Source organism: Coptis chinensis, chromosome 1, assembly GCF_015680905.1.
Source record: "Coptis chinensis isolate HL-2020 chromosome 1, ASM1568090v1, whole genome shotgun sequence".
Lineage (NCBI taxonomy): Eukaryota > Viridiplantae > Streptophyta > Magnoliopsida > Ranunculales > Ranunculaceae > Coptis > Coptis chinensis.
The window spans coordinates 49,242,660-49,314,748 of NC_141456.1; the positions used below are offsets into that span (position 1 = coordinate 49,242,660).

Consider the following 72,089-nt stretch of genomic DNA (forward strand, 5'->3'; position numbering starts at 1 on the left):
ATTTCTATTCAACATAAGCCTACTCTTGTCAAGAACATCAACTCTCTTCCATATAATTTTTGTTTCAGTCTTAAGCATACCGACTCCTATTGTCTTCTTGTCTATGAACAACTGTCATAACCACCCGCACAGCCAGATAATGTTTGCTCCGTTAATAGCCTTCCTAACGTACCTTGGAGACAAAACCCCAACTTTAGTTGGCGTAATAATCAACCAGTTACACCTCTGGGGTTTAATAATCAAAATGTTAGGCCAGCAAACAGCTACAACCCAGCTCCACCAAAACAAGTACAAGGACAAGGTAATTATAATAATTATAATTATTATCATAATAATAATAGAGGTATCGTCCTGATTAATAACAACTATCACAACCCACCCGTTAATAATCATCGTGAGATAGTTCCTGTCACACCACCCGTGGCCACTACACCCACAACCAGATCGTTTCGATGCTTACATGCAAGCTCAACAACAGATTCTACAATCCATACAACAATTAACCCAAGATAAAGCCCAACCAAAAGGTGTGTTTCCAGGTCAAGCTATACCTAATCCTAAAATGCCAAACACAGCCTTTGAAGTAACCGGTAATACTAGTAACGAAAATTTAAACGTAGGTGAGTTAAAGGCCATCACCACTCTCCGTTCTGGCAGAGTGGTTGATAACCCCGTAACTATGCCCATTGATACGCCACCAGTGATCATTGAAAATGATAATTTACTAGATACCGAAATAGAAACTAAAGATCCTACTCCTGTAGAGGTACCAATTAAACCACAACCCAAGAGGAAAGCGGCCAAGGATAAAACTCCTATTAACCCATATGCTAAATATAGAGAGAAACCACCATTTTTCCAGAGACTAGCCATGTTAAAAAAGGATACAAATTTTGATGAGATTAGAGAAGTTTTTAAAAATCTAACCATAAACCTACCTTTTCTTGAAGTTATTAAAAAATTACCACAACATGCTAAGTTTCTAAAAGAGTTGTGCACTACTAGATGGAAAACAAACATTCCAAAAGATGCCTTTTTAACTTAACAGTTTCCCACTCTATCTGAACATAATGGAATCGTTAAGTATAAGGACCCTGGTCGTCCTACTGTACAATGTACCTTAGGGGATACCCACACGACAACTGCTCTATTAGACCTGGGGGCGAGTGTTAACTTACTCCCTTATTATTTATATAAACAAATAGGTCTACAAGAGATGCAACCAACTAAAATGATGTTGTAATTAGCTGACCGTTCTATTAAGTATCCTAAAGGTGTTGTTGAAAATGTGCTGGTTAAAGTTCAAGATTTTTACTACCCAACCAACTTCGTTATCCTCGACACAGAAGTCGCTAACAACTCTGTTCTTATCATCTTAGGGCGTCCCTTCTTGGCAACTACCAATGCGCTCATAAAATGCCACGATGGTTCGATGTCCATGTCCTTTGGACATCTTTCTATTGAGGTAAATGCTTTTAAAATGATGAAACAGTTATTCGATACGACTATCGATGGAGAAGTTAGCATGATCGAGAGCTTAGCTCAAGATTATTTCAACAACACGTTTCCAGAGAATCAGATGCATCAATTCCTTTCCTTCGGATGTTCCGACTTTGACAATGACTCCTCTGTAAAGGAAGTCAATGCCCTTTTCGAGTCTAATCCTATCTTAGATCCTTATGTAGCTCCATCTTCCGAGTTTAAAGACCTCTTACCTAAACAAGTTTTTACTACTCAAGACGAAGACCCTCCGGAAGCCTTTCTACCCATTCCTCCTACCCCTGTGCTTAAATCTCTTCCTGCTGAGTTAAAATATATTCAGCTTGATCCGGATGGTAGTCATCCGGTGATCATATCTTCTTAGTTGTCTGCTGATGAAGAGGAACGTTTGATTAGGGTGATTAGGGAACATCGTTCTGTGATCGGTTGGTCCCTAGGCGACATTAAGGGGATTGACCCTAGTGTATGCAAACATCGTATACATTTGGAGGATAATGCGAAGACTTCATACGAACCTCAGTGTCGCTTGAACCCTGCCATGAAAGAAGTGGTCAGGGAAGAAGTCTTACGGTTACTCGATGCTGGTATCATATATCCCATCTCCGATAGCGAATGGGTAAGCCCCATTCACGTAGTTCCTAAGAAATTGGGAGTTACCATTGTACATAATGCTACTTGTGAATATGTTTCCACACGAGTTCCTATGAAATGGAGGATCTGTATTGACTACAGACGCTTAAACGCCATGACACGAAGGATCAATTTCTTTTATAGATCAGATGCTTGAACGTCTAGTTGGTCATGCTTATTACTATTTTTTAGATAGCTACTTTGGCTATTTTCAGATCATTATTGATCCTGACGACCAAGACAAGACTACCTTCACATTTTCTTTTGGAACATATGCCTATAAACGAATGCCTTTCGGTCTTTGTAATGCTCCTAGTACCTTCCAGCGGTGTATGCTTCATATCTTTAGTGACATGGTGGAGCACTTTATGGAAGTTTTCATGGATGATTTTTCTATTTATGGAGACTCTTTCAGTGACTGCATGTCTAACCTTTCTAAGGTGTTGACACGGTGTGAGGAAAAGAATGTGGTTTTAAATTAGGAAAAATGTCTTTTTATGGTTAAAAGAGGAATAGTGTTGGTCATATTGTATCTAGTGACGGCATAGACGTAGATAAGGCCAAATTAGATAAAGTAGCGTCTCTACCTATACCACAGACTATCCGTGACATTAAAGCCTTTTTAAGCCATGCAGGTTTCTATAGGTGTTTTATCAAGGATTTTTCAAAATTAGCTAGGCCTTTAACTAATCTGCTTTTAAAATATGCCATCTTTGATTTCAATTATGACTACAAACAAGCTTTTGAAACATTAAAAGCCACTTTAACATCTGCACTGATTATACATCCTCCCAATTGGTCTAAACCTTTCGAACTTATATGTGATGCTAGCGATTATGCTATTGGTGTTGTGTTAGGCCAGAAACTAGATGATAAGTCCACCGTTATTTATTATGCTAGTAAGATTTTAAATGATGCTTAAAGAAATTATACTACAACGGAAAAGAAATTTTTAGCTGTGGTTTATGCTTTAGATAAGTTCCATCCTTATTTGGTTGGTTCGAAGACCTTAGTATATACGGACCATGCAACTCTTAGGTACCTTCTCACGAAGAAGGATGCTAAATAGAGATTGATATGATGGATCCTTCTCTTGCAAGACTTTACCTTAGAAATTAAGGATAAACGAGGGGTCAAAAATGTAGTTGCCGATCACTTATCTAGACTAACAAATGACAGTGATAGTGATTCTGAGTCCATACCCGATTCTTTTTCTGATGGGCATCTTTATTCTATTTTTTTTGCACCTTGGTATACCGACATTGTGAATTTTTTAGCTTATGATATTATTCCTGATGTTTGGTCAAAAAGTGAACGTAAGAAATTTTTTGCCATGGTTAAGCTATACTAGTGGGATGAGCCCTACTTTTTTAAGTATTGTGCGGATCAGATTATTCGTCGTTGTATTCCCTAGTGCTAATATAATGAGGTTTTATCCTTTTTCCATGACAAAGAGTGTGGTGGCCATTCTAGTGGTATGAAAACGGTAGCTAAAGTTCTTTAATGTGGTTTTTATTGGCCTACCCTTTTTAAAGATGCCCAAATTCACTGCGAGACGTGTGTTCGTTGCCAACAACTTGGGCATATCACTAAATGTAATATGATGCCTTTAAATCCCATTATGGTAGTGGAATTTTTTTATGTATGGGGCATTGATTTCATGGTCCTTTTCCTTTTTCCCACGGTTTTATTTATATTCTTGTTGCCGTGGACTACGTTTCTAAATGGATAGAGGTCATGGCTTGCCGTAGCAATAACCATACGACAGTTGTGTTTTTCGTTAAGGAATACATTTTCTCTCGTTTTGGCATCCCTAAAGCCATCATCAGTGATGGCGGAACACATTTTTGCAATAGACTTCTTTAGTTAAGAAATACGGAGTTACCCATAAGGTGGCAACTCCTTATTATCCGCAAACTATTGGCCAAGTAGAAGTCTCTAATAGGGAAATTAAAAAAATATTAGAAACGACAGTCAATCCTTATCGGAAAGATTGGTGTAAGCGTCTAACAGATGCCTTATGGGCATATTAGACAGCTTTTAAAACTCTTATAAGAATGTCTCCCTTTAGACTTGTGTTTGGAAAACCTTGTCACTTGCCCGTTGAATTGGAGCACTGTGCATATGTGGGCTATAAAAGGCCTAAACTTCAATATTGATGAGGCGGGTGTCAAACGCAAATTGCAATTAAATGAGCTTGAAGAAATCCGTAGCGATTCTTATGATCTCGCGAAGGATTATAAAGCTAACATGAAACGTGTTCATGATAAACAAATTTTGCATAAAGAGTTTGTAGTTGGTCAAAAGATTTTGCTTTACAACTCACGTTTGCATATTTTTCCAGGAAAATTAAAAACCCATTGGTTTGGTCCCTTTCTGGTTACTGAAGTCACCGCTTACGGGGCAATCACCTTGGTAAATCCCAAGGAAAATAGCACCTTTCAAATTAATGGCCAACGTTTAAAATATTTTCTCAAGTTAATGTCCCTAGATGTGGAGAATGTCCTTTTACAGGACTGACCTTTGATGTTTGGTGTACTTCCTTTCATTTCCATATATATATTAGTAGTGCACCATTAAGGTAACCGGGCCCTCCCTTTGGAGTGTGTGGTTGTAAGTCCTGGATCCTAAGTCCACATATAACGTAATTCACGATTTCCACTCTTGCATGTTTTCTCATTTTTTGAGTCGTGTTTCTCTATGGAGTGATTTACGTCTTTATTGCTTTATTATTTTCTTTTATATTAAAATTTATTCATAAAAAGTGAAAAAAAAAAATATGAAAACCCTATAAATAGTAATCTAGTAAGTCTCGGAAATCTGACTTTAAAAGACCCACGTTTAAAACAAATTTTCTAAACCCTGTTTTCAAAAAGTTGTTTGGGGGTGGGGTGCTTGGTCTTTCCATTCTTGATCGCTCAACTTCCTATTTTTATTGTTTATGCCGTTTAGTCGTACTTTGATTCAAGTTGACACTATCTATGAATTTAGATTTCTTTTGATCACATAACTTATGCCACTCACGCTTTTCGAGGTATTTTCCATCTCCTTATGTGTCAACCACAGTTAGATTTGAGTTTTTTTTTTATAGATCATTGGATAGTATTTTCTATGCTGATCATTTTCATAGCTCATTCACCAAAATTGGACCGTTAACAAATCGGGAATTTTAGTTTTAAGTTATACGAGGTATAGGACAGGATGGGTATTATAACACCCCGTGTTTTATTAATTATATTTTCCTAGTACAATAAATAAGAATAATAAAAATAAAAATGAAAATAAATAAAAATAAAAATAAAAATGGATAAAGATTAGAAAGAGATAGGGTAAAGAGGATAAACCCCATTCCCTATTTTCGGGGGGTTTTCAAATAAAAAAAAGGTGAAACACGTAAGAGTTTACAGGGAGAGTTTGAACACAGAGGAAAAAGAGAGTTTTACTGAGGGAGTAAAAGGGATTTAGTTTTACCTTTTGTTAAAGTTGTAGGGTTTTTCACCATGATCAAAATTAATGTGATGAGGAAGGGAGGAGAGGTGGCCGGAAACCGAGCTGGTGTGGTGGAGGGGATGACGGCGATTTGTATCCAGTGCTCCCATCTCACCATTTCAGTTTCTATTTCGGTTGGGCTTGGGCTTTTCTTTTGTTTGGTTGGGCCAAAATTGATTAGTTTTCTTTGGGCGGTTTAGTTTAAGTTCTTTAGGCCGAACTAATTAAAGTTTTGGGCCAGTTTAATTTCTTTTTTTTTAGTTGCTGTTGGGCCAAAATCTATTAATTCTTTGGCCAGTTTCAAACTTTGTTTTGGGCCGGTCCATATGACTTAAAATGGGTCCATTTGGGTCTTTAAGTGTTTAGAATTTTGGACTTTGGTTTTGGGGCTTTGTCTTGTTTAATTGGATTAGGACCATGGGTTGAACTATTTTAAACATGGGTTTGGGTTTGACCTGTTGACCAGTCAACCCTTTGACTGTTGACCGTGACTGTTGACTTTGTTTACTTTTTATACATCTTAAACTTTGTGGACAAATCCAATAATAGGATGTGTCAGAACTAGTATAAAAATGTTTGTCATTATCTAATAAAGATTTGGCGTGGTATTATGCAATAATATATATATTTGGCTTTGATGGACTTTGATTTTGACTATGTGGTTGATAAGAACTACGAAGGCTTGATTCCAATCTTGAAAGATTTGGATACGTAAGCAGCTTTGAGCAAAAGTGCAGCCACTATACTATATTATATATATTAGTTATTGTGATAACTATATATGTACAATGTTAGTACTTAATTGTGTACATGATTGTGGTTGTTTAAAATGTATTCACGAGACATTTAACTAATGCGTTATTTCTAATTGAACCTTTTGATATCTATGATTTATATAATTGATAATGAGGTGAGTTGATTAGTTATTGTGTTTGAAATATTTAGTAATGATTCTATTGGTTGAGACGATGTTTATTTTGTAATGAAAATATTATAATAAATGAGAACTCTTGAGTGTTAAAATCCGGTGTAAAAGTGTCTGGTGAAAATGTAATGTGTCGCCTACATCTTTAGATCTCTCCACGCCTCTTTGATGAAAAGAAATGTTTATAACTAATGATGTCATGTGAAAAGCCGCCTTAGAGAGGAACTAAGGCATTCGCCTTGCGGGTGGGCTGTATTCCTTGAATGTACGGGAATGTAGGTCTGTATTCCTTGAATGTGGCAGGAATGACATAAGATATTCATTGAATGTGCCATGAATGACATGTTAGTATTATGATGGGTATTCCTTGAATGTGGCGGGAATGACCTAAGGTATTCATTGAATGTGCCATAAGGTATTCATTGAATATGCCATGAATGACATGTTAGTATTATGATGGGTATTCCTTGAATGTGGTGGGAATGACCTAAGGTATTCATTGAATGTGCCATGAATGACCTGTTAGTATTATGATGGGTATTCCTTGAATGTGGCAGGAATGACCCAAGGTATTCATTGAATGTGTCATGAATCACCTGATATTTTGTTATGCCCAAAAGATGCTTTGTAATTAAGTGTATGGAAAGCCCAGAGATGGTCGTGACTCACAAGTTATTAGTTTACAAGATGAAAATATGTTTCCTGGAGGCAATATCCCCGCTTGGACATATGTCTTGTAGTAGTACTCGTTGTGAGTGAGGCACACGGATATGTGTGATTTGGCAAATATGTGAAGTGTAAATCGGGGAGTATGAACTAAAGGTTGGGCTGTGTCTTTTAATAAATGAGTCAACGAGATAATTAATAAGCAAAGAAAAATATTGATTTTACGTGTGATGGAGTTATTGCATATGAATATTTATATATTATGATGTATATGATTTTTTATGAGAAATGTTTATGTGGTTTGTGTGAGTTGATACTCACGAGGGATGAATGTACTCCCTGGTTGTGATTCTTCTCATTCTCATAAGTAGTCGAGTGGGTCTAAAGAAGATTATTGGCTTTATGTATGAGCGAGTTATTGGATATGATTGGATGGGTATTATGATATGATACATATGATTTCTTAGGAAGGAATGTAAATGTTGTTAACATGATATAATTGATATGGTGGTGTGACCTGAATGTTAATATTGGTGATATATTATGTCAGATTGTATATTCTCATGGTTATTTTGAGAAAAGTAGATGTATGAATTAAATATTTAGGTTTGGGAAACCTAACTTGGTTTTGCATGAGGGTAGGACTTAATAATATTTTGTGCAGGGACGATGTCCTACCCTTATCCAGAAGTGGATATCGGTAAGATTTAATTCAAGTACTAAGTTATTAAAATGAGTTATTATAATAAGTTAATATAATGGATGTCTTGCTTGGGAAGAAACTATGCCGGTTGAAATGACGGAACTACCTGTCTTCCAATCTGAGAATGGTGAAGTTATGGGTACATATAAAGTGTTTGCTTGGATAATTAAAGTATGGAATTGTTTTTATGTTATTAGTCTACTCATACCAAAAAATTCAATTTGCTGACCCATGTTTGCTTTCTTCTGCAACGTGGGTGTGTTCTTGGAAACATAGATGATATAATGCAATGGATGAAGATGCTTGAATTTGATTCGCTCTTGGAGTCTTACTGGTATAAGTTTTATGAAGTATAAAGTCTTGATTTGAAATAGATGTAATAGAGTTATTTAGAAATTCTTGAATTCGTACATTAAGAGTTGTTCTTTTGGTTTTATTTGATCTCATTTTTTTTATATTGTGTTTAGTAATGGGTTATTAGGGTTTCGTTTCATCTTGGGTTTTCAAAAGATGGAATAGGGTGTGGAAATTTCCCTATTTTAAATTTTCTAGAAATTTGGGGTGTGACAGGTATTATAGATTTGTTTTGGGCTTGGGCCCAAAAATTTAAAACCCTACGAAGTCACGTGCACCGCACGTGACTTCCCTATTTTTAAAAACCCATGCGTTTTTTCTTTTTCTTCTTCCTCGCCTCCATTACATTCGAACACCGCCTGAACCCAAAAACATCAAGCGCACACGCCCTCGTTTTCAAACCATCTTGAGCACGCCTGTGCCCTAACCACCAGACACCTCCAGTTCTAGTTTCAACTGAGTGATTTGTTCACTATCACATACCTTACATTAACCACAAATTCCAAATCCAAAACTCAATGGCTCCTAAAACCCCAACAATTCTTCCTGAACAAGTTTTTTCTAGTGAAAATTTTTCACCGTTCTTCGATACCGAAATGTGTATTAGGAAATGGGAAGGGTTGTGGTATTCTACTGATGATTTTTATTACCCTGATTTGGTGTTTTCTTTTTACAAGAAGAGGGAGATTAGTGGTCGTAGGATTTTTCTGGATGTGAATGGTAGTCGTAAGGAGTTGACTACAACAATGTTGGCTGAGATTACTGGCATTGAGGAAAGAGACATCGTAGTCACAATGCAGGAATCTCAGCTTGGGGGAATCGGTCCGTTGATGTCGAAGACAGTATTGGAAGGATGTTATAATCCTGGGTCGCATTGTGTTCGTCAGACGTCTCTGAGAATAAGCCAGCTGGCAGTGGCTCAATGGGTTGGTAGGAATGTTATTGCCACCATGAAAGCTAGTGACATAAATTTGAGTTGTTTGCACATTCTCTGGACCCTTTAGAACATAAGGTATGGGTTTTGCATCCTTGATTTTATATTACTTGATATTGTAGCAGTTGGTTAATTTACCGCAGCTTTCCCTACATTGATCACGAAGATTATGTTGTATTGGGGATGTGTTTCGGAATCGAGTAAGGTGAAGTAAGTTGCATGAGAATGCACGGATTTATAGGGAGTGTATTCAGAAGGAGTGGAATCCGCCTGAGGTTTTGGCTACTGAGATGGAATCGGAGGAGGAAGAGGAGGAAGATGTAGCCTATTTTGATACAGAAGCTTTGGAAAGGGCTACTACGGATATAACCCGTTTCTCATTACTTCAACGTGGCCTGCGAACTCTCCAAAACTAGTATGAGACGATTCGTACAGGCCAATGTTCTCTTAATGACCTCTGTGAGGCTATCAAGACTAGTCAAGGTACCATTATCCGTAGCAAGCAAAGCTTCAGTCTAATTTTCAGTTGATCAGTGATAGTCACCAGGCTAACATGAAGACTCTCGCTTAAACTCATACTGAGTGTTGGGAAGCCATGGATATTTTAATGGAACAACAGTGCACGTTTCAAGAAGAAGTTCTACGACACCTGCCACCTCATGATGGTTCTTCTTCTGCTGACTTCGGAAGGCGTGAGCGTCGTCGATGTAGGACGGATGGCTTTGGCCTATCCTCATCTCGTGGCTAGTTTCATTGTATTATTTTTAAGAAAATTTTCCTATTTTAGTAGAATTTTTATTCCCAGTTGTTTCGTTAAGTAGTTAATCTTGAATTATGTAAGTTGGTTGTTATTTGAATTTCAAGTTGGTTTAATTTTTTGTCCAAACATGCTCTCTATTTTTCATGAATCCCACCTTTCCGACTTGTTTGTGGGTGGCATTATTTGTTTAGCATTGTATTTTACCATATCCACATGTTTTTGAATTAATATTACAATGTTTAAGGAATATATTTTATATATGAGCATGCTGCTAATGTGGTGTAGCTAAAATTAGCTACTGTTGTTTGGTGCAACCTCAAAGGTTTAAGGCATTGAGATTGCTATTTTGATAGGCTGTTTAAAACCATATAGAATTGCTACTGTGAGCCTGCTCTTGGCTGTTTCTATTTTGGTTTTAGCAACCCTTTTCTTATTCCATCTCTTTCCTTATCAATTTGGGAACCTTGGGGACCTTTGTTTAAGAAATTAATGCTCTATAAATACATGGCACACCATATACTTCACACTACACCTCTCAAATTCATACCATAGGTCTTGCTCCAAGCGCGCCCGCCCTTATATTGCACTAACACAGAGTGCGCCCGTGCCCAATTTCCAGTATCGCAGAATTTTCTTTTGTTAGAAGAGAGCGCGCCCGCCCTCTGACATAAGTCATTCTGAGCGCGCCCGTGCCCGTACCTTAACATACCTCCAGTTCTTTTTTTTTTTGGGTTTTTCTGTAGTCACTTCCAAGAGTTCAGTAATGTGTTTGTTTGCTATGAAATCTCCTTAAATCGTACCAGAGCAGTCCTCTGAAGAATTGCTTGAGAGTGACGACACCTATGGGTATTGGTTCCACAACTTGATTATATAGTCTGGATGGCAGCCTCTAATGGTAAGCGCTGATGAATCTTATTCTCCTGCACTTACTGCTTATTTCTATGATAATTGTAAGTTCTTTTATCGACCAGATGGGGAACAAGTGTTCTCTGTCGACATTGATGATAAAATAATGGATTTAAGCAAGTTCTTGTTAGCCTTTGCTATTGGACTTTCTATGCCTGCTGCCCAAAACTCATGGGGATATATGGCTGATAATATGTACATCTACAACTATGAGTATTTGCATGAGACCTATGGGGCAGGGATTTTTCGTGTAGAAGACCAAGGGCAATATAACGTAACCCTTGGTAGCCTGTCCCTTAACATAGGTGATAAGCACCCAAAACTGTAATATTAAACCCCGAGAGACCTAGCATTTTGGTCGATTATGTGTTTAATAATCAGGTAATAATTATATTTTCGTACTTTTGCAGGTTTCTGCATTTAACATGAATATAATGATAAAACATGCATCGAAGTACGGGAATACTAGAATATCTAAAGTCTTCCCACTCAACCCAGTGAAGCCCAACAAAGCATGACTAGAGCCGAAGTTTCCAAAAGAACAAAACCAGTACAGAATGGGTCCACATATAAAGAAGTAGCAAACTTCCGAAGCTCACATCTGATAAATTTGGATGCCGACGTTGGCTAGTGAACTGCCAGAGCAACTAGGGCGACAAACTCTACGCAAAGACAGAAAGTTGTAAAAATGCCAAAATCGGCGCCACCACTGGACACACCACGTGGACCCACTCTGCGGGCCAAAAGGCATGACGAGTCAGCATAGGCAGGTGGCAAGTGATGGTCACAATTTTGTGCCACCTCGCAATATGAAAGACACATACCAATTCAATGTTTGAATTGAATTGTGGAAAAAGACAAAACAAAACTTAAATGTTTGAATTGATATTGGAGAAAAAGACGAAAACTTAAACAGTTCAAGACAAAACTTTGTATTCCAAAGTTTTGAATGTCTCAAATTAACTAAAAGACAAAACCAAATAAAATCCCTTCACGAGGGTCTCCAGCCTATATATATGAGGGGGGTCTTCAATATTCCTCCTTCAACATTTTATGCTTTAGCCTATACATTAGCTAGTTAATTATCGTCTGTAGTTTTCATTCCAGCAACTTAAATACTGTAAGTCATTTCTTCTTAATAAAAGTCATTTCTTTTCAAGTTTAATTCATGTCCTGCATTTATTTATTTAATGTATACATCAAGTTTAATTATTCCTTCTATGACCATGAGCTAATCCCCCCCCCTCTCAGGGGGAGGGTTATGCTGCTCGTGTGAGAATCCAGATTGACACTTTAGGTGTAGATTAGACTTCGGTCCCAAAATGACTGAGACTGTACAAATTTGGAGTATTGACGCTCCAGAATAGTCTCGCGAGAGACCCAAAATGTCTCGCACGCGACTCTATGGTGTCAGACAGCTCTCCAATTTTTCCAGCTGATGTAGAATCGAACTAGGAAATGAAATGATATTCCAGAGATGAAATATTAGTTCAACTCCTTATGCTAGTGCGATGCGACTCAGAGATGTGCGTATTTTCGCTAGGGATCGATACTCGATGTTGTCTCGGGTTTGTCTATGAACTCGAGACAAATTAGAGCTGTAGTAATGTGGTAATATAAACTGTTAAAAAATGATTCTTGCATGAGTATGATTAACCCTCTCCCTGTTTCTCTATCTTTGTTTATTTACATCGAAATCACCGTTAGTAATTTACATTATTACATTACCGTTAATTTAATTAAACCAACTAAAAAATCTAAAATCCTACTCACTAAAAGTTGTAATTCCAGTTGTGAACCTTGCCGAGCCCTAAGGTTTGGACGATCCCTTACTCGACCTATCCTAATAAACCCACGTGAGTAAGGTAACTTGACTAAACGGACGACTATACGGACTTTGGACTTTGGACTTTGGTCTTCGGACTTCGGATTGTGGACCTCAGACTTAAGATTAATACCAATAACGTGAAATCAACGTTTTATCAATAGGCACTATTATGTTCTTTATCATGCTGAATATCTTAGGGGAATGGCGTTTTTCTTCTTTGAATAACGCCACCAGTGATGTCTTCCTTGCTCTAGCTGAGAGATGTATGTTGTATGACCTTCCCCAGACCTTAGTGTCTAGTTTAGCACGAGCCCATAGTATGAAGCATAAGTACATTCTTATGCATGTCTTGGTTTGCCTCATAATGCTATGTTTCTTTCCTGAGTTTTGTACCAGTTTCATGGATTGGGTTGGGGTTGACATTATAAGACCCACCAATTACATTATACGTTCTTTCCATGATATGATTTGGCCGGGGTGGCGGCTACAACCTAATTGGGTTGCCCCTTACACCCCATCAGACCAAGTAGCGCTTAACAGGTTAGAAAAAGGTAGATGATAAATGGCGTGAGGCCTGGCAGATTATCATGGCTTGGTAGGACGCAAAGGAACCTCACTTCTTTATAGAAAGGGATGACAATGTTTAGTGCTGGATATGAGGTAAGTTTTATTTTCTGTTAGTGTCTGCTTATGTCCCAAGCAATTTAATTTTTGTTATTCCTATAACGGGTGGAACTCATATAGAGTTGCGTCTATTTTTCTTTACCTATATTAGTATGTTCTGAATTTGTTTTGCAGGTGTTCTAAAATTTTCACGTATTTCTATGGTATTTTCTATCCTTCTTATTTCTATACTTTGAGGACAAAGCATGTTTTTGTTTGGTGGTGGCATAGAAACACGTGTAATGTAAGGCACCTATTAGGATATATATGTATAATATGCACTTTGCTTTCTAGTAAAAAAAAAAAATAATTTATACTATGCACTTAGGAATATTGGTATTGTTTCTTTTTCTGTGATGGTAGTAGTCTAGAAGTTTCACTTTAGCTATTAAATTAGAATAATTTTTAGAAACTTAGGTTAATATGTAGGTAATAGTCATTGCATCTTTCTATAAATATATTGCATGAGCATCTATGTTTGTATTGGCAGTAAGTTTCTAAAATCTAGGTGAGAGTACTTATTCTACAAATTCTGTGAGAATATAGCCTAAAAACCTTATATGAGTGAAATATCTGAGTAATGACACAAGGGAGAAGTAAATTCCGAATAGAGAAATCACACGTCCACTTGCTTGATCACTATACTATATCCTAAGCGAGAATTTATGCCCTTTTTGAATCGATATAGCCAGAAATTCAAACCAATATGAAATTATTTTCCGCTAGTTGCCCCTCTTACCCTTTCTTTAGGCTTTTCACAAACCACAAATCATTTACCCTTTTATATAAAAAAAATAAAAATAAAATCAGCATATCCATTTTTGAATGAGTTTGAGAATAGAGATGAAATGAACAAAAGAAAAGAGAAAGACATGTGGAAAACCAAGAATTTGTTAGTTGCTTCAAATAAGAAAAGAAAATGAAGTTTCCATCCAAAGAAAAAAAATATTTTGGCTTTTGACTCCTTTGATTCTGTTTTTGGATTTCTAACTTTTTATTTTATATATATATATATATATATATATATATATATATATATATATATATATATATATATATATATATATATATGTTTTGAGTTTGTTTGTTTTGGATTTCTAATTTTTTTAGTTATAAATAAAAAAAAAGTTAAAATCAAAAACAGTCAAAAGAAAAAGCCAAAAAAAAAAAGAAAAAAATGGTTAAGGATAGAAACAAACACTACACCATAACAGGCTATTTGCAACGGCAAAAAACCGTTGCTAATAATTTTCGCAACACTTTTTAAGCGTTTCAAATATGGCGTGTGTAAAGTGTTGGAAAATTTTGCAACAGTTAAAAAGCATTGCAAACCAAATTTTCCGACGGTTATTAACCGTTGCAGAGTGACAATTACTAACGGCTAAAAACTGTTGCGTAGTTTGATTTGTAATGATTATTGATGGATGTTTTAATATTTATATTTTTCTTTGCAATGGTTTATAACTGCTACTAATGTGTTGATATGGTAAAAAAAATTATTTTAATTTTTTTCTTGCCCTAAACCTACACCTATTTTCATATAGAAGAAAATAAAATTACCTATGTTTTTTCATACCATTTGACAAGTAAAATAAACACAAGTTAACGCTTGAAAAAATATATTATATTCATTGAACCATATATACAACTTCAAAAGAGTTTTGAGGGTTACAAATTCAGATTTACTAAGAGTTACAAATTTCTATATGATTTTCCAAGCAATCCCAAACGAGCGGCAGCAAAATAGTTCCAGTTTCCCTGCAAAGCTAAAATATGATCATAAATCAGTCAGAGACATCATATGTAAAAAATGTTCAACTGTTTAATTTATGAATAACTAAGACTATAGTGAGATTAAAAAAGAAAAAGAAACTAATACTTACCATAAACTATACCCACCAGAGGTATGGTTTAAGAAGACTCCATGCATGTGAGACCATAAAATGATTACCAGAGGCTAGAAGATGAGACTCATGATGAGTGTAGGTGAAGTGTAACTTTAGCAATGAAGTATATAAGATGCAACCAGAAGATGTTCCAAAATGATGAAGCAGAACCAAGAAATTTGGCAAGTATAACAAAGATTACAAGCAATTTGGCAATTTGGCAAGTATAACAAAGGCCACAGCCTCGACAAAGGGACAATTACAAGCATGCCTGAGCTACATAGGGATAACAATAGCATATCTTAAGGGCAAACTAGGAAAAAGATAGTGAATGCTAGGGGTTAACTATACAAGATACTATGGGAACAAGCCACAATATAATTAACATATATTTATTTTAGCCTGCAGAGAGTACCTCATCAAGAAGAACAGGCCTCGTTACAAAAATGAGATTACAAAAAGATGACGGCACAATATGATTAAAAAAATTGTTATAACAATCATTTAATTTCATCTATGAGACCTCAGTTAGTAATTTGAGTAAATGATACTGATGGACATGCACAGCTCAGTCAATTTTTCTTCCTTTATGAAGCTCTATTTTTCTTATGTTTTTATATACATGAATTTGGCATAATTGGTAAAAGGTGCCATAAGTTTTGATGCATAGATACATAAAAGTCAGTCCTAATTATAAATGCAGCTCGAATCGCCATGCATATGGGACAGTGAAATTGTCTGTCATTAGCAAATGTATTTAGAATATGTATACAAATGTTATGAGTACTGAACATAACGCAAAAGTGACAATATTTGAGGATTAGTGTACTTACAAAAGATTGTATAATGTCCTTTACAGATTCTTTCGAGAAACACTTGTCGATTATGGCCTGCCTGCAATAAAACAACATGACATGTAGATACTCTGAAGACATTAAATAAAATTCTTTTCTTTTCCATAGAATAACCAAAATCATCCATCGTCAACAAATACACATTACTTGTGTAAAATACTTCTGTCATCCGGGCTAACATCAGAAGAGAACTCCTGGATCACTGATTTGACAACATGCACATCACCCGAGTTCAATTCAAGCAGACGCTTCTCCAGATTGAGCAAATTCTGCCATGTAAAGAAGTCATGATTTGTGGGATTTTAGTCTGCGTGAAGGTGTAAATTTTCGATCTAAAGATTTTATGAGACATCCTACTTTTTTTTTATCATATTATAATATGCTAAAGCTAAATATCTTTTAGACCCAGAATTGACGGTATGCATGTTTACTACTATCTTTCATCCCTGAATTGTTTATGGCTTACTTTAGAAAAAGGACAAAATGTGTTACCGCACCGGTTTGCTACCAATTCCTTCCCGCTCAATCTTGCTCTGTTAAAACCGGATAATCTCCTGCAGATTTACCCATACGTTACTTGAGATTTCAGAACAGGAAATGACAAAAGTTATGTCAAAGGAAATCCTACCTAACCCACACACACTTTGGTGGAGTACAGTTGAATACGTCGCTTGTAAGATTGTCACCAAAAAAATCCACCTAATAATTTAAGTAAATAATTTCGTGCTTACCCATATGCCCCGGAAGGTGAGAAAATATGTAGGAAAAATTGCAGTCAGTGTGGAACCCAATACTAGCTTCTGGCATTGAAAAAACCTACACATAGAAAATGTTATCTCTAACTTTGTGAATAGCCTCCAAAACAACAAAATAAAAAACAAACAATCAGCGTACAAGCGTCACTGATGCAAGCAATGTAAAAGAACTCAAGAATTGGATCTATATAATTGTGTTTAAACTTCTTCGAAAACTCACGCTTTTTCTCTGGACAACCGAGAATTTCATTGGAACCATTATAGATGCACCTCCCCAATCACAATCCCATGAGCAAGAGCCACCTCGAACAACACCATTAGTGACACGGGAACAATTGGATGGCCAATGTGTTTATGTTTTCCAAATCATAGAAGAAATTGCATTTAAATCGAGTACCTGAGTTTTTTTGTAAGTGTGATTGTGATAACACAACCAGTACATTCTATACACAACTTCAAGGAAAGAATCATCTGTCATGAAAACAGGTAATGTTACAACTTACACAACTAGGGAAACCTATAAAATTTTCACCAAGATCAAAAGTCGAAGTTTAAAATGTTCAACAGTAACTATTTTCTTCATTTTCAGGATCGGAGCTTAGACTATGCTTGGGGACATGGGATATCTTCGGCAAGCACCTCTCCGAAAGAGCAATAGAGGTCAATAACCTGGGCTCACAGTCCCTAGAAGATATTAAAGTACATTGATAAGAAAGATATTACACTTACATGAATTCCTTCAATCATAGAACATATTTAAGTCCCCACCAGCCGAAAAAGCACGCCCAACCCCTTATTAAATAACAATCAAGGTAAAAAAACATGACAATTACAAGATAAACTTAATCAAAATTCCATTGAGGTCAACATTCCCATTGGAATGGAAAAATCATTATACAAAGTCTCATATGGAAAAGTAATACACTAATACTAGCCTTGAATATGACCAACTCTGCATTGTTGTCTTTCTCATATTTCTCTAAGTAGTCTACTAAGAGAGAAACCTGACCACAATGAAATAAATCATAAGATCTCTAAGTAGACAACATTTCTAGTAAGTGAATTGATTGAACATACCACTTTGGCTGAAATGACATTCAACTGACGGGGTCTATTCAAGGTGATCAACCTCACATGGATTAGTCATCTTGGTTGAAGTATTCCCTCTATATCATTACCCATAAGAAATGGGTTAACAAAAACAACTTTATCAATCAAAACAGTAAAAATAAAATAGTCAACTGTTAAAAAAAGTAGTAAAGATAGAATCTTTTACCGCAATGATGTTCAAAGTTAGATATATCAAGGTGAACACCTTTCTCCTTACCAAACCTCCTTTTATCCTCTTTTCCTCATGTTAAACATCATATGGCGTATCACCTACTTAGAAAACAATTGGATGAGCCATAGCTTGATCTTTATTATAAATCAACATCTTACTGATGAAATAGTAGCTGCCCACTATTATACCTCATGATCACTGTTGAAATATGTTCGCTTAAAGGAACACATTATACCCTGGTCCAGGGAATGAATTAACTCAAGCAACCACATAGCAACAGGAAAACGAGATCCCTCTCCTTGTTGTCTTCTTTTTACAATTTTGGTAGGTAGATTCCTTATAGTATATATTATATAAGACGAGTAATATACATTATAAAATTCTTAACTCGTTGTATCCTATGATTCTATTAGTCAGAAATATAAGAGACAAAAATCAGAACAAATATCCTAACCAAACAACCTATTTGCTATGATAGTTGGTTTCATAAGTGGACTACATTTCTAATGAGCATTCAGATGGTATAATAAACACCTCATTATTCACTATTCATGTTCAACTTACACCAACTCCTGTTGATGTTCGCTCCACCATATTGTACACCACATATTATGAATGATTCCATTGATGAGAGACCATCGAGGCACATCTAATTGTTGAAATGAGTTTGCTATAAAGGAACAACATTACACCCTAGCCCCAGGAATAAACGAATTCAAGCATCGATAGGGCCGCAAGAAAACAATCCCCTTCTCATTATTCTCTTCCATTTACTATAATTCTATAAGTATTGTGCATGATAAAATTATTTAACTCGGCTAATAATAACAATTCAAATAACAAAGTAGAACATACCTTCTGGCGTACATCTCCTTCCAAAATGATGCATCCCGACATAAGTAGCTTTAATAGCACCATTATTATACACCAAAAGAGTAGGAAGATTCCAATCTGGGTAATTCTGAATACAATCAGTCGACACAATCTTAACAAATTTCGTCACTAGATACTTGGTAGCTAACTCCTCCAAACAATTCAAAACTACCCACATTCCGCAATCTTACCCAATAACTACAAACAATAAAACAATAAATGAGTTGTTGTAATTAAACTATTAAAAAAAAGAAAGAAAGAAAAAAAAAGACTTAACCTTTACCCTTCTTTATAAAGAAACACAGCCACCCAAACATCAGATTCTGCTTGTGAAACTTCACATACAAAATCGACACCGGATATCGGAATAATAGTTCCAAATCTGTAGACTTTTGTAGCTTCTTTCATTTCTGCCAACCGATTCTTCCGGTATTCTACTAGAAAGTGTTCATCATCTAGATTAGTATCGTCCTCTAGATCTTCTATTTTGTCTTCGGTTTTATTGTCTATCCATGATTTGGAATCTTCATCTTCTGAGGGAGTGGAAGTGGGTGGTTTGAAAACTGGAGGTTTTGGTGGTAAATTGCCAAGCTTAGTCTATATGTCATCCCATTGTGTTGATGTTCCTTCTAAATCTTTATACACAAAATGATAATCCCCCATTATTTTTTTACACAACCAATTTCACAAGAGTAGCTTTTGTATACAACTCAGAGAAAAGTAATCAAAGGAAAGATTATTAACCATACAGATAAATTATTACTTTGAATAATCTGGATCTGAAAAATCTTCTTCTGAGTTGGTGGAGTATGTGTGGGCAGAGAGAGAGGGAGGAAACTGGAGAGTGTAGCGGCGGTGAGAGAGAGAAAGAGAGGAGAGAAAGTAAAGTTATGTTTTATATTTAAAGATTTTAATTTGCAACACTTCTCACACGATTTTTAAGCGTTAGCAATTAATTCCTTAAATTCACCAAAATAAAGTAACACTTTATAACATTGCTAACGCTTATATAGCGTTGGCAAGTTGCCAATGGTAAATAACCGTTGCAAAGCAAAAAAGGTCTATGTTGCAAATATCCTATTATGGTGTAGTGAAAGTGTAGAAGCAAAGTAAGAACAAGGTTTTCTCTAGTTACATATTTTGAAGATCCTATTATCTCAGACTTGTCCTTTTGAATATCTATTTCCTTCCTTCTTAAAACCATCGCCTAATCTCTGCAACACCTAATAAAGACCTCTAGCTCAATTAGGAATAGGTTAGTGTGATAGTAAGTGGCAGATGTGTTTGATCGACCTAGGCTCCCTTGTACGTCATTGAGATTGTGAGGAAAAGTGTGCCCACTGCACACTGGAGTGAGCGAAACTTGAGTGAAAAAATCAGAGTGTTTTTGTCTTGACATATTTGTGAGGACCTACTTAAGGACGCTATTCCAAATTGATTATTCTTAGGTTTTGAATTGATTATTCTTTATTCATTGATAGTGAGATGTATAGATAGCTGAGAATAAATAAGGAAACATTAATTTTATTTCTTAGTCGTTGTAGTATAAATGAAGTTTGTGAGTATCTTCTCTGTAAAACTCTCACGAGGCTATAACTCGTCCATTAGGGAATTCCTATTGGTTTAAGGCCTTATTGCATATGGTCAATGCAATCGCACTCGGCGAAACGAGATTAGTTAGAACTCCATTTTTGGTCACTTATTTTAATTTCTCATCTTTGCTTGAGGACAAGCAAAATGTTGTTTGGGGGTGATTTGATAAGAGCCCAAAACTGTAGTTTTAACCCCTTAATAATATTACATTTAAACCAATTATGATTATAATAAATAAGAGTCAGTATAGTACTAATTACGTACTTTTGAGTATTTCAGGTCTTGGAGTCAACTAAGTAAAGAAATATGTCACTTTTGCAAGAGAAAAGAGCAAAGGTTGGCTACTAAGAAGTTCTATGGTAAAGCCCAAGTTTCAAGGAGAAAAAACCTTTTTAAAGCCCAGTCAAAGTTGAAAAGTCAAAGTTAATGTGGGCAGGAATAGAGCATAAAAGTCAATAGAACTTCCGCAGGCCGTATCTTTGGACACAAACCTCAGAATTTGGCTTATTATATGTCAAAACGACCGGCTCGGAAAGATATTTCTAATGATCTAGGCCTTGATCCAATCAGAGGAGTAAAAGTGGATGAAAAGGCTATTATAGTAATTTCCAATAGAGAAACCCTTTTTGGACTTAAGTAATTAGGTTTTGGGCTTGATCTAGTGGCTCAAAACATAGCTCCAAAGCCCATGCACGAAATTGTAAACCCATGCCCTCTCCTATATAAAGAAGACTAAGGGAAAACTCTAATTCTCTCTCTCTCTCTCTCCCAATAGTTATTTAATTTAGTCTAAACCTAGTTTTATGTTATATTAGCTTAGCCAACATTAATACAATTCAATTTATTTTTCAATACAAGTATTCCTTTAAATTATGTCTTCTTCTTCTAACTATTTAAATTATGATACGACGATCAGGTTAAGCTACGAGTGTTTCCTTTCACTCTAGCTGATAAGAGTCATGCTTAACTTCTCTCACAGAAGGCCGATTCTTTCGATACATGGGAAAAGTGTTGTGTTCTCGTTCATGAAGAAGTACGTTCCGCCGAAGAAAACACAAGAGATAAGAAGCATGATATAGTTCTTTAGACAGAGTCCGAGTAAGACATTTTCTGAAGCATGGGATAGATTCTCTGACCTACTCCATTCATGTCCTCACCATAAACTAGAAAAATCCACTCTTGTCCAATGTTTTTTCAAAGGCCTTCTCCCAGAAGACAAAGTAACCCTCGACATCATGAGTAATGGTAATTTCTTGGATAGAGGTGCAACTGAAGCTATAACTTTTCTTGAAAACCAAGTTGAAAAGAGTACACATTAGGACGACATAAACAATTCCATAACAGCCCAACCCAGTACATTTAAGGCTAGTGGTATTTTTGAGGTGAAATCAAATCCAGAAATCAAAACCTTAATCCCTCACAAGAAAGATAGATGCCCTCACAACCAAACAAAAAGACCAAACCCCTCATCTTGTCATGAACTTAAATACCTTACCATGCAATTTTTGTCGAAGCTTAAATCATATAGATGCCACCTATCCCTTAATGACAAACCTATCATCACTTCAGCTAGAAGAAGTATGTGCTTTCAATGTACCAAATGCACCATGGAGACAACATCCAAACTTCGCATGGACCAACATTCCACAAAACCAAACACCACCAAGTTTCAACAAACTAACAAATACCTTCAAACAAGGACAAGGACAAGGACAAGGTACCTATAATAATTAGAACAGAGCATTGGTTCCATCCTAGTTTAACCAATATCAAAACCAACCTGTCAACAACCAAAGAGACCTAGTTCCCGTTACACCATCAACTAGTGTCTAAACAGATAAACCCACCGAAATAATGCTATCTGTCATGCAACAGTAAACCTAAATCCTAGCATCCATGCAACAATCTCTGAACTTGTTAGCCCAAGATAAAACCTAGAAAGGTGTGTTCCCAGGTCAAGCTATCCCTAATCCTAAACCAACAAACACAGCCTTTGAAGCAACAAGTGACGTGAACGAAGCTGGAGCGTTAAAAACTCTTTGTTAAAGATCCCATCTACGAGGATTAAATCCTCCTGTTCTGATGTATTCCTTTCCCATTCCATTCCATTTTTTTCCTTTAAAAGGGGATACATCAATAAGGTAACCGGACCTCTCCATTTAGATGGTGTGGTTGTAAGTGCCGGAGCCTTAATCCACAATATATCCCCATATTCTTTGTAAAACACTTTTTACTCGTCGTTGGAGTAAGTGTGAACTTATGGATCGAGTATACAATTTTTATTTTCTTTATTTTACACTTCTTTTCCAAAAATGTTTGATTTCTTTGTGCTATTAATGATAAATTCTCGATATATCAATAGTTAAGTGATTTTTCAAAACGGGCAATGGATTTTACATAGACCAACCCCTAGAACTACGCAATCTAGGGGTGGTTTGATATCAACTTTGCTTACTAAGGGTCGCCTATATCACCGAGCTATTCGCCCAGGTTAGGACATTCCATGTCTTGCGTAGTAAATCCCCCAACTCGCGAAGCTGAAGCTCTGTCTGTTTAGATTGGGTTCGCCACAGAAAGTTGCCTAAGAATATCAGTTATAATGTGTTTTAAAGTAGTAACATCTAGAATCATTGCTTTTGAGTACGAGTTTCTTAAAACATCTCTCCATAGTTTTCAAAACCAGAAGATATAAAAAATGAAAGTTATACGTCCAGAGTAACTAAAATGATATCGGATTAACGTATAATTTTATCTTCTTGGCAAAACCTCTATATGGATATAGATATATTTTGAATGAGAAAACAAACCCAAAAAATAATAAATAATAAAAAAATAAAAAATAAAAAAAAATTAGACGAGGCGTCTCCAAACGAGAATTAAATAAATAGAGTAACCCAAAGTGATACAATTCTCTGTTTAATTCTATCTTTTTGCCCCCACCTCTCTATTTTGTTTCGAGAATCTGAAGTTAAAAGACTCAAAATTTTCCAAAATTTTGAAAAAAAAAATTTCCTTTCTTAAAAATCTTTCCCTTCTTGTTTAAATCTTTTTCCATTCTAAATCTCTCTCGTTTTTGAAAAACTTTTCAAAAATGTCTTTTGTAGCAAACAAAAACCCTCCACCTAGCAAGACTAGATGGATCAGTTTTAATGATCGTGTGCAAGCACTTTCTAGAGAACTGTAGCTAAAGATATGGACACATATACCGAAAATCATTCCTGGTTTAGGTAAGAGTTCATACGAACGTAAGAGATGAGCTAAGAGAGAAAACTGGTGCTTGAATTGTCAAACACCAACTTGCCCGGTCTTCAACCTCATAATAATTCTGTTTACAAAGTTTACATGTGTTATCCCCCAGTGCATTACGAGAGGTCTAAGAGAGTAATCCAGCAATCTGGTTGGGATTGAGTTTTCAAAAACTTCAAAGTCTTGGGGATCTAACTTTAAACGACCCAGCTTTTTAAAATTTATGTCAAACTTATTCAAAACCCAAAAAAATTAATTAAAATTTTCCATTTGTTATCTGTACATATTTTTCCTACAATTCCTGTACAGTTCTTTCCATCATCTGTTTCTCATCTACCATTGGATGTGAGTGTATCCTATACCATTACATTGCATTTTTTATGCTGATCGTTTTGGTACCTCACGGGTCAAGATCGAACAAAGTAACGAAGCATGGATCGGCTCTTGAAGTTAGCAAGGTACTGATAACAAGATCGGAATTTCCTGATTCATTTGGGCTTGGGCCAAAATTTCAAACTCTTAAAAGAGGCAAGTGTGAGGCATGTGCCATCAATCCTTTTAACCCACGTGATCTCCCCTACTCTTCTTCTCCATCCCAAAAATTTCAAACCCTAGCCGCCCCACTTAGCTCGCGACCGCCTATACACCTCAACACACCACCACTCAAAATTTTTATAGTCTTCCCCATTTTCAACCCCCATTCCAACACAAAACCCTAATTTTTTAAATCCCTACTCTAAATGGCTCGAATTCTTAAAATCATGCCAGAGCAAAATTTTCAAGACCTTTTCTATTCCGATCTGTTTGAAGTGCACTTCAAGGTTGAGATTAGAAGAAGAGGATGGGAACCCTTGGTTTTATTGGAAGATACAGTTTATTCTCCCTCTCTTACTCTTTCATTTTATAATTGCATGATTAGAGGAGAAGATGACCGCATTACGGTTGTTAAGGATGGCCGCTCGCTGGAGCTCACCAAGGAGGTGGTGAGTGGTGTTCTTTGGATTCCTCTGAAAGCCTATGTTCTAATAGAACAATCCCCAGACGGCAATACCATCGACGTGATGATGGTAGAGACGCTTCTCGAGGGGGTTAAAAACCCCAAGTCTCACTGCGCTTACTAGAGTTTGCTGCAAAGGAACCAGCTAGCAATATCTCAGTAGGCAGCCTACAACCTGCTAGGCTCGGCCAAGCCTTCGGATATAGGTAAGGTGATGCTTCATCTTTTATCTTCAAGAGTAGAAGAACAGCTTCTGCATCGTTTCCTTTATCTTCGAGCAACTCTACAAACCAAAGAAGACAACTGCCCCTCTACCAGTGGTGGTCATGAAGATCATGCAGCACTGGGGGTTCCAAGCTACAGATGCCCTAGTGGAGGTCAAGGGCGCTACCACAGGTCATATCTATGCCCACTGCATCCAGAAGTCATGGCTTCCACCTGAAGCCAGAGCCGCTGAGTAAGTACACCCGACTGAGAAGGTGGATTACTTCGCTGAAGATGCCACGCGGTAGTTCACTCAGCCCATGGACGAAATTCACTTCCTCCATGGAGGCCAGAGGATTCTGCACTCATATCTCCACCAGCTCAGGGAAACTCAGGGTAACATCGTAACGGAACAGCAGAATATTAGAGTGGAACAACATACCCTTAGAGAGGAGTAATGAACCTTCCAGGAAGAGCAGCGACGTTTTCAGCACAATGTCACTAGAACACTGCAGAGTATTAGAGAAGCGCTCCCGCGTAGTGATAGACATGTCAGGCCTTGATGTCTGCAAAAAGAAGGATCTTCTAGACATCGAGACGAGTCACGCACGAATTCTTACTAGAATTCCTAGTGTCCGTATAGTTGGATTTATTTATTTTTATGTTTCTTTTTCACGTGTATGACGTAGTATAAGTTTAACTTTATGTTTAATATTATCTGCTTGTTTTATTTTGTATTTCTTGTAGAATTTGGTTTATGAGTAGAAGGTATGTAAAACATATACATCATGCCAAAATTTTCCTTTTTTCTTTCATGCATTTCATGTTTTCAAAAATACAAAAACCCAAAACGATTTTATAGTAGAATAAATATCCCTAGTACAATAAACCATGAATTTCTCATTCTATATCAAACAACCCACGCCCCAAACTTATTTGGGGGTGACATATTTTCATCATGAAGAACAAAATACAAGTGTATTGCCGTTTGTGCTCATGTTTCTATGGTAATCTCTTTCCTTATCTCTTCATACTTTGAGGACAAGCATAGTTCCATCATAGAGTTGGTATAGTAACATCTTGCAAAAACTAGGCATTCTCTACATAGTATATATAATAGTATATTTCTTCCTTTCTAAAAATATTTCAAAAAGACCAAAAATATTTTTCCGTTTCATATTAAAAAGTTTTGTTTCCTTTTTCTATGATGAATAAAAAGTTTAGAAGTCTCATTATAGCAATAGAGTAAGGACTTGTTCTTCGTACTTAGACTAATATACGTACAATAGTTTCTACATCTTTTCATGAATGGCATGCATCAATAGTTGTTTGTATATAATAGTGAATTTTCAAAGCCAAGGTTAGAACAATTAAGTTCCATATCCTATGCGAATCTAGCCAAAAGCCTCATCTGAATGATTATTGAGTGATGACACAAAGAATGTCTAGATAGAAACACCACACGTCCACTTGCTTGATCACCACGCCATATCCTATGAGGGAATTTAGGCCCTTTTTAGATCGATATAGCCAAATAAACGTTAAAAACCCAAAAATATAGTTTTTCTCTAGTTACCCCTCTTGAGCCTTCACCCTTTCTAAAAGCCTTTTTATTCTTAACCAATAATTCCTAACACGTTACAACACACAATCAAAAGCTTACCCAACTAATGAGTTGAGAACTGGTTGGTTATCAGAAAAAGAGAAGAGAAGCCCTTGTACAAAAATAGAATAGTTATTTACTTCAAAAAGAAAAAGAAAAAGAAAAGAAATAGAATAAAATAAAAGAAAGACCCATCCAAAACCAAAACTCCAAAAATCCAAAAGAGTCAAAAAAATTGAATCTCCAAAAAGTTCAAAATCAAATGGAGACGATATTAGAAACAAAAAGAATCAAAAGCAAAGTTAGAACTCCCAAAAGTCAAAATCATATGGAGTCACAAAGCCAAAAGGCTAAAAGAATATATCACAATTCAGAAGCAAAATAACAAAACGAGGTTCTTATCTAGTTACAAGTATCTTGAAGACCCGGTTTCTCATCTTATCATATTTTGTTTTTCCCTTCCTTTTTTTTTCTAAACCATCACCCTAGCCCCTTAAATCCTAATAAAAGACCTCTAGCTCGATTAGGAATAGGATGGTGTGATAGTAAGTGGCAAGCGTGATCAATCGACTCCAGTTTCTTTGGACATTATTTGAGTATGTGAGGAATATAAGTGCCCACTGCACTTGCGATAACGAACTTTAAGTGAAGCTATCAAAGAGTTGTGATTACAACACACCCCTGTGAGAACCCACCTTAAGGAAGCTCTCCAAAATCCTCGAAAACAACTCTGCTTTTGCATTTCATTGCTTATGTTTTGTACAATTATCTTTAGATGCTTAAATTACTATACATATGTTATTCTGAGTTCAAAAGGGCTTGTCCTTATTCACCACTAATGAGATGTATGAACTTCTGAGAATAAATAAGGAAACAAGACCTTTTGTACTAAATAGAAGAAGTTTTTGAGTACCTTCACTGGAAAAATCTCATGAGGCTTAAAGTTTGTCCACTAGGGAAGTCATAGTGGTTTAAGGCATTGTTGCATATGGCCAATGCAATCGCACTCTGCGAAACGAGATTATTATAACGTATAATAAATCACTCATTTGTGATATTAGTTTTTTCTCTCATCCTTGCTTAAGGACAAGCAAGCTGCTATTTAGGGGTGGTGATTAGCTCCCAAATGTGCGTTTTATTATCCGTATATTGCTGCATTACAGTCCCTCTTACACTTAACGAAAAGGCAACTCATAGTTTTTACTGCCTTTTTCAGGTTAAAGAGTATTTAAGACCACTTATCATAAAAGCTGCATCTTAGCACCAAAAGGAACCTTAATCATGCTTATTATGAAGACCAGTAGCTACTGTGGAAAAGTGCTGAAAAAGTCAAAGTCAACGGTCAAAGGACTCAAATTAGAAGACCAAAGATAGAAGCCCTTATTCCAAATTATGAAGACTTATCCCTAAACCTACCTTGGTCAAGAAGGCACCAAAAAGCAAAAGCAAAAGCAAAAGCAAAAGCAAAAGTGAAAGGGGTGAGGTGTCTAGTTTATAATGGAGAAGGGCAAATATGTAAATGGTCAAAGTAGGAGTATATAAACAAAAAGTAAGGGAGAGAGAACTCATCCATTGTCTTAGGATTTAAACCATTTGGTTTGTTTATTTTCTTGTCTTGTTTTTTCAATTTCTTGTTGTTTTATTTTATTTCAATCAACTTGTTATTTCCTTTTCTTTATTTCAATCAAACTTGTTCATTGTTCTTTGTTTTGATCTTCGATCTTGTTTGGTTCTTTCATTTCAATGTTTTAATCAATCTTCCTTTCATGTTTTCAAGTCATTTCAATTAACAATCAAAGCTTTCAAGTTCATTAGTTTAGAACCATTCTAATACTACAAGAATCTACCTTTATTCTTCATATCTCCCTCACTCAAACTCTAAACAATTTAGGATGAACCTCAACTCTTAATCTAAATTCTTTTGAAGTATACTCACTACAATATTGAAACTTCAACCACCCCCAAACAGAAAATATGCTTTGTCCTCAAAGTATGAAGAGATAAGGAAAGAGATTACCATATGAACATGAACAAAAATGGCAGTACAACAATATTCTGTTCTTCATGATGAAAATATACCACCCCCAAACAAGTTTGGAGCGTGGGTTGCTGAATATAGAACAAGAAATACATGGTTTGTCTAAATAGTAAGTTACGAAATTAATCTTCCATGAAATTTTTGGGTTATTTATTTATTTTTTTGAAAACCATATATAATGCAGAAATTCAAAATTTTTGGCATGATGTACTTGTATTACCTTCTACTCATATACCAAATTCCACATAAGAAAATTTTAAACATGCATTCATACTACTAACATAATACTAATATAATATTAACATGTTAAGAAATAAAAAGTGCGAAATGTAAAGTATGCAAACAACTATCTATACAGACACATATGAAATATGTGTGTGTGTGTGTGTGTGTGTGTGTGTGTGTGTGTGTGTGTGTGTGTGTGTGTGGTTTATTTATTTATTTTTATATATATTTTTTTCAAAATGTTGTCTTTCTCAATATAAATGTATCTCTAACCATATATAGGGTTTCTACAATAGAATAAAATCATACGTTTATCCAGTATCATTTTGGTTACTCTGGGACGTAAGATTTTCATTTTTATATCCTCAAGTTTTGAAAACTATGTAGAGATCTTATTATAGATAACTCATACAAAAGAAGTGATTTCTAAAAGCTAAGTTTGAAAAATAAACCATAACAGGTGATCTTTGGCAACTTTCGTGTCAGCTATTTATTGCACCCAATCCAGTCAGACTGTAGCTTCAGTTATGTGTGTTGGGGGATGTACTGTGCAAGACGTAAGATGTCTTTTACGAATATCATGGTGATATGGGCGACCCTTAGTAACACATAGCTGATCCTCAAACCACCCTTAGAAGAATGGAGATTGCGTATTTCTAAGGGTTGGTCTGTGTGGAATCCATTAACCATTGTTTTAGAAAATCATAACTATTGTTGTATTGAGAATCGTCTATTATGAGAACGGGGACAAAGAAACATTTTTTGAAAGGAAGTGTAAAATGAAGAAATGAAAAATAATAGACTCGCTTCATAAAGTAACACTACTCAAACTACGAGTAAAAAGTGCTAGATAGACTAGAACGCACCAGATATATGTTGACTAAGGCTTCGGTGCTTAGAACCACACACACCAAGAAGAGGGCCCGGTTACCTTAAGGATGCACTCCCATGGAATGCATCGAGAAAACATAATATGAATATTTTATAGTCAGATATTCAAGACTATATGTTGGGTAATTTTAAGTCAGATTCACCAAGACTATGCATAAGATGGATGATATGTTTGTTAACTATATACTAATAGTCTAAACAGTTGGGGATCAATATATAAAAACATATTAAAAGATTTACCCCAAAACAGAATGAAATCATGCATTTGGAGTGTAAGATGCAGAATGATAAGAGAAAGCTTATGTAACCCATCATGGAACTTAAGCAATAACTCATCATGTTTGAATTGTCCAAGAGAGTGTGAGTGTGGTAGTAGTTGTCCTTCATGAAGCTCAGATGAGGTGAAATATGACAAACTGGGCTTTTCAACCATTTGAATAAAGGGATCATCGTATGCTTTCAAGAACTCACATTCCACCATAGATTTTATTTCTTTTTTTTTTTGGCACTTTAATGAAATCGGGGCTCTCATCAACTGGAATGATAGGCTCGTGAGTTTGTACATTGGGCAACGTGTCTTTATTGGGAAGGTTTAGAAAATTATGAAGGATCTCAAAGGCAATTGGATTAAGTGCGAATTTGAGGTTTCTTTAAAATGGTTTAGTGGTGTAGTCCTCATAAATTGGAAGATTTTTTTATAAATGGAGGATGGCTTTCAAGAGGTGTTAAATTGGAATAGTGATAGTTGGGTGGTAGTTCTTCACATGAACTCGAGGACTCAGAGAATTCTTCATCTAGTTTTAGCATTTCCACAAGATTGTGGTTCATATCTACTATAATAAGGATGTCACAAATTTGTTCCATGGATAAGTCTTTAACGACCAAACTAAATTGGGATCCATTTTCCACTTTAGATTTTACATACACTTTTTCAAGCACTTCATTTTCTTTGTCCTCTTTGCCTAGATCTTCATAAATTTTCTCAACGTCATTGTCCAAGTGTGTCGAGTTACTTTCCAACACAAGTTCTAGAGTTTCTTTTGTCAGAGTGTTCTTATGCATATAGTCATCATCGTAAAATAATCTGGAATTGACACGATATTCAGGTGGATGGTGATGGTGTTTTAATTGGTCATAAATACCAAGATGGGCTTTAGCATTTGACTCTATTATAGTAACACCTTGTATCTCTTCTTGGTTGGGTTCTGGACTGGTGGAAAGAATATTAGTCTCAGATGTGACATATTTTGAACTGGTTTGGAGAAAACATAAGGTCTTTGCTATTTGCTAAATTTGTATTGTTTGCTCGGCCATTACCTAGTAAAGTTGGCCTTTGATAGATGGTGAAGTGGGATAAGAATTTGACATGAATGGTAATGGACTGTTAGTGAACCCATATTCTAACTGACCAGGTGTAGGTATGAATGATGGTAGACTATTTTTGGTAGAACTCCATGAATTGTCTGCATTTGGTACATTGAAAGCACATACTTTTTCTGGTTGAAGCGATGATATGTTGTTGAGCAAAGGACAATTGGTATCTATATAATTTAAGCTGGAACAGAAAGTGCATGGTGAGGTATTTATGTCCATGACAGGATAAGGAGGATGGTCATTTTTTTTGGTTGTGAGGGCATCTATCTTTCTTGTGAGGGATTCAATTAATGTCTTTATTTTTTGATCGGATTTCACCTCAAAAATACCATTGGCTTCAGATGTAACTCCATATGCCTAAAAAGATGGGTGAGTATCTTGCCATTACCATTCCTAAAAAGGTTTATGAATAAGGGTTGCTCAATTGCAAACAATGTTTGGTGGGTAGAATTGATTTGTATAAGGGCCCAATAGAGAGGGTTCGAATTATAGAAAAAAAATATTGCGGCCAAATGGTGAATGGCTTATCACTCCCATCGGCAAAAGCTATCTTTTCTTGAAATTTTCTAATGCAGAGGACCTTAACAGGGTATGGTCGAAAGGAGCTTAGGACTTTGAGGAAAATATTATGCACATCAGTCAATGAACTCCTAACTTCTGCCCAGAAAGCCAACATTAATCCCATGCCTTTGTATGGATAAGACTACCAGGACTAAGTCAGGAGTACTGGGAGCCTAAAGCGCTTATGACCATTGCTAGAGGAGTAGGCTACCCAATGCGGATAGATGAGAGAACTCTAAATAGGGATTATGGGTATTATGCCTGTATACTGGTGGATGTTGATCTCTCGGAAGTAATACTGGAGCAAATTTATGTCAAGACTAAAAAGGTTCAATTCTGGCAAATTGTGAAGGTTGGACAGCTGCCCAAAATGTGCACACATTGCAAAATAGTGGGACACCTGGTTACCGAATGCAGGAAGTTAAAAGGGACAATGAAGAAGGACAAAGAGGTGGTAATTGATTCCACTCAACCAACGGAAAATTTGGCAGAGAAAACTCAAAAGACGAGAGGACGAAAACAAAAGCAAGGTGAAACCAGTAGACAAGGCGAAGCAATATGGATTCTTAAACCCACTGAATAGCCTAAAGAAACTCAAGTTCAAAATAGATTCAAAGGGGTGGAAGTTGAGGAAATTCAGGATATGGATTCTATCAAAAACCATGGAATGCCAATCCAATCTTCTCCTCCAGAAGATGTGAACCCAACTGTGAATCAGGCGACTGAAAAAATTGATCTAACACCTGTGAGTCCAGTAGTGGAGGAAGTTTTGGACTCTCAAGCTACACAAGTTGTGGCTGACACAGCAGGGACTGAAACAGTGGCTTTCCTCGATGAGGGTATGGTGCAGAAAGTGGCTCAAGCTACTTCGGTTAATTCTATAAATGTGGTTATGGTTTCAGTTGCAACAACACCGAAAACCTATCTAGTAGCGATGATCCCAGTCTCTCTAGTTTCAAATGACCCTGCACAGAACATAGTGCATAACTTCCGATCCCCTAACAAAGAGGTTGTGGGTTTACAAGTCCTGAATGTATCTACAGTTGGTGAGACATACGTTTCCCCAGTGGCACATGGGCCTTTACCCAACATAGTGCCTAACTTCATCTTTACAAATGAAGAGGCTGTTGGAGTTCAGGCCATGATTAGTAGAGTTCTAGACTCATATTCCTCATTGACAACAAGAGCAAAGTTCTCATTCTCCAATGTATTGAACGGAACCAACTTCATTTCGAGAGCGGTTAATTGGGCAGACTTTGCTGATGATGAGGATATATTGGAGGATGGTGATGAACCATGTCAGACGATACCCAAGAAAAATTACAAACCACAATAGATGTTGCAGGATCAATCTCTGTTATCCACAAGGGCAAGGAAACCTCCAACACATAAGAAATGAATATCCTATTACTTTTGTTGCAAAATTAGAAAATCCGGATCAGTTATACTTTAGATCTCCGTAGAGTGTAGAAAAATCTCTTTCTGTTCCTTATGGTTGAATCCTAACTATGTAACTTTATATTAATATTAATATATTCACATTTTGCCTACAAAAATAAGGGCTCGGATTTTCTAGAATTGTTTATGTCGCCCCAATGAGTACTCTCTTCTGCTTGGTTTTTAAGAAAGGTTAAAGCTTCGGTTGCACCTCTATTTAAAAAAATTCCATTACTCATGATGTCGAGTGTTACTTTGTGTTCTTGGAGAAGACCCTTGAAAAAACATTGGACAAGAGTGGATTTTTCTAGTTTATGATGGGGACATGAGAGGAGCAGGTCAAACAATCTAGTCCATGCTTCTGAAAATGTATCACTTGGACTCTGTCTAAATAATTATATCTTGCTTACAATCTCCTCTTGGTTTGCATTGAAATTCCATGACGGTTGCAATGTATATCGATAAGCCATGGATGCTCAAACAAAAATGATGCACAAATTCATTTGTATTTTGGAATTTTGAAAAGTTTGTTGGCCTATAAATTACTATGCCCTATTCAAAATCAACAATTGGGCACAAAACTAGGTTTTGGGGCGCTACACACTTCAAAAGAGAAGATCACTACTTTACCACGTGGGGTGCTACAAAAAATCTCACTCGCAATGAAATGAGGGAGAAGAGTGAGTAAGATAGTTGATCCACTGGGATTCTGGTAGTTTTCCACTCTCAATCTTCGTGCTAAGTGTTTGTCCTATGGACGTGACTAGATTGGTTCTGCTTGGTTGTTTTTAAATTTTTGTTTAGTCAATTTAGCATTTGAATCACGCAACGTCCGTTAACTAAAGTGGGGATTAGTCCCACTTGTTGTTTTGTTATGGCTCGGATTTAGCCTTAAGCGCGTAAGGTAAATATAATACTTAATTTTAACACAGAGTCACGCAAACATACTTTTGTAAACAACCAAGTATCCTCTGACTGGGAGTTGCGAGGAGGTGAAGAAATTACCTCCCAAGTGTGCGTACACGTAGTTGGGGATGGAGGTGACATGGTATGGTTTGACCGAGTGTTGGGTGTCTCGATACGTCAAACCCACCTTTCGAGCTTTACGTTATTCACTACCAAAAGAACGACTTTACCCGACTGACTATGGCTATCGCGAAAGGTATTACCCGACAGACCAAAACTGCCGCAAGACCGTCGGAAAATGCTCGGTCGGCATAGGCTTCCGACAGTTTTTATTGGTCAAAACAGGCCGTCGGGGTTGAGGATCTTTGCCGACGGACATTCCTGCTGTTAATAACCATCGGTTATGCCGGCTGTCAATAACCGTCGGATAGTTGCTGCTATTAAAAACCGTCGGATAGTTCTGCTGTTATGAACCGTCGGTTAGACCAGCTGTCACCAGCCGTCGGATATGCCAGATGCTAGCCGTCGGGTAGTTTGCTACTAGATAGTTTTTATCCGTTGGGTATTAGTTCTTTATTTTAAAAAAAAAATCTTATAATAATTGTTTCAGGTATCCCAACATTACATTCTTGCAAATGCCCACTCAAATGCTACAAACGCCAATTAAGAAGTTCAGATTTTGATATAACATTTATGCTAACCACTATTCTGCAGGAAGTGCAGTTAAGAATTGGCCATAATATACATTCATCTCTGGCAACGAATAACACATCTCACCACCTTCTCCAGAGTTAGATTTTCCACATAGTCTATTCATTGCAATAGCAATTGCTTCATGAGTTTCTCTTGAAATTGCTCCAAGTGACATTCCACCCGAGTCTGCGTAAGTTGAACAATGGAAGCTGCAAATTCAACCTTCCCTACTGGAATTGAAGGCTGGTCACTTTTGAACTCAAGTAGGTCTCGAAGAACCTATATAGAAAACGGATAATATATATATCTATCAAGATTCCTTAATTAAGTTTAGGAGAATTTTAACAAGCTCAATACTATGATGTGCCAGTCAAACAAGAAGCTTTGATAACTCACATTCACTAGTTGGTTAGCCAAGTGTTGCTGATAAACTGTGAATGCACTTTCATTCTTTTGGCGAACTGCTTTATGGAGCAATTTTGACATTTCGGGATTATTTCCATGGTATTCACCTATGGAAAATAAGAAGAATCATTAGTCACAGAGATACTCCACATAAAATGGATGTAATAAAGTTGGTAAAGTCGCCAAGAAATTTTCAATTAGGGAAAACTATGCATCATAAACTCTAGGGAATGTTGATTTAAGTGTGATGGCAATAGAAAATCCAAAGTTTAAACACGCTTAACAACTTGAAATGCTACCTTCAGGTCTGAATTGGATGAACCCAAAGTTTTCCAGTCTTTTTGTTGTGTCTTCTGAGAAAGCTTTCACCCAAAAAGACATGGTTTCCCTTGCCAACTGCAAGAAAAATAGGGTTCTGACCAGTTATAGTATTGAGAAGTCAAGGGTAAAGCTACAGTAGGTCATCTGTTAAATGGTTGAGTAAATAGTTACAAATAATGTAAGACCAATTATATGGCATTACTCGTCAATAACAACTTTGTTTTGGAAATTTTCTTTTGTCCAAACCTTTTCGCATAACGGTTGTAATAACTTTTTCTCATGTTTACATTTATAATTTGAACAAACAATTCATCTAGTATGATAAAAGACTAAACTCATGCTAAAGAAAGCCAACAAAACTATTGATAATAAGCAGCTCATTGTTTTGTAAAGACCAAAAACAAAAATAATGCCACAAAATAAGATATCGAAAGGAGCAGCTTTCCTGTGTTTTGTACCTCATCAAGACTTAGCCCACCAATCTTGGATACACTTCCACAGAATGCAAGATCAACAATGTCTCTTCCTATACCATAAATCTCAAATATTTCTGCTCCACAATAACTAATAAAAACAAATTTGTCAGAGAAGAACATCGAAGGGTGCCAAAATAGCTGCAATGGCACATAAGACAAACCTGGAAAGTAATGAGATGCCCATTTTTGAAAGTATTTTAAGAAGACCAGATTTTACCGCCTGAAATTGTATCAAATCGTAAGACTTTAAAGAGAGCAATCTTCATGAAACTTATATTGGATAGTAGAAGTTAATCTTGCAAGAATTTCTGCTGAAACCCTCAAATGGATGTTCGAAGTAGAGTATCAATAATAACATATACATCTAATCTTACACAGCAGCCATTCTCGACCTTAGAAAAGTTCCTTTGTGCTTGTTCAATTGTGACCGTAGGCATTTTTCGATTCCACATTAGATTCACAGCTTTTTGTTGCTTAATCGCCATGCCGACATGTTTCAAGTGCCAAGTGTGGACATACAAAGACCGAAAGAAATACCATAGAAATAAATTTATTAAATATTTTTAAGAATGATCATGAAGTTGATACGGTGCCGATTATAATGCTTTTTCTGGCGATATGTGAGTGAAATGGAATTGAAAGATCTAGAGAATAAAGTGGAATGGAGATATATTAGAAGAAACTAAAACTAGGTCATCTTTTAAAAGATTGAAGGAAAGACCGGCACCATATCTAATCGGCAAGCAAACCGATGGGTCATTTGAAGCACCGAAAGCGATGATCTCCGCTACAATGGAAGCCGATATTCGCAAGCCGTTTTGAATTAGATGTTGGTGAACAACACCGACAAACAAGCAAGATTGGGATAGCAGGTCGAGTTGGTTCCCTGAAACAAAACAAGGAGAATGTTAATGCTATATCACCAGCTCAATGAAATGCTCATGGAATTACTATATTAACCCCTTTCCGAATATCAAAAAATGTCGGCAATATTTGAGGATTCAAACGGGGGTCCTTCATCAAAGACTCAAGTTCCCTTTCATTTAACACAGGACCAGACATGATTACCTAATTTAGTAAAATTCAGATATAAGTATATGGAGAATTCAGTTTGGTACAAAAAGGGAAGTAGATAAGATTTGCATAGAACATATGAAGCTATCTTTATCATTTACAAGTATTGCACAAACCTGAAAGCAAAGATTCTCAAGCACACCAACCGATCCAGTTCATCCACTTCCAATCGAATCTATAATTAGTGTTCAAGTATGCCTCAACTCTGTCTTCTTTCACCATTTCGAGATTGGCCAGCCCGGGATGAGAGAATGATACCCACAATGAGGCCATAAAGAGCAAGAGCTTCAAAGAAAATGAGGATGAGAATCATTCCCACAAAAGAGCTTTGGTTGCTGTGCATTAGCCCCGCAAATAGGGATAACCCAACACAAGTTTCAACATGCAAACAATTGTAATTTCTCTTTCAATCAACCAATACATACAACACTCGAATTTAGAAAAAAAACTTCGATAATAACAAAGACAACCATAGTAACATTCAAGGCAAATACAAAAAAGAGTGTTGGTCAAGAGGAAATCCTTTAGAAATAATTACGAGACCAAGTAAGTTGTATGCGTTCATGAGGACATGTAAGATGTAACATCTCACTTGACCATCTCTTTTGATTTACGACTTCACAAAGAAAGAAATAATAATCACAAATGTTTCCAATAATATCTTCTCAGTTGTATATATATAGTGAGTGTTCTCTTTAAAGTCAGTACTCAGTAGCATTTTCCTAATTGCAATTATACTATGATAACTGGGTATTATACAGCAATATTCAATTTCCTTCACAGGAATTTAATTACAAACATACGACTCACGAACTATGGAGCAACAACAGATAACCAGGCTAATGAAAAAAGTATGCACGGCGACTAACATTCGGCTGGATGCTCCATCAAAACTTTCTTTCACTTCGAAAGTTTGGTTCTATTTCTTCCAAGCTCAAGCCTTTCGTCTTTGGAACAACAAAAACTATGAACAAGAGAGATATTAACAATGCCAGCAAAAAGGAGGAAAAGGTTCTCTGTCCCCAGTAGCTCCTGCAGAAGCCAATGTCGATCACTTTAGTATCAGTTTTCTTTTTCTTTTGGTTCCCCAATGATGACCACTTAAATATCAGTTGAACAAGTGGAGACCATAACAACTACTAGGGAAAGACTACACTAAAATTATTACCTTCAATGGGGAGAAAGCAAAAGTTACAAGTGCATTTGAGCCAAAGTTAGTGAGAACTGCAAGACTGATCCCACGACCTCTTGTGCGAATAGGGAATATCTCTGACACCATTAACCAACTAAAATGACCAAAAGATATCTGAAGAAGCCATTAAAGAACAAAGTCCGGTCATCAAAATAACCTTCACATATTGCGGAGAGAATATAAAGAGCTCTCGAACAAAGTCTATAGATTCATTAGAGATCAAGATTACTTTGTTTCTCCTTGTGACTTCACCAAAATGACGAGGTACAAACAAGAGTTGTATTCTTATTCCTATTTATGTGTTTTTTTTTCTTACTTTTTTCTTTTTGTTCCGCAAGTTACGGAGGAAAGTTTCGAAGGATCTAACAAAATTTTACACTGTAGCACCAACATAAAGAAGCAGAGAAATTACTGCAATGATAGGAAAACCTTGAAGAAGTTTATAGTAAGCAGCGAGAAGCGGCAAGGAAAGCGTCTGTGACATAGAAGGATATTAAAGTGAGCTTTCAAGATTTCTCAACTATCAGTATCCTGAAATGGCATAACACATTTCATGAAGAAAGATGACGAAGAGAGATGAGAAGCATACAATGCCACTGACACCTCCAATCAGTAAGGGTCGCCTTCCAAGCTCATCAACTTTTAGGACAGCTACTCCTGTCATCAGTAACTGCAGAAAAATCAATAACAAATCATCTTGAAGACCAAAAATATTTAGAGCTGCATTACTCAAATTTGAATCAACTTCAGAATTTTTTTCATTAAATCCACTTCAGCATTAATCAGGACTAACGAGTGTCCTTATTTGAACAAGATACTTGTAATGTCAGAAGCTTTTAGATACTAGTTTGGTTTGGAAGCAGGTCCTTGAGCATACCTTAAACACTCCCATTACAACTGAAATACAAGCAAAGATCGATGCAACATAAAATCCAAAGCATCGACATAAATATTAATGGAAAGCATCCGCGATATAAGGTACTCGAGAAAATTACAAATCTTTCCAATTTTAGCATCTCGTAAATGTTGATGTGAAGAGAAAGTACCGAAGAATGGACCACATAGTACGTAACACTTGGCTGCCTATTATCTACATTTGTTGGATGATAAGATTTAGTTTGCAAGTTCCTGTGTGCTCCTGATTGACCCATTAGGTATGCAAAATAAGCATCAAATTTATTCTGGAGGAAAAAGGAAGTTCAACTACCTGCTGGAAGAGGACCAAACCCCCACCAATTATGAAAGCCTTCAAATTCGCCCCTTCAAACACCTCCCAGAAAATGTATGCACAACACGGTTTTGTTAAAACATGCGACCATAAAAAGGATGGTTTGAGTTAAATGAGCTCACCCATTTCCCTTTAAACAAATCACACCCTTCACCACTATTTTCAAAAACCCCCATTTCTTAAATAACCAAAGTTTTTTAGAAAATAATTATATTAACCCCAATTACTTACCTTGATGGCTTCAACCTGACGAAGAGTTATAAACCAACCTACAAAATCACCGAAACAAAAGAATAGTACATATGAAATTAAAACTTGATTTTAAAAAATAAGTGATTTTGTGTTTGGTTGAGTGAGATTTGAGAGTGAGTGTACCTTCTTGGAGTGGGAATGAGAGGGGATGAAGTCGCTACGTAACAAAATTTGAGAGGGGATAATAGTTTTTGGGTTATATTTTTTGACTATTTGTTTTTAATTTTTCCAAACAATTAAGTGAGGGAAGTGAAATTAGTTTGGGTTAAGGCTTATTTGCCTATTTGGAAGAGATATGCCGATAGCCCAAACTGGTAGGAGCAAATCTGACGGTTCGAAAACATTGAAAAGTATTGAACCAACAGTCGAGAAATTACTCACTTCGTCGGAAATTAACAACAATTAAAAACCGTCGAAATATCTGACGGTCAATAACTCTCCTACAACCGTCGGCCACATCTAAAACAAATAAAGTAACTAGGGAGCTTACTCGACAGATGGAAATATTTTATCCGACGGACAAAATCTGTCAGGCACTTCCGATAGATGGAAACCGTCGGATATTCTTTATGGCGTCTGTCGGGTAAACCTATTTTTTTGGTAGTGATTTTGGTTACAGAATTCTAAACTAAACCCACATTCTGGGTTGAAAAGGTGGCAAAGCCAATAGGTTTACGAATTTGCCTTCGTGGGATCAATTAACATAAATGTAAAGCAAAAAGTAACTAGGTTCAAATACTTAACTAAACGTGATTTAAATATTAACTATGTGATTATGAAAATATAACAAGAAATGTCAAAGATTGAATTTTTAATTTCCAAGTTGATTTGTAATGCGTGAGCGAATTGTTACACGACTCACCTCGCGCATTCAAATGTTCCAAGTTAATCAAATATCCAACACTTGGCAAGTTTAAAAACTTACACCAAAAGACAAACACTTCCTATTTTAAGCCTAAATTGATATTATCCTAATTTTTATTTTATTATTATTTTTATACTAAAAAAATAAAACATAATAAACATAATAAAGATAATGTCAAAATATGATATTATCCTAAAAATCTAACATTTATCAAATAATGAGAATAAACTATTATTATTATTTTTAGAGATGACGAACACTAAAAATTGGAAATCTAACTAGTTTCAAACCATTAATATTTGAACAAATACGAGTTAAGAAGAGTGATATACTGAACAAAGCCTTCAATCTAAGCCAAGGGTTTGTCCTGATGTAGTAAGGTGGCGTGGCTGGTCGCAGGTCGTACCGGGCTGGCGCGAGTCAGGCGCGGTCGGTGCTCCAACAACTTTTGACCGACTTCCTCTAGTTGCTTCACAAAGTTGTTTTCAACTCAGAGTGAGACTTGAAATCACAAACAAACCGGATCAGTAAGATCCAACATGAAAGAAACTAGAAATTAAGAAAAACAAGTTGAGAAATTTTAGGAAAATAGAGAGATACTCCCCTTTTGATTCACTCTTCTTCTCATATAAGTAGATAAATGACGGTGGTGCCATTTGTTAATTGTGGAACGTGTGGTATTGGGGTTTCGAAGTTGTTCATTTTAGATCTAATGTGGAAAAAACGGTGATGGAGAAAACCCCACTTTTTCTTGATTCCTCTATTGTTTTTGGGATGGTGTTTGATGTTTAATGATGTTGAGAACTAGCTATTGCTGTTTTGATGATGAAAACATGGAAATAAGGGTTGTGTTAGTATGAAAAACATTAAGAAATTGATATGAAAAAAGTAACTTGGTTAGCAAGTTTTACTCATTTGATTAATTCAAATGAGTATTACCAACTTTGGTTGGGTGAATGAATGATTTAGAAGATGTTTTGAAGAACTATTGTTCTGAAAAGCAAGATAAAACACTTTGAATGGAAGAAAACCAACTAGATTTAACAAAGCTTCAAGCTTTAAAGTAATGAAAATGGAAAATAATGAATTAAAAGTAAATAAAAACAATTAACTAATTCTTATCTCCTACTCTTACTTACTTAGACTACTCCTAACTAAATTACCCTAACTAACCTACCATTTTTAGGGTATCTCCACACTTATACATGTGTAGAGCTGTATATAATTTCCCCTCTCATATCTTATCTTATCCAACAAACAACCTAATCTAGAACCTTCTTGTGCCTTCTTTTAGTAGATAAGATCAAGTCTTTTTGGGCCCAAGCCCATGTCTTTGGGAATTTTAGCCCTTTGGTCTATGGAAGCTTTAGATGCATAGCCATAGTCTTGCAAAGAGTTGAACCCTTGATCGTTGAAGCCTTGGAGTGTTTCCTGAGCTTTTAAATTTTTGGACCTTTGAGTTGACTTTGACCTTGACCGTTGACTTTTTGGCACTTTTTCCCAGTTGTTCCATGAGGTCCCATTTAGGCTCCTTTTGTCTCTAGAACACGTCTATTGAGGTATTTGGTCCAGAATAGGGTTGTATCCTGAAAAAATGATAAGAACATGAGTTTTTTACATTATTGATTATATAATTTGAATAAATTAAAGCATTATAAAAGGATAAAAATGCATATTTGGGGACTAATCAACTATTTGTTGAGGTAGAAAGTGGGGTATTGGGGGTTTTGAAGTTGTTCATCTTAGATCTAATGTGAGAAGAGTGGTGATGGAGAAAACCCCACTTCTTCTTGATTTCTCTATTGTTTTTGGTATGGCTTTTAAGGTATGATGATGTTGAGAACTAGTTATTATTGATTTGAGGATGAAAACATGAAAATAAGAGTTGTTTTAATATAAAAAACATGAAAATTAGATAAGAGAAAGGTAGCTTGGTTAGCAAGTTCAACTCATTTGATTTATTCAAATGAGTATAATAAACCAACTTTGTTTGGTTAAATGAATGATTGAGAAGATATTTTGAAGAACTATTGTTATGAAAAGTAAGATTAAACACTTTGAATGGAAGAAAACCAACGAGATTCAATAAAGGTTGAAGCTTGAAAACAATGAAAATGGAATACAATGAATCAAACAAAAATAAAAACAATTAACTTAATTATTATCTTCTTCTCTTACTTACATACACTACTCCTAACTAAACTACCCTAACCAACATACCTATTTTGTGGGCATCTCTACACTTACACTTATATAAGTGTAGAGATGCCCACAAAATAGGTATGTAGAGATGTACATAATTGCCCCTCTCATATCTTATCTTATCCAACAAGCAACCTAATCTTGAACCTTCTTGTGCCTTCTTTTAGTGGATAAGATCAAGCTTTTTTGGGCCCAAATCCATGTCTTTGGGAATTTGAGCCCTTTAGTCTTCTGAAGCTTTAGATGTTTAGCTATAGCCTTGTAAAGGGTTGGGCCCTTGATTGTTGAAGCCTTAGAGTGTTTCCTGAGCTTTTGACTTTTTGGCACTTTTTCCTAGTTGTTCCATGAGGTCCCATTTAGGCTCTTTTTGTCTCTTTTTGGCTCTAGAACACGACTTTTGAGGTATTTGGTTTAGAATAGGGTTGTATCCTGAAAAAGCGATAAGAACATGAGTTTTCTACATTATTGATTATATAATTTAACTAAATTGAAGCATTATAAGAGGATAAAAATGCATATTTGGGGACTGATCAACTACCCCCAAACAGCATTTTGCTTGTCCTCAAGCAAAGATGCGAAACAAAACAGAAGAAGTTAAATATGTGTTTATTATTCTAATCTCGCTTAGCAGAGTGCGACTGCATTGACCGTATGCAACAAGACCTTAAACCATTAGGAATTCCCTAGAAGACGAGCTTAAGCCTCGTCAGAGTTTTCCAGAGAAGGTACTCACAAACTTCCTCTATCTAGCACAAAGGGTTTTGTCTCCTTATTTATTCTCAGAAGTCCATACATCTCATTAGCGGGGAAAAAGGACAAGCTCCTTTGAACTTAGGATAACATATGTACATTAATTTAATTATCTACATATAAATGTGCAAACAGCAGCACTGAAATGCAAAAGCAGAGTCATTTCAGAAAGTTTTGGAGAGCGTCCTTAAGGTGGGTTCTCGCAGGGATGTGTTAAAACACAACCTCTCTGATAGATTCACTCAAGTTTCGTTCTCTCAAATACAAATGGCACTTATAATCTTGACATACACGAATGATGTCCAAAGAAAACTGGGGTCGATTTATCACACTTGCCACCTACTATCACACCATCCTATTCCTAGTTTAGGTAGAGGTATTTTATTAAGAGTTACGAGGCTAAGGTGGTGGTTTAGAAATAAAAAGGAAGGGAAAACAAACTCTAATAAGTTAAGAAATCGGGTCTTCAGATTATTTGTAACAAGAGAAGAACCTCATATTGTTCTTTTCTTCCGAATTTCCAATTTATTCTTTAGCCTTTTGGCTTTGTGACTCCATATGATGTTGATTTTTGGGAGTTCTAACTTTGTTTTTGTTTCTTTTGAAATCGACTCCATTTGATTTTGAACTTTTAGGAGTTTCGATTTTTTATATGAATCGTTCTTTTCTTTTCTTTTTGAAGCAACTAACTGTTTTGTTTTTGTACAAGGTCTTCTCTTTTCTTTTTACCGTTCATCCAATTCTCTACTCGTCAGCTGGGTAAGCTTTTTATTGTTTGTTGTAATGGGTGAGGGATTGATGGCGAAGAATAAAAAGGCTTTTAGAAGTTTTTGAAGGCTCAAAAAGGGGTAACTAAAGGAAAATTAAGTTTTTGGGTTTTTTAACATTTATTTGGCTATATCGATCCAGAAATGGCCTAAATTCTCTCCTAGGATATGGCGTGGTAATCAAGCAAGTGGACGTGTGATCTTTCTATTTGGACATCCTTTGTGTCATCACTCAATAAACTTACACATGAGGCATTTGGCTAGATTCTTACAGGATATGAAACTTAACTATTATAACCTTGGTCTTGAAAACTTACTGCTACATACAATGAATTCCATACGCATGCCATTCATGAAAATATGCAGAAACTATTGTACGTATATTAGTCTAAGTTTGAAGAACGAATTCTTACTCTATTGCTATAATGAGACTTATAGACTAGGTATTCATCATAGAAAAAGGAAACTAGATTTTTAGTATTAAACAAAAACACTATTTTTGGTCTTTTCGAAAATAATTTAAGAAAGAAAGAAATATACTAATATACCTAATATAAGAAATGCCTAGTTTTTGCAAAATGTTACTATACCACCCCCCAAACAGAAATATGCTTTGTCCTCAAAGTATGAAGAGATAAGGAAATAGATTACCATGGGAACATGAACAAAAATGGTAGTACACCAGTATTCTGTTCTTCATGATGAAAATATACCACCCTCAAACAAGTTTGAAGTATGGGCTGCTGGATATAGAACAAGAAATACATGGTTTGTTTAAATAGTAAGTTATGTAATTATTCTACAATGAAATTTTTGAGTTATTTATTTGTTTTTTTGAAAAACATATATAATGCAGAAATTCAAATTTTTTGGCATGATGTACTTGTATTACCTTCTATGCATACACCAAATTCCACATAAGAAAATTTTAAACATGCATTCATACTACTAACATGATACTAATATAATATTAACAGGTTAAGAAATAAAAAGTGTGAAATGTAAAGTATGTAAATAACTATCTATACAGACACATGAAATGTGTGTGTGTGTGTGTGTGTGTGTGTGTGTGTGTGTGTGTGTGTGTGTGTTTTTTTATATATATTTTGTTTCAAAAGGTTATTTTTCTCAATCTAAATGTATCTCTAACCATATACAGGGTTTCTACAAAAGAATAAAATCATACGTTTATCCAGCATCATTTTGGTTACTCTGCGACGTTAGATTTTTATTTTTATATCCTCAAGTTTTGAAAACTATGTAGAGATGTTATTACAGATAACTCGTACAAAAGAAGTGATTTCTAAAGCTAAGTTTGAAAAACAAACCATAACAGGTGATCTTAGGCAACTTTCGTGTCAGCTCTTTATTGAGCCCAATCCAATCAAACTATGGCTTCAGTTATTTGTGTTGAGGGATGTACTGTGCAAGATGTAAGATGTCTTTTACGAATATCATGGTGATATGGGCGACCCTTAGTAACACATAACTGATCCTCAAAGCGCCCTTAGAAAAATGGAGATTGTGTACTTCTAAAGGTTGGTCTATGTGGAATCCATTTCCCATTTTTTTAGAAAATCATAACTATTGTTGTATCAAGAATCGTCTATTATGAGAATAGGGAAAAACAAACATTTTTTGAAAGGAAGTGTAAAAGGAAGAAATGAAAAATAATATACTCGCTTCATAGAGTAACACTACTCAAACTTCGAGTAAAAAGTGCTAGATAGACTAGAATGTGCGAGATATATGTGGACTAAGGTTCCGGCGCTTACAACCACATACTCCAAGAGGAGGGCCCGGTTACCTTAAGGATGTACTTCCACGGAATGCATCGAGAAAACATAATATGAATCTTTTATAGTTAGATATTCAAGACTATATGTGTGGTCATTTTCAATCAGATTCCCTAAGACGATATATAAGATAGATGATATGTTTGTTAACTATATTTAATAGTCTAAACAGTTGGGGATCAATATAGAAAAACATATTAAAACATTTACCACAAAATAAAATGAAATCATGTATTTGGAGTGTAAGATGCAGAATGAAAAGAGAAAGCTTATGTAACCTACCATGGAACTTATGCAATAACTTATCATATTTGAATTGTTTAAAAGAGTATGAGTGTGGTAGTAGTTGTCCTTCATGAAGCTTAGATGAGGTGAAATATGACAAACTGGGCTTTTCAACCATTTGAATAAAGGGATCATCGTATGCTTTCAATAACTCACATTCCACCATAGATTTTATTTCTTCTTTTTTTGGCAATTAATGAAAGCGTGGATCTCATCAATTTGAATGATAGACTCGTGAGTTTGTATATTGGGCAACGTCTTTTTACTGGGAAGGTTTAGAAAATTATGAAGGATCTCAAAGGCAATTGGCTTAAGTGCGAATTTGAGGTTTATTTGAAATGGTTTAGTGGTGCAGTCCTCAAAAATTGGAAGATTTTTTATAAATGGAGGATGGCTTTCAAGAGGTGTTAAATTGGAATGGTGATGGTTGGGTGGTGGTTCTTCATATGATCTTGAGGACTTAGAGAATTATTCATCTAGTTTTGGCATTTCCACAAGATTGTGGTTCATATTTGCTATAGTAAGGATGTCATAAATTTGTTCCATCGATAAGTCTTTAACGACCAAACTAAATTGGGATCCACTTTCTACCAAAGATTTTACATCCTCTTTTTCAAGCACTTCATTTTCTTTGTCCTCTCTGCCTAGATCTTCATAAATTTTCTCAATGTCATTTTCCAAGTGTGTCTAGTTACTTTCCAACACAGGTTCTAGAGTTTCTTCTGTCGGAGTGTTCGTATGCATATAGTCATCATCATAAAATAATCTGGAATTGACACGATAATCAGGTGGATGTTGATGGTGTTTTAATTAGTTATAAATATCATAATGGGCTTTAGCAATTGGCTCTGTTATAGTAACACCTTGTTTCTCTTGTTGGTTGGGTTCTGGATTGGTGGAAAGATATTAGTCTCAGATGTGACATCTTTTGAACTGGATTGGAGAAAAACACAAGGTCTTTGCTATTTGTGGAATTTATATTGTTTTCTCGGCCATTAACTGGTAAAGTTGGTGTTTGATAGATGGTGGAGTGGGATATGAATTTGACATGAATGGTAATGGACTATTAGTGAACCCATATTCTGACTGACTAGGTGTAGGTATGAATGATGGTAGACTATTTGTGGTGGAACTCTATGAATTACCTGTGTTTGGTACATTGAAAGCACATACTTTTTCTGGTTGAAGCGATGATATGTTGTTGAGCAAGGGACAATTGGTATCTATATGATTTAAGCTAAAACAGAAAGTGCATGGTGAGGTATTTATGTTCATGACAGGATAAGGAGGATGGTCATTTTGTTTGGTTGTGAGGGCATCTATCTTTCTTGTGAGGGATTCAATTAATGTCTTGATTTCTAGATCGGATTTCACCTCAAAAATACCATTGGCTTTAGATGTACTGGGCTGGGATGTTATAGAATTGTTTGTGTTACCCCAATTAGTACTCTCTTATGCTTGGTTTTCAAGAAAGGTTAAAGCTTCGGTTGCACCTCTATCCAAAAAAAATTCATTACTTATGATGTCGAGTGTTAGTTTGTGTTCTTAGAGAAAACCCTTGAAAAAACATTAGACAAGAGTAGATTTTTCTAGTTTATGATGGGGACATGAGAGGAGCAGGTCCGAAAATCTAACGCATGCTTCTGAGAATGTCTCACTTGGACTCTGCCTGAAGAATTCTATCTTGGTTATTATCTCTTCTTGGTTTGCATTGTAATTCCATGATGGTTGCGATGTATATCAATAAAACATGGTTGCTCAAAAAAAATGATGCACAAATTCATTTGTGCATTTTGGAATTTTGAAAAGTTTGTTGGTCTGTAGATTACTATCATTATGTCAAAACAGCTGATTTAAGATGGCTTATATATGGCGAGATTAGTCAATTTCGATGGCTACTGACTGTCTCATAAGCCGTTGTTAAAAATACCATCGATTTGGTTCTTGATGGGTAGTGGCTGTTGATAGGAAATTAATTGGTCTAAATTAATAGACTAATCTAACCCTAGTTAAACCGTAAGCGCACAGCTATCGTTGAAAATAGTTGCAGTGAACGGGTTGATCCCACAGGGATTGCTACTTAGAACAAACGAGTATTAAAATTATACTTAACTAATTCGGACAATATTCTTTTTATGAAAGTTGAATTACTATTAACTAAAATTAACACTATGAAGGCAATAAATTAAATTGAGAAATTCAATAGAGAGAATTCTAGGACTATTGAATCCACCTTAGACCCAAGTTTATATTTATAGAATCAATTTCAATATTCCAGATTTTATACAAGTAGCATTATCGTTGAGAATCAATTGCTTTCTCGATGATATGATTGTGATAACTTTTAACTAAACATGTATCTTCTAACGGTTCAGCGCTAATGATCAAACTCAAAAGATTACTCGTCTTTTTACGGCACGAGTAATATCTAAACTTGATACAAACAGTTAAAACAGGCTTAATCAATAATGACGAATATCAAACTATATCGCATGCTTGACATACTATATGAAAGATAAATTCTTGTTATTAAATTGCGAACTTAGAAGAATAGAACGATATTAAACCAACTAGAAATCATCAAAATCAATCCCAACACACAAACAATAATCTAAAGTTTCATCAAAGTCCTAGACAGAGTTTAGTTACACATGATAATAATAGAACTAAAATTAAAGTAAGGTAAAGAAAAACTCATGTCGACAGCAAGTTCGGCTTGGACTTCCTTCTTCTCGCTCTTTGGCTCTCTGTTCTTCTGTGTTGTGGAGAAGCCCCTCAACTCTCTGTCTCTACTGTTTATATATCCTTCAATTTTGGGCCTCCACTAAAGAGTCCCATTCCAATTTGAAGTTTCCGAATTCAAACTCCAAAGGTTCGTGAGAAATTTGAACTCTTTCCAAATTAGAAAACTGTCGATGTTCGATCGAATAAATCGGACTTTGAGACGGTTCACTGTTCGTGAGAATCAAACATGGAATGGGTAAGGTTAATATAATCTGTGGTGGTTTAAGTTGTATGGAAGGAATAATAGATGTGTGGTTTGATTGGTTCGGGTGTTGATTTGTATCACCGGAATTAGAGGAATGCTTTCTTCTTTTCGTGAGAATGATGGAGACTAAAGGTCTTATCTGGTGGTCCAAGTAGCAAGATTAACTTGGTAGGTTAGTTGGTGGGCTTTTCTATTAATTGGATGCACTTGGGCTTATCATTAGTTCTTCGACCAACTTAATTTAGGCCTATATTTAAAAAAAAAAAAAAATATATAATATATATATATATATATATATATATATATATATATATATATATATATATATATATATATATATATATATATTTAAAACTTCCCCACGTGCTCCACTTAAGCTCACTACCTTTATATTCTTTCGGGTCCTTTTCCCCTAGTTTGGCCCAATATCACATGGCCCAAACCAATAAATCAAGCTGTCTAATCCAATCCAACATATTCTCAACACCACCGGCACCTCCACTGAACTCAACAACCAATCTCATGCTAACCAAATCAGGAACTCATGTATCTAATCACTTTCAACACGTTTAATCAAATTAGCTCCAATTCCTGCAAAATCAATAAAACACACTAATTAAATCAAACAAATTAAATATTTGAACTAACTAATATAAAAAATGGGCATAAATATATAACATTTATGTGCTTATTAAATACCCCCAAACTTATATTTTACTAGTCCTCGAGCAAAACTAATAACAAAAACAAAAACAAAATGCTTAACTCACTTTCGTAGGAATCACGATCACACTTAGCATGTGTAACAAGCCTTTTAAACCTCTAGATAACCCCTAGTGGACGAGTTTAGTCTCGTGAGGGTTTTCAGAAACGGTACCCACAAACATTAACATAACATGATATATGGTGATATATATAATTTTTTCGGAGATAAAAAATTTTGCCAACTGACAAACAAGTTCAATAATCATCAATTACCACAGTTTACATCATTATCACTAAGACACATCACTACTTCCAAAGATAGAAATCATTGATTACTGTGGCAAACCAAAGCGTGTGTGTGTTTAGCTAAACTAATACAATCTCCTATCCAAGTAACGGAATTCCTAACTTGTTATCCAAAGAATATATCAGCTTCAATCCTCACCATTCATATACTCACAAGAAAATCTCTCTCAAATGAGTAAAATACTAGAACATCCCACATACTTATTAACCAGAAAGACGGACTTATGAAATTTCAAAAACAAACTAGTCTCATGGAAAGAATGTCAATCATATGTGAAGTGTCGAGTCCTTCACTTTAGCATTCTCTCACCTATTCTACACTTTATATCATACTTTTGTGATAAGTCTGGGTATTAAGACAGGGCTTAGGATAGGTTGACAAGAAAAAGGTAAAAAGGAATCAAAATTTTTTAAGAATAAACTAAAGACCATCTTGTACTTGACCTTCATGGAAAAATTTCTTCACTTTTAAGACTACATTACTTTAACTTTCTCACTACTTCTGCTCAATGATTTCTCTTTCTTTTTCTTATATATATATATATATATATATATTTATTTATTTATTTATTTATTTATTTATTTATTTTTTCTTTCTCTATTGAATCACTTTGAGCAAAAGGAATGATTTTCTTCATTTGATTTTGGTAAATTTTTCCTTCAGAATCATCTTCTTCTAGCTTTCTCTTTAGTCTTTTAGAAATCCTCAGAAATATGGGTAAGGCTAATAATATGGGTTTACACTCCTTATTTGGAGTTGGGTTAAGGATAATTGGTTTAAGAAGAAAATGCTTGATATAGAAGGCTCAAAAGGGGTTAACATGATGATCCTACTAGGTGGTATAGATAAAAGCTAATTGGTTCACTACTTGATTTTGTCAGTATGATATTCCGCTTCAAATAGACTACAAGACCTAATGGCTATCTCCCCAGTTGATGCCACTTCGTGATCAACCAAAACAAGAAAAATAAAATGAGACTATACAACGAATTTAAGCACAGAAAAAATGATTGAGTAAACTCGGACTCAGAATTTACATAAAGACACTCTAAGAAATTAGAATTGACAGGTTCAAGTCTCACGGGTTAAGTCTGTATATTCCTCTTTTAGTTCACTAGGAAATTAAATTACTCTTCAATTTGACATGTATCAGGTGGCTAATAATGCAAATTTCACTTTGGCTTAGAATTTCATCAATAAAATCTATTTCTAGAGATAGAAAATAGTCTAAACAACAATAACTTCAAAAGTTACTCTTAATTTCTCAAATCCCTTGAAAATCAGTGGCTTTAGAAATCAAAAAATTTAAATTTCTCATCATAGAAAATCACCATTTAGCATACAATGCTAGAAAATTTTATTTTTCGCAAAACAAAAGCTTTTGTTCCCACCCCCAACCTTTCATAAACATTGTCCTTAATGTTGACATATATGCTCAATTAAAAAGATAACAACATGGCTAAGTAAAAGAATAAGGAAAGAGCTTACCAATGGCTCCATAAACAAAAAATAAACTCTCTGAGTCACCTATAAAAATTAGTACTTTGACAAAGATATAATAGTGATAATATATAAAGAACCAATTTACTACAATGACTAAAATGTGTCACGTGTCTCATTCCATAGAGTTACACGTCTCCAAAAAGGCAGAGAAAAGGTGCTAGAGTCCAACGCATGAGACACGTGCACAAAAGACTCAACAAAAACAAAAACATGGGTTGCCTCCCATAAGCGCTACAGTTAACATCTCTAGCAGACGAATGCTTCGCACACCCAATTCTTAGATTAGCACTTTGTCTACCAGTTCAAACACAATGAACGCCCCAAAATTAAAAAAAAATCGACAGTCTCCTCTGTATTTTCGACATTTCATAAATATAAAATCTGTCATAACCTGAAAATCACAATAATATGTTTCTCATTGGTTAACCCAAATGGAGACTAGGGGCTGGAATGAAATATTTGGGAACAATGTGAAGCGACTCTTACAAAAGAAGAACAAAACCTAAAAACAACGAAAAATAAAACCTAAACTACTAAAGTACAAACATACTAATCAGATATCACTCAGATTATAACCTGAAAATAATCAAATATTTAAAATCTCAAGCAAAAGATCATGTGAAGTTCAATTTAAACACTGTCACCCCCAAACTTGTGCAAAACAACACTTAAACATACCATGTATCACCTAATAAGATATGCCAATGCAATGCACTATAGGCTAACATGAGACAATACACTTAACAAATAGTGAAAATGTCGTAAGATCTTCGCGAATCTGACAACATTCTCAAGTCATCTTTTTTCACCCAAACGGTACATATATTAGTTGGAAAGTGTCTAGGGTCTATTTGTTTAAATCTTACTCTTCTTTTCTTAGTATGAGTCATAGGTAAACTATAGGCAGATTCCAAAGAAGAGTTAGGAAGTGAAATAGATGTGACAAACTTACTAGGAAGGTCATGAGATGAAATACCTGATTGTGGAACCTGGTTCAAAGAGTTGCCCTAGTTTACACTAGTATTAGATTTATACCAAAACTGAAATGCTCGTTTTCTAACCTGACAGTGATACTTAATATGCCTTTCACCACCACAATAATAACAAACAACAAGAGGCCTAGGAGTAGTGGAAGGGACAATAGTTGAGACACGTTCTAAAGAAGATGGAGCTGACTTAGAACAAGTAATAACACTATCGTGATCACTGGAACACTCCCCAACACTTGGGATTGTATCCAAAATTTCAACACCATTACACAGGTTTGGAAATGTTATATTCGAGTCGAAATTCTTCTTTAAAAGATCAAAATCAGTTTCAATAGATTTTTGCCTTTCTTTAATCATGTCAAACTCGCGTTCCAAAGATTTATTCATATCACTAAGAGTTTCATTCTCCGCTTTCAATTTATTAGCAATATGCATAAACTCATTGGCTTTGGAACTTAAAACAATGTTTTCACTCTTAAGAGATAGTATCCTCTCACATAACTTATCATTTTCTTCAAGTAATTGCTGATTTTTCCTTAACAAATCAAGATAAATCTTCGAAAGTTTCTCATGGGAGTCATTCACCACGGTATCACAATTATAATCAAGACATAGGATGCAAGTACTAGAAAGGGGAACCATAGAGTTAGGACATGAATAATTAACATTAGAAATACTATCAAAAGAAAGATCCTTAGATAAAGTATTCACCACCTCTCTTAGTATCTCATCATCACTATCTCTAAAGTGAGCAAGACAAACATCCAAAGGCTCAGAAGAATCAGAAGAATAAGACAACATAAAATCATCCTCTTAAAGAAAATCAATATCATTATCATTACCCAATTGTTTGCTATTACTCTCAACCATATATTCTCTAACTCTCCAAGTTGTTTGCTCACATCAAAAACATTAAGCTCGACTGTCATATTACCAAAGGAAACTTTCATGACTCCATTCCTACAATTTATAATGGCATTAGCTGTAGCCAGAAATGGTCTACCAAGAATCATAGGAATATTTCATTTAGAATCATGGACAGGCTCAGTATCAAGAACCACAAAGTCCACAGGAAAATAAAATTTATCTACCTTAATCAAAACATCTTCAACGACACCACGTGGGATTTTAACAGATCTATCAGCTAGTTGTAGTGTTATTGGAGTAGACTTGAGCTCTCCCAATCCTAATTGCACATACACAGAATAAGGGAGTAAACTCAAACTCGCTCCCAAATCAACTAAAGCTTGCTCTATCCTATGGCTTCCTATAACACATGAAATGGTGGGACAACCTGGATCCTTAAACTTAGGTGGAGTTTTGTATTGAATGATTAAGCTTACTTGTTCTGTAAGAAAAGCTCTTTTCTGCACATGCATCTTACATTTCACAGTACACGAATCTTTTAAGAACTTGGCATAGGCAGGAACTTGCTTAATAGCCTCAAGAAATGGAATATTTATATGAACCTTTTTAAAAACATCCAAAATTTCATTAGATTGTATTCCTTTCGTTGCTTGAACCAAACTTTGAGGAAAAGGAGCTTTTGGTATATATTGTGGCACAAGACTAGACTCCATAGGAATAGAAGGTTGCCTAGAAGCTTCACTAGCATAATATCACTCTCATGCTCTCCCAAATCAGATCTAACCTCTACCCTAGGCATCTCAACCTTATTATCAACATGTTTACCACTCCTAAGTGTAGTAATCGACTTTACTTGCTCATGGTGATGCCTTTGGTTCAAGTTAGAGCCTATCTCATACTGACCCTTTGGATTAGCTACTGTCTGACTCGGAAAATTGCCTTTCTCCCTCTCACTCAAAGTACTAGCAATTTGACCCATTTGAATTTCAAACTTCGCAATAGATTGCGAGTTTGAATGCAAACTTCGTTGGGTGCCTTGATGAAATTGAAGGGAACTCTGTATAAAAAAATTAAGAGTATCCTCAAGAGATGGTTTCTTAGATGGTGGAGGTGGTTGCTGGTATTGCTGAAATTGGTTGGAAGGAACTTGAGCATATGACTGGGGAGGATGGTTCCCAGGTAACACCTCTGGATCAGTTTGATGTAGCCCAGTTTTCCATGAGAAATTGGGATGATTTCTCCATCTAGGGTTATATGTGTTAGAGTAAGGGTCACCAAACGGTTTCTTATTATATGTGTTGAGTGTATTAGCTTGTTCAGCTATACACTCATTGAACGCAGAGATAGAAAGACACGTTTGGCCTGTGTGCGCGGGACTCTCACATAGCTGACATACCTAACTAACCGACTTGACATGAGAACTCTCCCCTTTCAACTTCAAGGATTCCACCTCCCTAGCAAAACTGGCTAGGTTGGCACTTATCTCAAAATCGCCTCTCACCTCATAAACACCACCCCTCTTTGGTTTAGAAGCTACTTGTACACTTCTATCATAGACCCTCCCTGGAGATTCCCATTGCTGAGAACTTTCAGAGATTGTCTCAAGAAGTTTCCAAACTACATCCTCCTGCAAAGAGAGGATATCTGCTCCAATTCGGGACTCAACAAACTGACGATGTGAAATCGACAACCCCTCAAAGAAAAACTGCACTAATTGCCATTTCACAAAATTATGGTGAGGACACCTCAAAAGAAAATCTTTAAATCTCTCCCAACATATATAAAACTCTTCACCCTCTTTTTGAGTAAAATGCATGATCTGTTGCCGAAGGCTAGTAGTCTTGTGCATGAGAAAGAATTTAATGAGAAACATAATGTTCAACTCATCCTAAGTAGTGATAGACTTAGAATCTAAGGAATTCAACCACAACTTTGCCTTATCCTTCAATGAAAAAGGAAAGAGGTGGAGCTTGATAATCTTTGGTTGGACTCTAGGGAAGTTAAGAGTACCACATATATCTAAGAACTCCTTAACGTGAAAATAAGGGTCTTCGGAATCAAAACCATAGAGCTGGGGAAGCAAGTTTATGATGACTGCCCTTAACTCAAAATTAGCATCACACGCAGGCGAATATATGCAAGAAGGATTAGAATTAAGGACTGGATAATAGTAGTCCTTAAGGGTTTTAACTTCGGGCTCTGCTGCCATTTCTAACAAATGGTTTTTTTTAACTTGTCTTGGTTTGGATTAGTAGGTCCCTTATTAAATGTTCTTTCAATTTTCGGATCAAAAGGTGTTATATCAGGATTTTCAGAACGGATTTCTACCATACATAACTTCTGACTCTAGATGATGAAAACCTAACTCTACAATCAAAGACAACGGAAGGAAAATGAAAGATGCGGGATGATGCACAATCACAGAAAATAGTCAACAAATCTCAAACTGAATTGAATTTTTAATTAAGGTTTAAAATAAGTGCTCCTAAACCCGAATAACATGATTCCCAGTTCTTGTGCTAAAAACACCGTCATTCGATCCACGTGTCAAACGACCTTTCCTAGTGAGCGGGATAAAACCTGTCCTAATGCAAAATGTCTAAGGCTGGTCAAAGGTGACTTGACCAATCCTAAATGCAAGAAAAAAAATGAAAACAAACAAACACACAAGTTCAACCCCACAAAGTTAAAAGCGTACCTCCTGCGTGAGCCTTCAAGGGCCACTTGCGATGTCGGGTAACGACAAGCAAGCTCCTTTGATTCTCCTCTCTTAAGCTTGGAACCTGTATGCTCTAATATATATATATTTTTTTTCTTTTCTTAACCTAAACCTGTAAAAATCAAAAGCAAACACTTAGACTACGGATTAAAACTAAACTACAACTAAACCTAAACTATGAATTACGTTAAGTAAGACCTTAAAATTCGATTGCACAACTGAAATCCCCGGCAGCGGCGCCAAAAACTTGATAGAAAATTAGTCGGTCTAAATTAATAGACTAATCTAACCCTAGTTAAACCGGAAGTGCACAGTTATCGTTGAAAATAGTTGCGACGAACGGGTCGATCCCACAGGGATTGCTACTTAGGACAAACGAGTATTAAAATTATACTTAACTAATTCAGACAATATTCTTTTTATGAAAGTTGAATTACTATTAACTAAAATTAACTAATTACTATGAAGGCAATAAATTAAATTGAGAAATTCAATAGAGAGAATTCTAGGACTGTTGAATCCACCTTACACCCCAGTTTGTATTTATAGAATCAATTTCAATATTCCAGATTTTATACGAGTAGCATTATCAATGAGAATCAATTGCTTTCTCGATGATATGATCATAATAACTTTTAACTAAATATATATCTTCTAACAGTTCAGCACTAATGATCAAACTCAAAAGATTACTCGTCTTTTTATGGCACAAGTAATATCTAAACTTGATACAAACAGGCTTAATCAATATCGACGAATATCGAACTATATCGCATGTTTGACATACTATATGAAAGATAAATTCTTTCTATTAAATTGCCAACTTAGAAGAATAGAACGATATTAAACCAACTGAAAATCATCAAAATCAATCCCAAGAAACAAACAGTATTCTAAAGTTTCATCGAAGTCCTAGATAGAGTTTAGTTACACATGATAACAATAGAACTAAAATTAAAGTAAGGTAAAGAAAAACTCATGTGGACAGCAAGTTCGGCTTGGCCTTCCTTCTTCTCGCTCCAATTCTCGCTCTCTGTTCTTCTGTGTTAGTGGAGGGGGCCCTCAACTCTCTCTCTCCGCTGTTTATATATCCTTCAATTTTGGGCCTCCACTAAAGAGTCCCATTCCAATTTGAAGTTTCTGAATTCAAGCTCCAAAGGTGTGTGAGAAATTTGAGCTCTTTCCAAATTATAAAATTGTTGGTGTATGGAATGGGTAAGGCTAATATAATCTGATGGTTTAGGTTGTATGGAAGGAATAATAGATGTGTGGTTTGATTGGTTCGGGTGTTGATTTGTATCACCAGAGTTAGAGGAATGTTTTCTTCTGTTCGTGAGAATGATGGAGACTAAAGGTCTTATCTGGTGGTCCAAGTCGCAAGATTAACTTGGTAGGTTAGTTGGTGGGCTTTTCTATTAATTGGATGCACTTGGGTTTATCATTAGTTCTTCGACCAACTTAACTTAGGACTATATTTAAAACTTCCCCACGTGCTCCACTTAAGCTCACTACCTTTATATTCATTCGGGTCCTTTTTCCCCTAGTTTGGCCCAATATCACATGGCCCAAACCAATAAATCAAGCTGTCTAATGCAATCCAACATATTCTCAACACCAGCCGACACTTCCACTGAACTCAACGACCAATCTCATGCCAACCAAACCAGGAACTCATGTATCTTATCAGTTTCAACACGTTTAATCAAGTTAGCTCCAATTCCTACAAAATCAATAAAACACACTAATTAAATCAAACAAATTAAATATTTGAACTAACTAATATAAAAAATGGGCATAAATATATAACATTTATGCGCTTATCAGCTGTCCATTATTTGAAATACAAAGACAGCTTGTAGCCGTCGATAAATGTGTTTTGTGGATGGTTAAAGGCCATGGTTTAGTGCTTAAAACAACTTCCAACTATCTAGATATGCGTCCTGCTCCATCAAAATAGTTTCAATTTCTTATTACAGATGGCTAATGACAGTAGAGTATTTGAAAATCTAATTTATCGGATCCACCTGCTGCTTCAATATGATTGGCTACCCAAATAATTTAAATTCAAACTGCACTATAATTAAGAAACCATAATCAAACTTAAGTACCAAAACATCTTTATATTTATCGTTCCATCCAAAATGTTTACATTGCAGTACCATATACTATAAAACTTGAAGTCTGACAAAATATCAAAATATTTGAACTCGATCTTGTTGCCATACAAGTATTCAACAGCTAGCTAGAAACACTATCCAAAGACCAAAAAACAACTATGTACTTGGATTTATAGGGCACGCCGAAAGAAGATAATTTTTTGTCGATTTAAAAGCTTCATCGATCAATGAAAAACCACTTAATTTTTTGGCCAAGTAATCATGTCACCAAGCACAATATCTCCAAGTCTTCCATCTCCTTCATACAACGGTGCAAAATCATCAAGTATCTCATCGATTCGGACATTATACGAACTTGGAGGTGTCGTTAAATAGGTGCAGACTTCTCCAAGTGCAACCATAGTCTTTGTTATGAAGTTCTTCAAGTGACAAGTTGTAGATTGAGGTCGGATATTACGGGAATCATCACTATCTAGTGATTGTTGTATTTCCTAAGTAAATAAGAAAAAATAATGAAGTTAATATAGGTTATTCACAAAGAATAATGAATATGGAGATGATTACTTACTATATCATTTATTCAATCTAAGACATGATACAAATTCAACAACTCATCTTCATTAACTAGAAACATCACAATGACCAAAACATATAGGAAACATACATAAAAAAAAACAATTCATACCATTGCAAATTGAAACCAAACCTTACAGTCACCTATCCTAAAAAATTCAACATACCCACATGACCAAATCATAAAACAATCCCAAGAGAATCAAAATTCCCCAGATCACAAAGTACTCAAACTTCCAACATTTCATTAAAAATCACAGCACCAATATTTATATATATATAAGAAAAAAAGAGAAAAAGAAAGATCCTTAGCTTGTTGTTACCATCCTCGCTCACATCGCCTAGAAGAAGAACCTGTCCAATACTAACCCTAGCTATGTTCACTAAAATCCACCCAATCTGAAATTCTAAGGCATTTGTATGTTCCACCATCAATGCCATATGGTTAGAGAGAAATAGAAGGAGATTCAAAAGCAAGACACTCACTCATGAGTCAGTTTAGGTCGGTGTATAGTCAGAGACAAAGCAAGGGTCAACCAATTCTTCTTCTTACAGGTCTTCGTCACGCTACGCTACTGCTACTCACAGCTTGCTCTACCTTCGTTGTTACTATGCTAGCTATCCTTTGGACCCTTTCAGGTCCTCATAGCTGCTAGATGGAAGAATCTATCTCAGTGGTCTACTTATCTATGCCGAAGTTCTCATCTAAGCTCAGGGTTTCTTTCAGTCTCATCTATGTCTTAAGGCTCATCGGCTATCGTATCGGTGTCAAGGCTCATCCGATCATGCGATAAGTTTAAGGTTTTAAGTTCGGTGTGGATTAGTTTTCTTCTCATTTTCTACCGTATGTTAGTACTGTATATATACCTATTTCCAAGTTTTTATTTTATGGATATAGGTAGGGTTAGCGAGGGTGTACCTTCACACCATCCTAGCCCCGCATTGTATAAGAGGTAGTCTCATCCTTCTTTTTTTTGTGTTTTGAATCGATGGCTAGCATGACCTCTACTAGCACATTGATGCCCATTTCTGCCATGATCATCTTCTCAACTTGTAGCAACCAATATGTTGTCAAGGCTGACAGTGAAAGAAAGGCAAGGAAATATCTTACACATTGATAGTTTTCTCACAGAAAAATATATATGACCATTTCTTCACTATTTCCCCCAGTAAAGATGACTAGATACATTTTTTGGTGTTTTTTGTCCTCACAATCTTCTGTTGTTTGTTTCTTCCTTCTTTTAGTTTATACCCTTAGCCTCTAATCAAGTATGGCATATGGTACATGTATATCGCATGGGCTGACAGATATTGGTTTTGAGTTTGAGTTCAGGTACTTGCAGTCTTATATTCCTATGAAGTACATTTCAGTTTTGTTAAACTACCCAATAATTAAATATGCTTTTTTATTCTGTAATCTCTCAAACAGTTTTTGGTTCTTGCTCAAAAATACTTATTTTGTCATAATCTTAACCCGAAGGCCTAAATTAACTCCAACATTCAACTGATAATATAAACGGCGAGCTATAGTAGATACGTATGCTCATACTATATAAGGATTTGCGATTACACCTATCTACACAGTAGACACATCTCCAGCTCAAAGTGTGGAATGGGAGGAGCAACAAGACACTCTGCTGGAGAAGTATTACTGATAGGTGAGGGCAGTACAAGGTCTATTCTATTCAAGAATTAAAAGCTAACCTAGCAGGCTTACAAGGTTGAAAACTGATTGAACAGAAGGTGGTGGTAGCTACAGATTCAAAAAAAGTTGTTCAGAGCCTGAATAAACATCTTGCAGGTCTTCCCCCATCTCAATTGTTTGAAGTCGGTTAGTTTTAGGATTTTTACCAAGCTACAGAACTACAAGAAGAGAGAAGTGTTACAAACCTTTTATCTAAATTATTACCTGAGATGCATTTCCAAGCCTTGAAGATTGTCGCTTAAGGTCTGCAACTTCATCTTCAAGTATCTTGCGAGCCTTGTCTACTTCATCAAGTCTCGCCATGATCGCCTCATAAGATGCTCAGCAATATCTTTAGTTGTTGACTTCCGTCCTAAATTATGATAATTAGCACAAGGACAACAATACCAGTCAAATTCCTTTCCAAGTTTTTCTTGTGTGAATTGGATGAATGATTTAACAACTCGAAGGTATTCAATAGACGAAGTCGGTGCTTTCATCCAGTTCTTGCTTGGAAGTGTTGAAGACATTTTCTAGATAAAATCATAAGCATATATAGTATTAGTATGATTTCAAATAGAGGATTGTGAACCATTAATTAGTGGCTTAAAAGGGGCCAATAATCATCAAATTACTTGAGCAAAGAAAAGAGGATCTAAAGCTACAGCCAGTCTCTACTTTATGAAGCAAGGGCTAGTATGTAACCACCATCAAAAGAGGAAATCACAATGGTTCTCTAAAAAAAAAAAAAAAAAAAATACAGATAGCATAAACATAAATAGATAACAGAAGAAGGTTTACAACTTCACGTAGATTCCAGGGTGGACAGAGGCCTCCCTCAATCAAATAGCAGCATATTTAGAATAATCAAGGCGTATGTTAGTACCCAAAGTCTAAGCTTTACTTGTGGGTGTACTTCAATATTAATTTTCTATGTTTGTAAGGAATGCCAAGCTTCTTAAGCCCAAGTGTATGAGTAACAATCATTTTTTGAAAGTCCCCGATCTCAATTTCAAGTTTCTTAACATGGGTTTCAACTCCTTTCCCTATTCCACTTTGTAGTGATCAAGTGTGTTTATGTGGATGAACAGGTTAGTATATGAAGATTGAAGAATGATTTGATATGAAATGAGTAATGTTTTATTAATCTCTAATGGCGGTTACAACTCTCTCTGGTTTCTCTCTTTCTCTCTCCAGTTTACAATGATTTTGTGGGGGGAGAAGATAATGAATCCTTTCTTCTGAATTAGTCTTTATATAGTGATTCCAACTAGCTTTGACCCAATCATATCATGATGCGTGTCCATCTTCTCCTTCCTCCTTTTCTTCCCGTTCAAACTTGCAACATATGAAACTAACAGAGATATCTTGAGTTAGTTATGGCATTACGAGCTGAAATATCGACCTGACGTGCCCACGACATCGCCCCTCTCGAAACTTGAAAATTTCAAACTTGAAAATTTGAATGTTTTAAGAATCAACAGCAAAATAACCAAATTCGAATTTTGAAATTCAAAAATTCAAGCAGTTATTGTTGGAAATGAAAAGTCGGGCCCGAATCGCAAGTATAAAAACTCGCTGTCCCTTTCTCTCTCTTAAATTATTTTGCAAACCAAACATACAAACCCCACCGCCATTAAAGTATACTGAAAAAGCTTCGCTTTGGATTATCTTGCTGGTACCTTTCATCAGATCCGAAACTATTAACCTTTTCTGCATACTTAACAGGTTAGTAAAAACCAAAACTTTAATATGCATGTCAGTACTAATCAATCCATTTTAATTATCGTGTATGTTCTTCTTCTAAAAATTAAAACTAGGGTTACGGTTTGAACTTGAACGTTTTATATTTACAACTACTATACTAGTTAGATTTTTAAATTATCTATTTTGATATGTTTAAGTATGGCTAGGAGAAAAACTTGTGTTAATTTTAGGCGAACTGTCTCGAAACGATCCTGGCTTCGACGTCAATAACGTATGGTTTTGAGACAAAATCCATCATCTCGAACCCCGTCACCATCACCACAAAATCTTGATACGTGTGAAATAAATAATATACTATATAATTGTACGGAGTATAAAGATAGCAGTACTGATAAAGGATATGATTCTAATAAAAAATTTATTGTTTCTAGTGATACCGATATGTCAAGTGAAGGTATCGAGTTTGAAGATAGAGTCAGGTTTTCTTCCTAAGCCTCGACATCACAAAGGACTGATACCGATGAACCAACATGGCAACTAACGTATCTTGCTGCTGGCCTACCATTCAACCCTTTCGTGACTGTGACCTCAGAATCGGAGTGTGAAATTATGGAAGATAATAGTATATGGAGTGGAGGTCTGAATCCCCACTTCCCAAAAACACCCAACCTAGAAATAGTTAGAGTTGCATACCATATACCAGATACTGTGACTTTTTGACACTATGCTAGAGGTAGGAAAGGTACCTGATGCCAAAGTGGTGATGCCCAGTCAATCATCATCACTGTTGGGCAACTAGCTGCTGGTTTACGACTCCCCTTGACCGACCTCGATCGAGAGGTATTGAACAATTTGAACCTCTCTCTGGGCAAAGGCATGGACAACTTTTGGAGATTGATGTACATTTGCAACTACTATAATGCCCATCTTGATCCCATCATGCTGAGATCCCACAAACTCAGGCTTGTCGATATTCTAAATCATTATACCTTTGTTAAACGTACTAAAAAACCCAAAACTGGCCCACCAGAACCTACAGGTTATTTTTATCCCAATAAGCGGAGCAACTGACAAGGTATCATAAGAGTGAATCGGAATAGTGACTGTAGATGGCCTCTCTATCCCCTCATCATTTCTGATCAATGAGAATCATCCAGACCCATCGATGTTCCTTTATTGGTCCACCATGTGTTTAATCTTGGAGGTACGTTAACTATTACGACTATTTTGACAAAAATAAACACATTTTCTGACATTCCATCTCGAACATTTATCTGATTGTCATATACTTGTGCCATTGTTTCAGTATTACGACCTGCCACCTCAAAAAGTCACGAAAATTCCATAAGAGTATTGGAGCCCCTGAAAAGCACTGACGAATAAATAACTGCTATAACTGGTGCTGATAAATGTGGAAATCCAATCTCGAGTGTCGTCTTACAAGATGTCGACAATTATCTTGCTCTTTTATATACTTTAAAGAGTAGTGTGCTTAGAGGTCAAGATCCTTCACCTTCCCAAACTGCTCCATGTTCATTACAGCCTTGTTCTTTTGAAAAAATATTTAGAAAAACTTTTGAGTCCTCTGAATTACTTGATCACACTCCTCGATGCTATTTTGATTATATAATTAATGGCTTTATTATGACTGAAGATCTTTTTCCCAAAATCAAACAAGAAGTTCCAGACTTCTATAATTATCCACTTTTGCAAGACGTGTTTGATCACCAATGCTTATTGTACACAGATATGGCCTTTCGAATCCCCTGTGAGAAAAAAAAAATGCAACTAACGATTTTCTAGCCTCGAAAAAATCAACTGGAGGTTGCTCCTCCCAAGCTCCCACTCCCTCCAAAGAAAAGCATACCGACACTCATCAGCATCAGAAGAAAAGGAAACAACGCTCTACCACGGAAGTGTTGCCTGATGTCGAGACGTCAAAATTTTGAAGACTACAACATTTACAACACCTGCCTCTGTGCCAGTTAAACATCCAGTTGCTCCCTCAACTGATCATACTAATGCTCAACCTAAATCTCATGCTTCCTCCTCTTCTGCTGAGGTTTTTGTGTCAGACCTGGTTCTCCACAATAATCGAAGGATTCTAAAATCTTCTTCTTTATTTGCTAAGCCTCCGACATCTGGACTTGGTGAGGCTATTGTACTAAACACCATTCTTCCTCGAGATCGATTGACAATGGCTAAAATTTCTGTCACTGAACGATTCCAACCCATGTGTACTTCGCTCTGAAAGGTACGTATATACCTTTTGCATTGCCCTTATAATTGTTTGACCATTATTTATAATGCACCCATTTTTTGCATTCTTGATTGTAGTTTAAAGTTGTTGCTGTCAGTCAATTCGAGACCGATATGGCTACCTTCTGCCATTACAAGGAAGAAAATGAAAAACTGAAGAAGGATAATGAACACCGCCAACACTCTTTTGAAAAGGAAAAGAAAAAACATGTTATCACCATAAAAAAAACTTGGCTCTTCAAAAATAGCTAAGAAGGATGCTATTGATAATTTGAAAAAAATTGTTGAGGAGAATACCAAATTGGTGAATCAACTGAGAAGTTCATATGAAGAGATGGCCGCTAAACATGAGAAAGACAAAACATAGCTCATAGCCCAGATAACCCAGGCCGATCTCGATTTGGCTGAAGCTGATGAAAACATGGATTATTGTGTCACCACCATGAAGACTTTCAGGCCCTATCTTCCTCAACATCTTATTGATCAATATAACCTTAATTTTGGTGATGAGAATGTAATTATTTCTGAGGTTGCGATTGAAACTGACAAGGATGTGGTCGAGACTGATAAAGAGGGTATTAAGACATATAAGGAAGCTAGTGATGATGATGTTGAAGCACTTAAACTAGCCGATATCATGACTACCCCACCTGTCAACCCTAAATCCTTAGTTCTTGAACCCAGATGTCTGGAGGGAGTCGATATGCGTGCCAATCTCGATTTGATTCTTGAGGCCATATCCAATGATCCGAACGAACCCAAAGACTCATGCCAGAATTAAATTTCTCTTTATGATTTGTTGAAGTTTGTAATATTGATACAATGGCTTGATTATTTTTGAAACACTTGCTTAATATTTTGTTGAAGTATGAAATAGATCTTTTTGCTCCTTGTTGTTTGTTTATATCTTAAATATATCTGTTTGTAGCTTTTGATACTTAGAAATATTTGAATAAAAATCTAAAATTTCGTTACTACTCCACTTAAAGATAATATCAATTGATACTTAGTGATATTTAAAAAGAAATTTTGAATTTTGATACTACTCAACTTAAAAATAGTACCAATTGATACTTAGCAATATTTGAAAAAGAAATTTGGAATTTCAATACTACTCCACTTAAAGGTAATATCAATTGATATTTAGCGATATTTAAAAAGAAATTTGGAATTTCGATACTACTCAACTTAAAAATAGTATCAATTGATACTTAGCAATATTTAAAAAAGAAATCTAGAATTTCAATACTACTCCACTTAAAACTAGTATCAAGTGATACTTAGCAATATTTGAAAAGAAGTTTAGAATTTCGATACTACTCCACTTAAAAGTAGTATCAATTGATACTTAGCAATATTAGAAAATAAATATAGAATTTTGATACTACTCCACTTAAAAGTAGTATCAATTGATACTTAGCAATATTAGAAAAGAAATTTAGAATTTCGATACTACTCCACTTAAAAGTAGTATCAATTAATACTTAACAATATTAGAAAAGAAATTTAGAATTTTGATACTACTCCACTTAAAAGTAGTATCAATTGATACTTAGCAATATTAGAAAAGAAATTTAGAATTTCGATACTACTCAACTTAAAAGTAGTATCAATTGCAACGTAGAATTATTTGAAAAGAAATTGGAAATTTCGATACTACTAAACTTAAAAGTAGTATCTATTGGTAACATACCTTGGGTATATAGCTCTACAGATACCGTTGTCTTTGAACTTTCTTTGACCTGGTATCGAGTTAAGGGCACTACAGATACCAGGAATTAAACTTGCAGCTTTGCTCTTGATGACAGTTTTGGTAATGAAACTCGTAATATTTACCCAATGGCTTATGGCTTGAATATTACTCAACTTAAAGACTCACATTATCAACAATAAATGAATTCAGAAAACTGACTAAAAACCCAACATTCATTGAATTAAAACAGTCCATTAAATTTTAATGAATTATCATTCAATGAATTAACACTCTTAAACCGTCCCGTGCATAGATAACCAAGAATTAATTTTTTTCAACTAACTCCATTAAGCTTCCTCATTTTCTTGCTAATCACCATTAAATTTCCTCATTTTCTTGCTAATCACCATTAAATTTTCTTGTTTCTATAATTTTTTACTTCTTTACAATGACCCTAAAACTACATGAGTCTAACTTGCATTTTGTAATTTTCTTACTGAAAACAACAAATTTCATAAAAAAAATATGTCTCATCTTTCATACTTCCTTATGGCTTTTGTTGTTTTCATGATTCTCCCTGAGTGGTCTCATTGGTTAGATTGCCTACCAGTGAGTACTCAGACGATGAAGAAGAAAAAGAAAAAGAAGAAGAAGATGAATGGTTTCGAGACCCTTATTGCTATGAAGAAAAAGGTGATGATGGGAATTCAACTGATGGTGATAATGGTGATGAGTATAAGGATGATGAGGCAGATGACGATGATGAAGATAAGGATGAAGATGAGGATGATGACTGATGTTTTCTTTATGTTCTTTACTTTTCAGTGTTTTGTTTACTTTTCAATGTTCTGTTTTTAAATGAATTATTATCGTACTACTTGTGCTTAGAATATTCATTTTTTTCACATTGCAATAACCAAAAACAAAAATTCTGATGCTACTCTATTTACAAATATTATCAAATGACACTTGTAATAATTTGGAAAGTAATTTGCAATTTTGAGACTACTTCCTTTAAAAGTAGGACCGATTTGTACTAAGAAATATTTGAATCAAAAATTCAAATTTCAATACTACTCCACTCAAAAATAGTATCCCTTGTGTTATATACCTTAGTTGTTTGCCTCTTTGACTTGGAATCGAGCATACGATACTATAGATACCAGGAATTTCTTTTAGCTTATTTGATTATGTCTCAGGATGATTCTTGACATGATCTTGGTATCATCACGATCTTGACTTAATATCGACATTTCTGCCAATAACAGGATTTTCATCACGATCTTGACCTGATATCGACATTTCTGCCAATACTAGGATTTTCATCAAGATTTTAACATAATATCGACATTTCTGCCAATGCCAGGATTTTCATCACGATCTTGACCTAATATCGACATTTCTGCCAATACCAGGATTTCCATCACGATCTTGACATGATATCGATATTTCTGCCAATACCAAGATTTTTTTACCCGAACTCGACATTGATGCCAAGAACTGGATTTTTTTACCCGAACTCAACATTGCTGCCAAGAACTAGATTTTTTTACCCGAACTCGACATTACTGTCAAAAATTGGATTTTTTTACCCACTGCCAAGAACTGGATTTTTTTACCTGAACTCGACATTGCTGCCAAGAACAGGATTTTTTGACCTGGTATCGAGATGAGGATCTATAGATCACCGGGATTTTTTCTTTGACATGGTATCGAGATGAGGATCTACAGATCACCAGGATTTTTTCTTTGACATGGTATCGAGATGAGGATCTACAGATCACTAGGATTTTTTCTTTGACTTGGTATCGAGATGAAAATCTATAGATCATCAGGATACTTTCTTTGATCTGGCATCGAGATGAGAATCTACAGATCACCAGTATTTTTTTTTTACTTGGTGTCGAGATGAGAATATATAGATCACCAGGATTTTTTCTTTGACCTGTTATCAACATATAATTCTACAAATACCAGGATTTATGATATTTGTATAGATATTGCTTTTGGAAAATTCAATCTCTTTATTGAATGCATAACTTCAAAAATACATCATGACACTTAGAATATTCTTTATTGATAAAATGCTTTCAAATTGCTTACATTTTGAGGTTTTGCTAATATTTCAGCTTCTGCATCTTTCAAGTAATAAGCTCCATTAATCCCCACCTTATAAATGATGTAAGGCCCTTCCCAGCTTGCTGCTAGTTTGCCAACCCCTTTCTCTTTAGTTGCTTGAGTGCCCATTTTCAAGACCAAATCACCTTCCTAAAAACGTCTTTCTCTCACTTTCTTGTTGAAAGTTTTTCTGAGTTGCCGATGGTATGTGTCTAGGCTTAATCTTGCTTGATCTCTTATTTCCTCGAGATTGAGGACTTCTACTACCATTACTTCATTATTTTGGCCATTCATTAAGACTTTGGTTCTGGATGTCGATACTACCATTTCTGATGGAGTTACTGCTTCCATGCCATAAGCTAATGTGAAAGGAGATTCACCTGTGGCAGTTCGAGGTGTCGTTCTATAAGTCCATAGAACGCTGTTTAGTTCATCCACCTAGAGACTTTTCTTGTCCTCTAGCTTTTTCTCGATGTTATCCATAATGGTTTTATTCGTTGTTTCTACTTGCCTGTTACCTTGAGCATAATATAAGGCAAATGTGAAATGTTTTACCTTGTATGATTCCAAGAAAGCTTTTACTTTTCCTCCTTCAAACTGTGGCTAATTGTTGGATATGATGGCATACGGCAACCCGTATCGACATATTACCCTTTCGAAGAGAAAATTTATCATATCTTGCTCTTTTATGTGTTGTAGCGTTATAGCTTCTACCCATTTGGTAAAATAGTCTGTGACAGCGAGCATAAATTGCCTTTTACCTCTTCCAAGTGCTACAGGACTGACAATATCCATGTCCCATAGTGCAAAAGGTCATGGATTCGGTACGTAGTGCAATTCCTCAGCTGGAACATGTATAACCTTTCCATGTATTTGGTATTGGATACACTTTTTAGCATATCCAAGACAATCTCTTCGCATCTGAGGCCAAAAATATCCTTACCTCGTTATTTTATTTGCCAATGATCTTCCAGCTGAATGGTTTCCACATTCTCCTTCATGGAGCTCTGCAATGATTAGATACACATCCTCGAGTGATATACATTTCAAATGCGGACCTCCAAGATTTTTTCGATATAGCTCATTATCAAGCAGTACATATCTTTGCGCTTCAGATTTAATCCTTCTAGCTTCATTTTTGTCCTTAGGTAATTTACCATCGGATAAGTATGATATATATGCTTCCATCCATGACACCCCTAGTGTGTCAATTTCCATAACCTCTAATTCATCGATATCAATGCTTGGCCTCTGTTGAACGCCGATGTGCAAGGTGCGACCCTCAGTGTTTTCCAACATCGCTGCAACATAAGCCAGGGCATCGGCATGCCTATTTTCATTTATGTTGTGGTGTCGAAGCCTTATTTTATTGAAGTCTCTCAGCTTACGGTTTTTATGAAACTCAAATAATCCACCATGTTTTTACATTTTGTTGAATATTCTCTATTAATTTGGCTAACAGCCAACATCGAGTCATTAAAGATTGATAACTCTTTTACTTTGAGAGACTTAGCCATCTCGAGTCTAGCGATTAAAGCTTCATACTCAACCTCATTGTTAGATGCATGGAATCCCAATGTTACTACTATTTCGAGCCTTTGATTTTCGGGTGTGACCAACACAATCCCGATGCTACATCCCTTATTCCCAGATGATCCATCGACAAATAGTCTCTAACCATTTGTTCCAGCCCATGGATCATCTGTATCAATAATATCCTCAGGCTCTTGTAGTGTTGAGAATTCCTCCTCTTCCATGCCCCAACTAGCATCCTCGCATGAAAAATTGGCCAAGAAGTCAGCCAGTACCCGACTTTTCTCAGATACCCGATTTCGGTATTCGACTCTAAATTCGTTTATTAGTACTGACCATTTGGACATCCTTCTTGAATTAGTAGTTTTCGCCTGCTAAGTCACCGATGCCTATGAACGCTTTCTAGAATAAAATGTTCACAGAACTACCACAATCCACCAATATCTTTTGTACATCATAGCTAGAGATACGCAAAGTGATTAACAATGCGTTATCATGTGGTAACTTAACATCACCTTCGATAAGTCATTTGGAACGAACATAATTGCTCCTGGAATGCTAGCCGATACCAAACTCTGATTTATTGGAATAGGCTCGACATTGACCTCGAGCACCTCTTTTACCATTGAAATCTTTTTTATTTTATCTCAAATGATTTTCTTCTATGGTATCTCCCCTTTGTAGATCATATTGATTACTCCAAGGGGTTTCTCATGTATGGTTGTAGTCTCTGTGCATCTGACATTAGCTCTGAACTCTCATAACTTACCATCTCTCATCAATCTATCAATTTCTTTCAACAGCTGCAAACATCTGTTTGTCTCATGGTTCTCGACTTTGTGAAAGTTGCAATAAGGTTTGCCATTTATTTCCTTGAGAGTGTACTTTGTCCATATCAAAAAATCTTATTTCGCCACCCTCCTTAAAATATCTTCAGGTGTGGTATTGATGGCGATAAAATTTTTAGGATCCGACTCTTCTTTTAGTGTTCTCTCATACCTCCTTCTTTGCTGCGGTTGACTATCCCAATTTGTATAATTTTCTTGAGGCCTTTTGTGGTCTGATCTCGAAGAGTCTCGACTCTCAAGTCGATCTCCATTATCTCTCTCTTTCTTTTCTGATTCCGATACTTGCAGTACATTTTGCGTAGTGGCTGCTTGTATCCCTTCTTCCACTCGAATATCTCTATCAGCTTTGTGATATAACTCCTGTAGACTTTTAAATTCCTTACGTAAGAGATATTTGTGCGTATCTAATCCTGGTATCACACCTGTTTGGAAAGGCATGCCAGCTGTCATTTCAGACTCGTCAAGCCTCTCCACTGATTGAGTTTCGGCCTTGAATCTGGCCAAGAAATCTTTCAATGACTCCTTCTTTTCTTGTTTCAATTGGAATAGAACCGACACCTGTTTCGGCTTTACCTTTTGATGACCATAATTGTTAAGGAATCTCTCCTCGATCTCACGAAAGCAAGAAATGGTCCCCTTAGGTATTGTACAGAACCACTTAAGTGTTTTACCTATTAGGCTTGAAGAAAATGACCGACATAGCACGGAATCCCAATACTCAGTTCTGTGATATATCGAGAATTGGGGGTAGTGGCACCCTTTCCTATATCCTTTTTCAGAGGGTATCGACCTACAACATCGGCCAGTTTACGAATCGAAGCTGATACCTTTTCCAGTAGCTGGTCCCCGAATTGCCTCTGTATCATCTCTTGCACCATTTATTTCGTGATTGGCTGGGGTGCTTGTTTTGCCTCTTCGTCTTGCACCACCTTCGGTGTCGATTTTGCAATTGACTATACCTCCTCGAGGTGGCTTTTTCCCACTTCTTCAATATGGCTTTCTTCGCCACTGGAGTTCCTGAACTTGATTCAGCCCCATCTTTCTCGTACAAAACTTCCATTGCACACTTCTCATTCTCTTCTCTCACAA

General features: G+C 35.8%; 1 protein-coding gene, 1 long non-coding RNA gene and 1 pseudogene across 2 annotated transcripts; all 3 read right to left on the reverse strand.

Moving 5' to 3' along the window:
* Positions 1–15,442: 15,442 nt before the first annotated feature.
* LOC147524382 (3-hydroxyisobutyryl-CoA hydrolase-like protein 5) lies at positions 15,443–19,416 on the reverse strand (annotated as a pseudogene).
* A 15,480-nt stretch (positions 19,417–34,896) lies between these two features.
* On the reverse strand, positions 34,897–36,463 carry LOC147524383 (ferredoxin-dependent glutamate synthase, chloroplastic-like). The gene is made up of 6 exons (XM_086574509.1): positions 36,371–36,463; positions 36,140–36,198; positions 35,961–36,066; positions 35,481–35,577; positions 35,173–35,288; positions 34,897–35,055 (listed from the first exon to the last, which is right to left on the reverse strand). Exons 1-6 carry the CDS (start codon positions 36,461–36,463, stop codon positions 34,897–34,899), a joined length of 630 nt encoding a protein of 209 aa, XP_086430635.1.
* Positions 36,464–37,769: 1,306 nt separating this feature from the next.
* Positions 37,770–39,169, reverse strand: LOC147524384 (uncharacterized). The gene is made up of 4 exons (XR_015196946.1): positions 39,122–39,169; positions 38,834–38,914; positions 38,221–38,719; positions 37,770–38,084 (listed from the first exon to the last, which is right to left on the reverse strand). It is a non-coding gene; the product is annotated as an uncharacterized LOC147524384 (long non-coding RNA).
* Between the last annotated feature and the right edge of the window lie 32,920 nt (positions 39,170–72,089).

Bases quoted from the DNA above. Each gene is read 5' to 3' on its own strand.
- LOC147524383 (XM_086574509.1), bottom strand. From the start codon at position 36,463: ATGGCGATTAAGCAACAAAAAGCTGTGAATCTAATGTGGAATCGAAAA. The intron at 36,199-36,370 runs GTCGAGAATGGC...ATACAATTTCAG, and splicing joins CACAAAGGAACTTTTCTAAG to GCGGTAAAATCTGGTCTTCT. The intron at 35,289-35,480 runs GTAGCATTTCAA...TATTTTCCATAG, and splicing joins CATCCAATTCAGACCTGAAG to GTGAATACCATGGAAATAAT.